Source organism: Falco punctatus (genome assembly GCF_963210335.1).
Source record: "Falco punctatus genome assembly, chromosome: 7".
NCBI classification, from domain to species: domain Eukaryota; kingdom Metazoa; phylum Chordata; class Aves; order Falconiformes; family Falconidae; genus Falco; species Falco punctatus.
Window position 1 is genome coordinate 43,642,730 of NC_137587.1, and position 52,758 is coordinate 43,695,487.

General features: G+C 43.6%; 1 long non-coding RNA gene across 1 annotated transcript; it reads left to right on the top strand.

Annotated features, from left to right (window-relative positions):
- The first annotated feature begins 7,618 nt into the window (after positions 1 to 7,618).
- Positions 7,619 to 46,518, top strand: LOC308067145. The gene is made up of 2 exons (XR_013929460.1): positions 7,619 to 23,632; positions 24,586 to 46,518. It is a non-coding gene; the product is annotated as an uncharacterized lncRNA (long non-coding RNA).
- The last annotated feature ends 6,240 nt before the right edge of the window (positions 46,519 to 52,758 follow it).

A 52,758-nucleotide genomic window follows, 5' to 3' on the forward strand; every position in this document is an offset into this window, starting at 1 on the left:
ATAGAGAACACAACAGAGAGCACTTTTATGTCACTTTGTGATTCTTTAATGCTGCATGCATTTCTGGTACATCCTATCTTATAGAAGATACAGTATCCATGGAAAATGTTCAGAGATGGGCAGCAAGAATGTAATGTGGAAGAGCTTCTGTCTGAGGAACAACTGACTGGAACAACAGTCTTCAAGCTAGACGTGAAATAGAAGGTATCTGTACAGACAGACGGGATGTCATAAAAACAGTAAATAAGGAAGTGTTGCTCGATGATTGTTCACATCCCACAGAAGGGACTATAAGGGGGTATGAAGGGGTATGTTCAAAAGAGACAGAAGCAAATGTTTTTTCACATGGTATTAGTTCTGTAAAACTTCTTGCCACAGGCTGCTGTGCTTGTTTATAGGATTCAAAACAAACAAATAAGCAAACAAACCATCCCTAGACAGATTAATGGATGAAAAAATCTAGTGAAGACTACTGACAGCACCCCTGACTCAGAAGACCTATGTAGGTAAGGTGTTTATTCTTACATAAATATCTTTTATTTATGTAAACATATATCATATGTTTATATGAGGAAATATCACTGCAGGCTTTCTCTCATATGTTCTGCCCTGCACATCTGCCTTTGGCCATTGTTTGGGACAAGATGGACTTCTAGTCTGCAAGGCTGCTTCTATAACCCCACATCCAGTGATGAGCAAAGGCTTTCAGCATACTGCAGAATATAATGCCTCCAAAATGTTTCCCAGTTCATGGGCAGGGACAGCATAAGAAGATTAATAGCAATTTATACCTGATTTCCTCTCTTTGGATGTTTGTACAGGCCTGGGTAATGCTCAGTTCTGCACGGTGTGTGCTTGCCATTTCTGCTTAATTCCTAGGCACCGTTTTGGTTGGAAATAGTCTCACTGCTTTCCCCATGCTCCGGTAGGCAGCACATCACAGAACGAAATGCCAGGGAATGACAGACTTCTGCTTGGGTAGGTGAGGTCAAACCATTAAGAAAATGTGACTGGCTAATAAATAGGACCGAGTTAAGGACCTCATTTACAGCATAGCTGTGCCACAGCGTTCTTAGGTGGCAGAAATCCTGTGAGTCCACTGAGACCACCGGACTCTGCTACCAATGTTTATCCTGTTCTGTCTACCTCTCTGTTTGCAGAAGATGCTGCCAAAGCTAAGTTCATAACATGCAAACCTCTAACAGCTGCCTGATGTTCCTTTAATCTTTCACATATGCTGCATTCAGCCTCCTTACAGTAAAAAGCATAATTTTAAAAAATCCTGCAGCTTCCTAGGAGGTCTAGTTTTGACTTCTGATCCCCCAAACCAAAGGTAACTGGCAGTATGCAGTAGTCATACGTACTTTGGAATTGCTCAAGGAATGGGGGTGTGTTCAAAGAACTGGGATCCTCTACCCCACTTTTGGTAGTTGGCCCTACCTTATGCAAAGACATCAATCTACCTTGGCGCATGTGGGGAGAGCGGTCTGCCTTTCCAGGATTGTTTCATTCTCCAACCTTTTGTCTTGTCTGTTAAGGTCATTAGTTCCTCGGGCAAACTCTGCAGTGTTTGTTCAGAGCCTAGAACAAAGAGAGCATAGCTTGGCCCCTAGACACTACTGTATGCTGCTCTGAATGATCCTTTTTTAAGACTGCATGGATCATAGTGGTGAACTCCCACTCGGGTGCTTCCAGACTGGTCATACGCACATCATTCTGATGATCAATTTTTTGTGGTTGCTTTGAAAAACACCAGTTTACGAAGTTTTTAATATGAAAAGGAATATAAAGAAGCAGTGTTCTCACCATGTTTCTCAAGAGATAATGCCCTTTGGATGTTTTCCAAGCTTCGTTCTTCCAGAGAATTTGTTTTTAGACTTTCTGTTCCTAAAAATCTTTGTTCATTGTGCCTACATTAGTCTGCTTTTGGAGCATCTTAAATGAAAGCTCATCAAAAAGTTGGTAATTTTTTTAAATTCACAAATACATTTAACAAATGCTTTTAAATTCCTTCCTACTCCTTCACCACCCAGAGTTCCTACTTTTCATTAACACATTCTTTTTAAAAACATTTTAATCTTCTTCACCTTCACTGTATGCTAATCTATGAATGATTGTTTCAGCATCTCCTCAAAGATGGGACTGGAATTCTTTGTTTTCTTCAACATTTCAAACTACATTTCTGGGGCTGTCTCATCCTTGTTCTGACTCTGTCATAGCTATTTTGTCCTTGAATTTGTATTTGCAATCTCAGGAAATCTCCCTCAAGTTTTGGTTTTGCTTTTTTTTTTTTTTTTTTTTTTTCTTTTCTTTTTTTTTTTTCTTTTTTCCTGTGAGAGGGTCACCAGGAGCTTGCTGTCTTCATGTAGCCTACCAGTTCCCACCTCATTTAGTGGCTTCTGAGCCTGGTTAATAGAGTGACTCACCAAAATATTTTGTATCTCTCTGTATCGGTTGAAAAAGCCCTTTTGCATCAGCATGCATTTATATATAAATATGTATGTGCCATTCTGCTAAGTTAGGGTTGTATTTACCTGCTCATGTGTCTGTCTATCAAGCACTGTTCTTGATGGAAATTACTTCAGTGTCTCTCCTTTGCTTTGGAGTGATTTCTAGACAGCTACTTATCAAAGAATATTAACATTGACGGCAGATCCATTTCCCTATTCCTGCAATTAACAATTCTATCCATTGAAACAGGTTTTATGGGCCCATGACTGAGGCAACAAAATGAGAGAATTCTATCTGGGAATGCAGTAATACTTCATGTAGCAGAGGGCAGTAGGACCAAGTACAAGGGACTGAACAAACGTGGTACTCCTCTAAGCACACAGGGAGAGAGGAATGTAGCTCCATTGAATTCGGTTAGCTATTAATTTTAACAAGTCAAAGAATCCTCCCTCCTCCCTTGCAAGATTCTCACCTAAGCAAATAGCCTGAGAGCTGGGCCTGACAAAAGGTGCTATGTAAGCTGTGGTAGTCTTAAATACAAAGGGTTTTTTCTTTCTATTCCCCACTTTTCTTCGATGTGTCATTGCTTTCTACAGTCGGAAGTTTAGTAACTGCCAGGATTTTTGGACCTGACCCTTTTTGTTGATCAGGAGTATTATTGGGTACTGTAAGTCAGGCTGGTTTCAGCAGGACCATTATTTAACAAGGGCTATTTACTTTCTCTGGGTTTGGGCATATAACATAGATGGCTGAATTAGGCATTAAGGCTCCCTGTTCAGTCACAGGAATAAATCTGGCCTTTTTTATATGAAAGCTCATCCAAACACCGCTCTTGGACTATTGTGAGAAAACTATGGGATGCACCTCCTGGAAAAATTACACAGGGACCAAATCTGCACGGGGGAATAGTACTGTATTCTTGCTTTTTCTCATGATTCCCAGAATAGGCAGGCACTAAATCAAGCTCAGCAGCAGATCTGCTCTGCGCACCAGCGCTCACTGCTGCATCTGGTATCAGTGCAACTGTCATTGTGCTCTCACTATGGCAATCCTTTCATATGATACATGAGATGTTCCTGGCCTGGATTCAAAGGGCAAAGGGGAGAAGGATAACAGTACAGACTCTGGCTTTTGAGCGTTTGTTTACTGGAACATCCTTTTAACCATTCAACTGTGTATACTGTCAGGTTAGGGGAAAGTCATTAATGTTGCCCTTGGTAAGAGGATCAAGTAATAGGGCCACATGCTCTTATGCAGTGAAATGAAATCACTGCCCAGAAGACTTTTCAAACTGAAAAGCCAAATTAGACTTATTCCTGCTTATCTGCCTTACTCTAAGGGTATATACCATTGCACAGCGTCACTTCACTGGTGTCACTAAAGTACCAAACTGTACGGGTTGCACCTGGGCAAAGCAGAATCTAGAACAACCAAGGAAACAGTTTGTTCCTTAAATAGCTGTTTCTCCACTGCCTGACTTTGTTTTAAAGCAACATCTACTTATCCCCCTGATCATGGAGTCAGAGCTCTGTGTTCTGCGGAGCTGCTTATCATGACTTCGTCTCTACAACCTCAGAAGATGTTCCCTAAAAACCACTGCCAGGCTCGGTCCCCACACCTATCTGCAGAGATGTAGAGCTCCCTAGGTATGAAAAAGTCTTGTCAGCTCTGTGAAGCTATTATGAAGAGAGAAAAAAATTAAACAAAGGACAAATTAGTAGCATTTGGCCCGGTATGTTCCTTGCAAGAGGCTCAAATCTGTGTTGGCTCCTGCCTTAATCCACCCCAGCTGACATGCATCAAGTGTAAATCAGCACAGAGCCTTGCCCCTGTACTGTTCAAACATTAACTAATTAATCCTCCTTATAGCCATTGGAGGCTGCAAAGGAGTTATTATTGTACTTCTCTTCATAGAGTGTGTGACTGAAGCAGAGAGGATAAATGATTAAAGGGCACAGACATAATGATTATCTGAACTTGGGGTGCAGAAGGACTCTTGGACATTTCTGGAGCACTTTTCAGATATTTTTTTAGCAGTCCTAATTGAGGAATAAACAGGAGGAGCTGTATAAGCTATTTTGAGGCAAGCTTCAGGGCCTTATCCTCATCTGTGTTACACTTATAAATCTGGAGAAATTCTATTTGCTCCTTGGGGGGTTACAGCAACGCTAAAATCAGACTCCATCCTATCATATTAATATAAAATGTGAGGAAAAAATATTCAACAACAAGCAAAGGGCAATACAGAAAATAGGTTTGTTACAAGCAAATTGGTTATGTTTGTTTTTTTCTACATTAATGCTGTCCAGGCCTCCCCTGTGTATTCTGAAGGAAATGACTTCGTTATATCAGTGAAGTATATTGAAAATGAAATCAGTGGTAGCACCAAATGTGCCCAGACATGACAAGACTTTTAAATAACACAGAAGAATTCTATCTCCTTTCCTGTTTGTTCCATGTTAACTTAAGGAGATTGGTGCTGACTTTCTGGAATGGCTGCAGCAAGCTGTAAATGATGTATGAAAATGAAATGAAAAATCTCTGCCCAGGCCACTGTGCACAGCAATCACTGCTGAGCCAAGTTAATAGCTGTTTGCTCCTGTACACTCTGACATGAGATGGATCCAGAGAAGCCAGCAGTGCAGAAATTGAAAATACCCCAAAGTATCCTGGACAGGATGCCTCTCAATTCTTTGCCCAACCTTATTTTTGATGGCTATGTCCTTTACAGGGTTGAAAGGGAAGAGACCCAAATGTTCGTAACACTTTCTCTATATGTGAAGTGGTTCGCTCATGGGAAAGTAACAAGTGAGACTGCGATTCTGCTTTCTCAGGTCCTGTTTTCTGCTGCCTCTGTTTCTCGATTTTTTACTGTCCTCTTCCCCATTTTTATCCAAGTATATCTGTGTTGCAACACCAACAGCCCTGGGCTTTTGGGCTGTGCAGATAAAAGAGGCTTGCATCAAATGGGCATAATTAAGTGAGTGCATGCGTGTGGGTACAGTTAACACCTGCTGATTATGTCAGCAATGTGACGAGCATGGTGACAGAGGGCATTTGTGGTGACCCAGTTACTGAAAGGCTCTCTGGTAGTCACACTGCAGTGCAACACTGCAAACAGTGATTATTAATGCCATTAAAAATTCATGCAAGCCCAGGTTCTGCAAATGCTCTGCCATGTGAATAGTCCCTGTGGAGATAAAGAGGGCACTACAGCAAGAGTACAAAGCTGATGTCCAGGCTAATGATGCAGTGGATAGAAGCTGCCTTTCAGAGCTTTGGGCTTGACCTGGTCTTGAGTCCTCAGTGGTGGACTGACCTGACGTTTCAGCTGGTTTGGACATTTACTATGTAGCTCTCTGCTCCTCTCTTGTTCCTTTCTGCAAGTGTAAACTAAACCCAACAGAAATTAGAAAATAATACAGATTAAGCAAAATGCCCTTTGTGTGATACCCCTTCACAGCCTAGAAGCAAAGGGAGCTGGGATTTAATTTAGGCCAGTCCTCTGCTGCATTTCAGATAAAGGATTTTTAATCTAGTTGTAGGTTGATAAAAATACCCCTCTCTGATCCTGCAGGCAACTTTTTCTGCCAATTTTCTTTGCAGAGAGGAAGAGAGGGGAAGAAATAATTGAAAGAACACTGCCGCATAGCAAATGACACTGACAGAGTAATGCACTTTGGAACTGTGTGCTCTGCCAGATCCTTGTTTTCTACTAATTTTTTTTCTTCCTTTTACTTCAGAAATGCAAAGCTATTGGTAATCATCATTGTGATTAGGTATTTTTTTTTGTTGTTATTTATTTTTTTCTGAGCAGTGGCCAGGTAGCAGTCTTTTAAATACAAAATGATTTCTCTATTCTGAAGTGTTATTTCAACTTTCACAGTACAGCTTGTTCCCTTCCACCCCAAGCAGAAATTTTTCAGGGTTAATTTATTCATCTAATTGCTGGATGCACATGTGGTATTGCAGTCCACAGTGGTTTTATGGACTTAAGGCTATGGTAATGACTTAATAAACATGCATGTGTACATGATTTGAAGGCAATGTATTCTCTTGAATGTAACGTTTCAGAAAACATGGCATGAAAAATAAAAGGGTAGCCAGAGGCATATTTTAGTGGAGGCATGAAATGCTGAGCTTTTAGTATTTCTTCCAAATTAAGGACTCTATTTAGAAAAGGTATTACCTGTCCAGTTTTCTGACAATTCATGAGCACCTGAATGATCAAAAAAACCTCACAACACAACACTTTTTTTGGCTTCCTTTGCCTCCACGTTATTCTTTTGAGCCCTCATTTAGACTCTTAAAGTTGGTGTGCATATATCCAGAGGAAAGCAAAGTTGAGCTGAATGGAGAAAAGAACAGGACAAACCTGATGGCAGCTTTCAGGAAGGGCATGTTAGAAAATCTCTGATGTGGTCTATGAAAGGGTGAAGGGGGTCGGGAGGGAGGGACAACAAATTTCAAGGGCTGTTGATTGAGTGGCTGGTGAATTAAGCTACGCCAGCTTAAATAAAATCCAACACAAAAGCACCTCTGTTAAAGTGTATGAATTTACACTGGTTTAATGTTAAAAAGAGGGAGGTTGAACTCCATAACCGTTGGGTAATTTGTTACACTTGAAAGTTAAAATGTTTTTTGACTGTCTCATTGGCAATTATTAAACCTGATGGTCTGGATGCAACTTCCCTCCTGGAAATGAACCAAACACTGCCAAGGCTGGGAGCACGTGCCGAGAGATGCTCAACCTCTGCATGTTCCCTTCTTACCTCCTGCCCTGCTCACTGCCCAAACCAAGGTACCAGCCCTGATGGGGCTTTGACTGACCCCACAGGGCAGTTCCTTTGCTCTTCTAGCAGTCTAACAGCCTCATGACACTTACTGGCAGCACTTCAAGGAGTGGCAAGACTTTATTCTGACAAGGCAAATTTCCATTGGCAAGCAAGATTACTCTTTTCTTTTTGAGTTGTCTCTTCGTAACTATTGGGCTGTCTGGTGAAAAGGCTGGCTCACTGATAACTGGGAGAAAAGAGCTGCCTGCAATGAGAGTTGTCGTATGGGTTGATGGTGGGATACTCAGTGATTTTGGGTGGGAGGGACACCAGTTCCTTACCCTTTGCCTTCTCCCCTCCACCCCCCCCAAAAAAAAAAAAAAAAAAAAAAAAGTTTTTTTAAATCTTGTGGAATGGTTTACGGCAGCATCCAGATGATTCAACTATGAGAGCACATGCCAAGTGGTTGGCCAAGAGCAGATGTAAACTTCTCCATCTTGGGAAGGTCTGGGTAAGTGTTTCAGCCATTGCCTAGGCCTGCTACATGCAATGTCAAATACTTCAGGATATTTGTTTTTCTGGAACTGGACAGGTCACACGTTTTTTTGAAGGAGTTTAGATCTTTAGGTCAATTTTCAATAGCATTTGGTTCAGTTTTTACTTATAGCCCTGGTCTGGATACCAGAGGCTCACCTAAATTTATGTCCCCACTTCCTTTAAGCCGCAATCAGAAAATGTCTCACTGCAGCACTTGGCCATCGCTTGAATGGAAAAGTTCTCTCTGGTCAGTCACAGTGAAGAAAGCTCCTGCCACAATAGCTATTTTTGGCCATGACCAAATGAGTCCCCTGGGGGATACCTGTGACTCCTTCAACATGCTGTGGATTTGGACACCGTCTCAGCCTGGCTTAGGAGGCCATTCTGGGAGATGGCTAGTCTGGCCTGTGAAGGCAGGTGTAGGGAAGGCCCAGAATCTTCAGGCAAACCCATGGTTCATGGGAAGGAGCATTCTGCATCCCACTGCCCTTGACTTTGTGATATGCATTTCCCCATCCAATCCTGTACCCTGAGACCTGGACCTCTGCTGCGTTTTCATGTTTGGAGGAAGATAAATGGTGACTTCTTCTGCTTGAGCTATAGCATTTTCTCTCCAAAAAGATGAAACTTTTTGGAGGAAAGCTGGTGGAGGACAGCTCATTACTTTTCCTCTTGTTCTGCCATTACTCTGAGGCACAATGGAGATCTTTCTTTTTCTTGTGCTGCTCCCTTGTCCCCAAGAAGCCAAGTTGAACCAATCTTTCTGTTAAAGGAAGGAGCTAAGGTTGAAAACTGAGCCACTGAGGTGTAACTCTTTCGAAGCCTGTAGTGGTTACAGCTGTCTGTTGCCTTGCTGAGAGCTGCACCACCCTCCCACATGCTCGATCCAAAGGCAACAGGAGCATTATTATGGATTTCAGCTGGTTTTATTTGGCCTGGAAGAAGGTGTGATGAAGTGGTCTCCCACTTTCATGTTTGCTGTCCTGGATACTTAAAAGCAGGAGCACTGTCTGTGCGTCTGGCCATCCCTACAGACCAGCTGTAGGTCCTTGCTCATCTTAGTTAACAGCTACTCGGCAATTAATGGGCTGATTATATGAAAGGGCACCTTTAGGATAATACCCCAAAGGGCTATGAGCTCCCTCTGCCCTTGGTGTGCAGCACTGTGCCTCCATTCTGACTGTCATTCCTGTGCTTCTGGCTGCTTCCCAGCCTCATTATTTTTCATTCTGCTACTGCTAGTTTTGCTAGTGAAATGCCATTTGTCAAAACTGCTTTGCTGAAGAAGGGAAAAGATGGGGTTGGAGGAGCGAGGTGCACAGCTTCACAAAGAAAGAAGTTACTTCCACAGTGCAAGATCGCATCAGCAAAGTACTGAAGGTGACTGTGAGGACGTTCAGGAGATTGTAATTCATTATTTGTATGTAGCACCAAGATGAAGCTATTCCTCTTTGCCCTCTTGGGAGGTGCTATTTAAATGAGGAAAAGGCAGGTCTTTCTTCAAAGAGCATGCAAACTAACCAAACAAGGCAAGGACAGGAGAAAATAAATATTATCCTGACTGCTGAGATCAAAAGCAAGGCTTAGAGATGCTAAATAATTTGCTTGAGTTGATATAAGCAGTCCACAGAAGAGAAGAGGTGGGAACTGAACCCAGAGGCTCTGACCTGGTAAGTAGCGTCCTCTGAAATACTACCTGGTGAAGAAAAGAGCAATGCTGTCAAAATCTAGCTGTTGCCTGTGAACTCTGACACCTTAAAAACCAAACAAACCAGAATTAAAAAAAAAAAAAAAGAAACCACAACTGTTTACTTTTCTGATAGTATTTCCCTTATATCAAAACTGTTTTTTTTCATAATTTTCATTGTTATTTGGTATTGCCTCTGTATGTAGCAGCTAATTTAAAAGTAATATTTGATAGCAAAATATTTTGAGATTCCTGAGTCTAAATGTTCCAGAATTCCTGTTCTGATTTTGAATGAAAGTAAATTGGAATATGTTGGCGTTTTTAAGAGGACAAGCCTTCTTCTGATGAAGCGTGAAGAGCAATGTACTTTGTACTATTTTTTAAAGACTGTCCCTTCCTTCGCTAGGTCATATCTTACCTAGTTAAAAATAGGAATGATATTCATTGCATGGGGAATATATGCTTTCAATGCACTTGTATGGTTATCAGAAAGACTCAGTTCTTAATTACCTGTAAAAACCATTTTGTTTGCCTGATATACTCCGGCATTATGAATATTACGCCTTAATTAACCATCTTAATTCCTCTAAGTTAAAGAAAGATCATTTAGAGTATTACTACAAACACATTTCTGTTATTAACGCCAGCTTTATCCTCTGCACCCAAAAAAGAAAAAATATTTTATTCTTTCTTTGAGCTGAGGTGTAAGGTTTTATTTTCTTGGGCAAGTGAAGGAGAGCTTGGTTCTTAACTCTTTGCATTTCTAAGAGCTGCTTGAAACAGAGCACACCCTGGATTCATTTTTTTCCCCTGTTGTCACAGGCTGCATGCTCCCGAAGGCTGCTCCATTCAGTAATTGGCCCCTGACAGACCTCCCTGTCAACTCTTCAGGATATCGGTGCTAGGTTGTTTGGTGGGAAAACACCTCAAGTCAACACAGGGAGGTACTGGAAATAGCTTTCAGATGGTCAGGGGACATCCAGTGGGTCAGATGGAAGCATATGAAAGAGCCGAGCAGAAACAGAGTCGGGAACGATTTAATGGAACATTTAATGACTGTGTAACTGTTTCTCTTTTGGCTACCAGGATTTCCCTGGAGCAATTGCCCACTAGCCAGCAGTGAACATGTGTGTTGTTAGTAGACACAAAGGTTTTTCTGTTGACTTATACTTGGCTCAGGTGCGAAGACCCTGCCTTGAGGTTCAGTGTAATTACTACTGCATAGCAAAGACGTGTGGGGCTGATTAGTTCCAGGCTAGATAGGGAGAGAGGGTGGATGGTTCCTAGGTAGAAACGAAAACAGGACAGACGCTTTGCTCCTGGGAAGTGGGTGTTTAGGCTGAGGCTTGTTCCAGATGAGGATTTGGGTACCCAGAGGAGGACAGAGGTAAAACCAGGTCCTGCAGACCAACAATGTAATGTGAATCAGCTTCTGCCTAACCCTGAGTGTGTCTGGGCTCAATATCTGCCTAAATATCTGGAGCAGTGCACACTTCTGTGTGCCCAGGGCTGCCCTCCCTGATTGGGATCAAGGCTTCACCTGAAAGTACTAAAACCGAAACTAAAAACCTCTCCTGATGTGCGTGGGTGACTTCCAGCTACTTGAGAAGAGGCAAAGGCCACACCAGTTACATCCAAGGAGAGGCAGCATCAGGAAGACTGTGCTGAGGACTGCAGCTCTGAGCTCAGGTAACAGAGTTCTGCTTCCCTCCCCACTTCTGTTGCCAGAGCCTGGTCTGGGTCTGATCTTCAGTCCACAAATGAGGAGCAGCTGTCTGTGCTGGTGGCAGGTGACTGAAGAGGGACCATGGTTATCGATGCTATTCCTGTTAAAAGGAATTGGGAAATTTTTAGTGATAAGAAGGATGTACTTTAGGTTCCTTGGCAATGCTAAGTGCTAGGCTGCAGCTCTACTTGTGCGTTAATGAAACACTAGCAAAGTTGAAACTGAGTCTTACCTCAGAAGAACTGATTAACTGTGGTTTGTGGTGTGGTTGTTTATTTTTTTTTTTTTATCATCACCCTCTGTTTTTCTTTTTGGTTCATAGAGCTTTCCTTTTATGGTTTTCCATTACACAAGATTATACCATTACTGTGGATTAATTAATCTTGTGAGAATGGCTGTGGCTGTCCTTTACAGATGGGGGAGGAGGGCAGGAGGAATGACTTCAGTGCTCTTTTAATTACTGATCTCATTAATTACCCTCCAAACCAAGTGGGTTTTTTGCTCAGAGCTGTTTCCACAAGCCAGAATGTCCTTCTGGAACTGGTTTGCACCTGAAAGGGTAATTGCTTCCTGACTGTATGCTTACGTATTTCCAAGACCCAACAGCATCTCATCCAGCTTCATCATACACCTCCACCCTTTACAAAACTGGGCTTGCCGTGGTTAGAAAGTTCCTTGTTTAGCCCCATCTTGAGACACCTGACTGATAATAATAACAGCCCAGGCATAGCCTGTAGCTGGAATTGTTTGTCCTCTGCATGCCTGATATGGTCAGGACCAGAATTTTCATCCTTTGGTTTATATCTTGAAATAAACAGGACTGGCAAATTCCACACAGTCAGGCTCAAAGTGGCCAGGGCTGCTCATGAGCACCCACGCAGCACCCTGGAGCTCCTCCCACTGAAGCTGCTGAGCTCTGCGTCTTGGCCCACTAGAGATGCTGGTACAGTGCCAAAGGAGCAATCAAACCCAGAAAAAACCTCCAACTCAACCTACCAGAAACCCACCTTCCTCTGGTGGTCCCCAAGCAAATGTGGTTCTGGCAAGGAAGGAAGATAAAAATGATCCCCTCTTTATGGGCGCACTGCGCTGGCTCAGCGTTGCTGCTGCTCTATAGGCACTGTATGAGTGATGTGACAGCTTCCCTGACTGAAGTAATTCCAAGTACTGTAACATGAAGTGTCAAGGCAGACAGCAGAAAACATTTCAATCCTTTTCATTAGAACAAAGCACTACTCTCTTGATGGCTTTCAAATGCATATTGTTTAGCTATTACGTGCTAACCTTGACTATTATATTCCAAGCACAATAGCAGTGGCAGCTTCTGCTTTTTTTTTTTTTTTCATTAGTGATCATGGTAAGAGGATTTCTTTTTTCCCAGGGTCGGTAAAATATTCAGTTATAAAAGAAAAAAAAAAAAGAAATGTTTATGTTGCAGTAGAAGTGAGAAGGAAGTCTGGGTCTCTCCCCTTATGTCCCAGTTTTCGGTGGGTCAGATGATTCCCAGTAGCGATTTTTACCCCAGCGTGGCTTGTACTTTGGTTGACAGAAATCAAAGACTGCAAGTGCATCCTGCCTAGACTGCTCATATGACTGGTGACAAGCTGATGCTAAAGTGACTGCAATGTTAGCTACTGAAAGCCTGAGGCAATGTACAGCAGGTAAACGGTTAATTAAAATGATTCTTCAAGGATACCTTTAAGGGAGCATGGAGCCTTTCCAAATCTCTGCAGGGAGTTATTGATGGAAATTGCTGCTCCACGTTTTCTCTCAGGGATACACATAGGGTGAGTTACCTTAATGGTTTCTGACATTTCTTCCATCTGACCATAAGGTTCCTGAGATGGGAAGATTAAATTGCTCCTGTAAGAATGAGTTGTGACACAGGTGAAAGCCAAAGATAAAGATACAGAAATGTGTAAGCAACACATGAAAACTTCTGATAAAGCCTGAGCTCTTTCCTAGGACCAGGTGAGCCACGTGTGCTGGAGAACAGAAGTTCTCCTCGTTCTTTCAAAGGGCTTTGTAGCCTCTGCTTGCCCCAAGGCCTGACTGACTTCTTTTGTCCCATTCTCCTGAGCTAACCTCTTCCAGTTTCCACCATCTCATCTATTACACACCTGTTTCCCTCTCCATATTTCATTCTTAATTTTTGAACAGCAGCCTCATTTTGTTCCACTTACTAAACTCTTTCTTAAAGTAGTGCAATTCTCATCCACATCCAAATCCTTCTTTCTGATCTCTTAATCTCTTCCCATCCATTGCTACCTTCTCCCTTGCACCAGCTCCCACTCCCATTTTTCCTACCCCAAACTCAGACTCTGAGATTACCCTCTCCTGCTGCCATCTCTTCCCCTCCAGTGGCTTCAGCTCTTCCCTCTCTGCTGTTTGAATTATTTTTTTTTTCTCCTTCCTCGGTGCCAACGCCTGACAGAGAAGAAGTCACTGATTATATGTCTTCATTGTAATTAAACTGGGCCAGAGCCCATTCTCTGGCACTAAGAGCAAGTGGCATAGCCTGGCTCACATCCATACAGCTAAACTCTCTTCCTCCCATAACAGGATGGCTTTATCCTTTCCGCTTATTGGGAACAGCCCTTGGCAAGTGCTACTCTCTGAACCCTGCCCAGACACGGTTTCTGAGAGTACTCCCTAGGACAAGCCAAAACCCTGCCAGGGAGCACGCTAATAATCGAACACTAGACTGTGCTACAGGGCTCGGTCCTGGTTAATTTACTTGTAAGAATGCAGCTGAGCGAACGGGAGAGGCGATGTCCTTGCTTTCAGCTCGGATATGGACCTACTGCAGCTACGGGTGTTGGCTTGGCCCACGCGAGGGCAAGAGGCTCTGACGGCTGAGCGTGAGCCTCAGGGAGTAGTTATCTTTCAAGCATAAACTTGGCTACATATGGGCAGGGTTTTTTAATCTAGCAGGGGTGTGGGAAGCGTGCCCTTGGTTAATCTGCTGCCCTCCAGCCACCGCTACCAAGTTCCCGCACCCAAATATAAGCTTCCAAGCAAGGATTTCCTTGGGATTTTTAAATAGGATTGAAAAACCAAGAGTGTTTCCTGCTTTCCCCCTAAGTTAAGGTTGGCAAAATTCAGCTGAATGAGAATGCCCAGGTGGGAAATTCTGGCTCTTTTAGTTAACATTTAGTAAAACCTATAGCAGCTGAAAGCAGGATCTTACTGTGTGTAGGTAGTATAAAGCATTTTAGTAGTAAGTGGTAATGCCTCTATCTGCCACGCATAAATGTGGGTGCTGGCATAACTCCTTTGACAAATCGTATTTACCTGAGACCAAACCGATGCTGTATCAAATGGAAGGTACTAAGCTTTCAGGATGGGTTTGGGAATGATGTTCTGAATCGGGTTAGTGAGATCATCTGAAGGCAGAGATAGTGCTGGTCTGCTGGCTGCGTGCCAAAGCACTGCAAACCTGGACTTTGCTCTCACCCAGGGGTTAATACAATATGGAAATCCTCCATAACCAGTGACTCTGATACTCAACCCATTTGTTTTTATAGCCTGGAAGGGTTTAAAATAAATGGCACATATACATCCAGGTGTGTAACACACCTGGTGCCTGTATATACCTGTGTGTATTTATAGAATGCCAAAGTCTAACATCACTACATTGAAATGATTAAAGTAGTAAGGTAGTTTATTGCTCTTTCCATGGCTTTGGAAGTGTTATGTACAGCCAGTAGTAAAAGAAATAAATAATTACTGTGTTACTTAATTCTAATGTTATTTCTGAAATAACTGTGTATATTTTCTGAAGATTTTGCTGTCTTTTAAGCCTGAAATATTAGGCAACTGATGTCTGTAATCCACCTGTTTATTTTTTTCAAATAAATGTATTTGTAGATTGTATCACTGGTTCTCTGCGCTAACAGTGAACAAAAGTCTTAGAAACAACTTATTAGTCAGCGAGTGTTACCTGGAATTTGTCTTGGACTAAGATTTCAGATTTGCCTTGTGGACAGTAATATGTTCATCATCTCATGCTTCATGTAACCACCTCCTTGTGTGTGACATCGATGAGGATGACTGAAATATGGATATGGCCAAAGTGTTCTGTATGCTCTTTTGTCCTCAGTTCCCCCTGTTTCTTTTTCCCAAGTTGCCTCCCCAGGGGTTTGTCCTCTCTCAGTGCAATGACAGCTGTGTGGGAGGTTGCAGTTGGGTTCCTCAGCCTCACATCTGGTTGCATGGCCTAACGCAGAACAGTTATCTTCTGCAGTACAGCCCATGTGCCACACTGTGCACCTTAGCTTGGGGTGGAGGTGATCCTTGGTCATCCTACCTAGTACAAGGATGCTTGCTTCCTACAGCTCACCTGCCCCACCCCCCAACAAAATCCTATTGTCTTTGTGTGAAGCCAAAACAGATGTTCAAATTACATGTGTATTAGCACAGGGTAAACCCATCCAAGGCAATGGAAAAGCTCTGATGGACCTATTTTTGTTAAAGGTGTAAGTATCAGTGTCTTTGTGCACTGTGTGGGAACTGACAAGACTGTCTTGCTGGGGAGACTGGCAGCAGGAGACTATTAAAGCACAGATAAAGGAAGAACTTTATCTCCTGGTGTTGTTCAAGTCATTGGCAAATTTCCCTTCAGCTCCAGCAGAGATGGGAGTTGAGCTGCGATGCTTGCCTTTTTATGGACAGATTTTTCTTTTCAACTCGGAGATAAAGATTTTTGGAGGGGAAAGCCAGTGACTGTCAAGACAGAAGATGGCTGTGAAAACAGCACTGGCAGCTCTGAGTGCTGTGGGACCCCTGTTTGAAGAGATTTCCAAGCTGGGACCCTAACTGGAGACAAATAGGGCAGAGCAACCAAAGGGAAAGACAGGCTGCCAGAGTGGGGAGGGTGGAAGCCAGGCAGGCCACAGGGCTCAGCACAGCGTGGGGGGCACCCAAATCTCAGACCTTTGACCTTGTCATGGTGTGTCGCTTAAATGGCCCAGCAGGCTCGTGGAAGAATCGTTGTCAAAACACTGTCAGCCTCTCTGTGCTTTAGCTGCAGTTTTCTCCCTCTTTCAGATTTTATAATTAAAACCAGATTCAAACTGGTATCTAAAACTTGTTCGAGTAGTTCTAATGCCTTCTGCTGGTTTGCTGCCCTTCACACCTTTTCGCATTGCCCATGAAACACTGCAATTTGCTTCTGACAGACACTGTTTTCTTCAGACTGAGAACTTCTCTGGGCTTTGCAACTTTGCAGGTTTTGGCAGAATCCCTCCCATTTGCTTTCTGCTCGTGCCCTGTGTGGGAAGAAGCCCTGTGGAGAGGACAGCAAGGTAAACAGAGCTGAGCAGAAGAGGTTCAGAGAGGCTCTTCCACTGGGGAAATGGAAACCTTGTGCTGGAAGCCAGATGTCCTCGGCTGGACCCCATTTCAGCTCACTCTTCCCTCTTCTGCACTCAGGAAGGATGTAAACTTTTTCAATACAAGCCAGGGGTAATAGCTGAAGGAGATCTTAGATTTCTATGGATTTTTGGCTCAGACTGGACTAATTTTCCACTTCACAAGGGAAGTGCATTGATAGCCTGATTTATGCACCCACTTTTTGCTGGGGCTTTATGAACACTTTCATGACCCAGGGCCTTTCCAGCAGTATATACTGGCCCCACTGCCCAGCAGATGTGTGTGACCACGGTTCATACAGCTCAGTGTTTTTCTCTCCCACTTTCTCCCAGCTAGGCAATGCCACCAGTGCCAGTGTGGGAGCTCATGTAGCTCTTCAGTAAACTGCAGCTTCTTTCTGACTGTATTCTTCCATTTTGGTGAGTTAAATCAGCTCATGAGGGGATCTGATGGGCATCGGAGTTAGCATAACGCTGTGACTGTGGTGGGGGAAGACTATGCTCAGGGTGGCTTTTTGGCTGCAGTTGAATCAGTTCACCAAGCCTTAAGTGACTATGGTGACTACAACACTTCTGCCCAACATTCAAACACAGCATGAGAAAAGAAGCTGCAGCATTTTCTGGCTTTATCAGAGCAGTCGAATACTGTACTTAACTTTGCTAGATTCCTTGTGCACACTTTGCTTGTGTTGGTGCTGGGGAACCTGCTTTCTGCTGTGCTAGGTTGAAAGGCTTCAACAGGTACTTTTTGCCTTGTTTTTTTTTACCTCTACTCGAGACAGACACAATTCCCACGGCAGTGCCAGGAAAGCCTGGCATGCTGGGCACTCGGTGCCTGTCGTTGCTGATCATCTTGGGGTACTGAAGACTTCGGTCCCCTTTCTGTGCAAGGCTTGTTGAGGCAGGGACTATGAGCTCTCAGAAGTAATTTGTGAACTGCTCTGCTTAAGGGATAGGGCTGTTGCATAGGAAAGGTCTTAGCTCTGGTGGAGAACACTTTACCTTGGATACCCTCAGCCAGCCAGCCCCATCCAATCAAGTGTAATTCCCCTCTGATTTTTAATCAACTGTCTTCCAAATTTAGTGTTTCCTTTTTTAGAGGATGTGAAGAAGGCACAAACCTAAATTTTCTGAGGCGTTATTTCTCTGTCAAGACTCAGCAGCAGAATACTGCACATGGGATTCTGAAAAGATACCCAGATTCTCTGGAGGACGTTGCTGATTTTTCCTCCTTCACTCTAGATCCAATGTTCTTGTCAGGAACATGAAAAGATGTCCCAGCACACCAAAAGGATCTTCAAACATGTAACTGTCGTGGAAGCCAGCGTAGGCTGAAGAATGGAAGTGCTGGAAATTATAAGGATAACTCTAGTAACATCTTCCTAGAGAAGCTGAAAGGAGGGAACTGGCTACACTGAAGTGACAAGAGAACTGACTGTCCAGGGGCAGTGAGAGACTGCTGCTCCCTAAGGGAGGACAAGCTGGGAGACGAGGGTGACCCCAGCCTGGGCTGTGATGGGGTGCAGTCCTGCAGTGTACACACAGAGCACGGTGGGCAGAGCTCAACGGGTCCACCAACATTCCCAGAGCAGGCAAGAGGTGAATCAGATCTAGGTTCCACACAAGGACTACAGTCAGGAGGAAATGGATCCAGGGGCCAGAGCTGGACAAGAGGCTACAACATGGATCCAAAGTCCCTCCAGGAGACAGGGTCATAGATAGGACTGGAGACAAGCAACAGGATAGCACTATGCCTATCTAAACCAATAGTTGCACTTGCTTCTTTTCTAACCAAGAAGTCCTGGGATTTTGACTGCTCCAAGGTACTTCTGAGTCTCGCTTTGTATCCAGGATGTTTTGGATGCCATATGACAGGAAACCAGTGTGAACTTAAGAGAACAGCATGGTATCTTCCCTAACGTTCACTTATGGTAAAAAAAAAAAATCCCATTACTTTTGGTGACAAATTTTCTGGATTGTCTTCTTTTTAAATGGAATTTCATAAGGCTTTTTGAATCCCTCTGACCTAATTAAAAATAACCGATAACCATGCTAGAACTAGTGGACTTTGGATTTTATTCCATGCAGAACACAGGTCTTTGGGACAAAAGGTCATATGATCTTTCTTTATATTATTAGAACAAATTTGCTCTCCAGGCAGAGATGATCTGTTTCAAGTATTATTCAATATTTGTAAGATAAAAGTTGATACTTTTGTTCCCACATATATTTTCCTAAAAACTCAGATGTATCCAGCGTAACAGACCAGCTTCTGTTGAGTTGTGTCAAGGACTGAAGCATGTACATTTTATTATTATAGTGTGACCTTTATGATCTATTTTCTTATGGTTGTTTGTCTGGTGTCCAGGGAAACAATGTGCCATGTACAATTTGAGGATGCTATTGCATATACTGAGATCAGAAACAAAAATCAACTATTCATAAAGCTCAGCACATTACCATTATCACAGGTAACATTCCTCCTTTTGCCAAGCATTTAAAAGGCCAGCTTTGTAAGAGCAATGCATACTTATTACTGTTTATTCTTGCGTTATTATCTCTGTTCCACACCATTAATCATGTTTTATTTATCAGTCAAATTTTGCATTATTAATGGAGAATAAGATTGTCCCTCTAATTGTCTTGTTCACCTTTCTCCTTTGCGTGGTACATAATTTCTTCTAGGCTGGCGTTTTCCTCAGAAGTGTTCGATCTTTTGGTTTTTGAATAGACAAAATTGCCTAAAAAAGGGCTTAGTGTCACCTCTCTAGCTTGTGTCAGAGCAAGAAGAATGGCTGCCTCCTGAAGTCAGCACCTGACAGCGACGGAGTCCCCTTGGTGAAAGGCGTGTAATGAAGTTGCACTGCAAAGCAAAAATCATCTGAGACCAGAAAGTAGGACAATCTTGTGAATATAAAGTTGTGAGCCTCCAAGGAGAGCCTGTGAGTTAATTATTGTTAGACTTTCAGTCTCTGGGGCCTCTTGACCATGTCTTCCTTGCCTTCTTTCTTGACCTGCCAGGGCCTGCCCATGTGGACTTCCCTGTCCTGCAGTTCTCTCAGCTTTCACCTACAGCTTTTCACTTATGTGCCCTCAACTTTGCAGTGGGATGAATAGGCTTCTGATATGGCTTACACTAAATGAACTTGCTTGCTTTCTGCTCCCTTGACTCTTCCATCAGAAGGTAGTGCAGACATCCCCTGGATATGAGGCAGAGAGCTCTAGAAGACATCCTCGGAAGTGTCAGCCTAAAAAACAGACCGGGTTTTGAGTGTATGAGTGAAAAAAAGGAAAGTTTTAGTGATCAGCTCCTCTCCAGTGCTATGCAGATTCTCTGGTTGCTTGAGAGTTTCAGGTCTGTGAAATCAGGGCATTTATTTAACCAGATGTCAAAGACGGACTAGTGACTTCAGGTGTCTTAATACCGCAGTGCCTAAAAATGCTGTATAGAGGGAATAAGTGGTTAGGTATAGATATGGCAATCAAACAGCTTTGACATGTCTTTAGGCATCTGACATGGAAGCAGCCAAAACTTCTAATTACCCCAAAGTTTGGCTCCATAAGTACATAGGGGAAGCTCAGCACCAGGCTTTCCTTTTAGAAGAAAAGTGTGTTATATATGTTGTGATTCATTTGAATTTATATATAAAAAAGATAAATTTTCCATCTGCATTTTGTTTTGTATACAGAGAAGCTTCAAGGACTTCCTCACTGTTTATTTTTATAAACAAATGTATAAAAACATATGTACAACTGTACAAATACACAACACTGAACAAGGGGCGGTGTATGTGTGTTCATATACACACATGCATACATTAAATTAGTTTGGTGGCAGGTCCAAAATGACTTGTGTAGTAAACAAGCCCTACGTTTCTGCCTGCTGCACAGGTCACAGTCCCTCAGAAGGTACTGTTTTGTTCAGAAATCACATTTTTGAACAATTTGGGAAACTTTGCATGTAGGAAGGACAGTACGGGTTCCCTGCTGCTGGGTGCACAGTGGCTAAACATGGCTCTGGCCCTGCTGGGGCTGCAGCCATCCTTCTGCAAACCTCACTAAGATTATTGCAGAAACTGCACGCTGCCTGTTTGTACCCGCTGGCAGCAGTTTTCCAATTCCAAGTACCATATCACTCCCTGGCACGCGTCTTTTCCTTGGCTGAATCCCTCAGTGCCTTGGTGGCTGTATGAGAAAGCTGTGCAAAGCCCGGCTGAACACGGGAACTTCTGCACCTTGTACATCTTGTGTGCAGGATGAACCAAGGCAAATCCAAAGTCATCACGTTGCATTTGGAGTAGTGACAACTCTTCGACACATGGAAAGGGGCCAGCTACCAGACCAGCTCAGTTTTCCTTGTTTAATCTCTTAAGCACATTTTCAGGCTTAACTGCTTGAGTGGCAGAACCCCCCTCAGCAATTTAAAAAAGCAATTATTTTGAATCTGTTCAGAAAATATTTTTATCTGCAAGATTCTGCCCAGCTACTGCATATTAGAAATGGTATGAATCACTCTGAAGTATTAATTGTTAAGATACATGACCTTAAAAACATTATTAAGAGTAGGATATAAGGCATACACAGTTTCATTCTGGCTGGGGGGGGCATAGCATTTTAATGAAAGAGTGTTAATTATCACAAAGATGGTAGAAAAATCTTTAGTGGAAAAGTTTCCTATATGATCAGTTGGGCATTATGCTCTTCACTTAATACAAAAAAATATGCGTTATAACTCTGCAAATCCCTACTGGAAAAGTCACTTTCCCAGAAAGTATTTTTTTTGTACCACTGTGCTCTTCTGAGCCACCATAGCGAAGGTGTGAGTGGCAGCTCTGTCTCCTCTGATCTTCCTGCTGCTAGCAGTTCAGTTTTCATAAGAACGTTCTATTGTCTGTAGTTGTTGAATGACATTTAGGAAAATTTCCATTTGTGTTTTTTCCGTGCATGCAGTGAAACTTCCAACATCCTCCACTGGTTATCACAGTGTCAGAGATTAAAGGGACCCACTGGCTTGCCTAATTCACTGTGCCTGCCTTCCTCCTGCTCCAGCTTGTCCTGGTTTTCAGAAGTGTTTATCTGACTAGCAGATGCAATTACTGATGTGTGCATAAGGCTCTGTTCAGGTTTTGAATGTTCCCTGAACCTTTCCCTCTAGATCAAAGCTCCCACGTCCTCCCGCGCCAGATCAGCCTCCTGCTGAAGTCGGTGCGACTTTGGCTGTTAACTTTGGCCCGGGAGCACATTCCTGGAGTGCAGAATTAGGTGTGGGCTCCAGTGCTTCGCTGCATCAGGACCTTTGTTAGAAACAGAATCTGAACCTTTGTGTTTTTACATTATCAGTCATTTGTGAATTTGTTATGATTTTTTTAATGACTTTTACAGAGAGCAGTCAGATGCTATTAAAGTTTTACTGAATTAAATTGGAGAAACTAATTTTGCTCTTAGTATTTTATTTCAGTGTGTAACTTGATTTTTAAGAAGCACTTTGTATTGCATGGACGTTTGCATTTGCTTTATAAGCATAACGTAAAGGTTTCCCTGGAGTCATGGAAAAATTACCTTCTACGTCCCCTATCTAATTAACACCATGTATGTTGCCTAACTCCTTATAATTCACTCCTGTGCACATTATATAGAACATGATTGGAAAAATAATTTGAAGCTATGAGAAAAAAATGCCTTTTGTAATATATATGATACGGCCAAATACGCTTCCAATCAAATTAGATTAAAAAAGAAAGGACAAAGGCACTAAGATATCTGATGTTGAAAAGAGACACCAAAGGCTTAATTAAAAAGTGTGCTTATGTTTTTAAAGGGGACTGCGTTTAAAGCATAGTAATGATACCCTTCTGGCTGAATAGCTTGGTGACCTGTCTGTGTCTGGGGCTGTAGCTGCCTGGATCCCTGCTGACAGCCCTGATCTGCTGTTCAGTGGGTCACAGAGGAGTGCTAAGCCCTCGGTGTGTTCTGGTGGGTCGCAGGTTTCCAGAAGGAAGAGCAGTCAGCCAGTACACAGTTAATTGCAAGGCTGGGGTCTATTGTGAGGACATAGCAGATGAGCCTCGGCTATCGAGTAAATCCAAGTATTGCTTCGCAACTGAAGGGCTAGTAAGACTTTAAACCGCTCTAACTAGATTGTAAGCGCTGTCTGACCAAGCTGTGGGGATTTTTCATTCTCCTTTTTTTTTTTTTTTCCCCTCCCCTTCATTCCCTGTGGAGCCTGGAGGACTAATATGATTTGGAGAGAGAGCGAGTGTCAGTGGACTCAATTCTTGCTAGTGCACCAGCAGTGGAACTAAATGTCAAATGAAGAGGTTAACCCCTTACCCCCTGCAGATTCATTGAAGTTAATCAGATCATGTGTGCGTAAGCCAGGGCACTGCTAAAGGCAAGAGGCCGGACTTTGCATCCTGCACACATTATGTGTGGAGACAGAGATCTGCAGCACACGCAAGGAATGCAATCAGTCCTCACTCATGCAGTAGCAGCACTTGTCAGGTCAGCCGAAGGCAGCCTGTGCTCATGCTGCAGAGTTGTCACCTCTTCTAGGACCTGTCACAGCAGGACTCGGTTCTGACCTGCTACCCCCTTGCTCCTTTCATGTGAGATGGACACTCTCTTCCCCATCTTCCCTGTGGAAAGTCAGCTCATGTGGCACCCCAGGAGCCTCTTGCTTTCAAATATTGCTCACTGCTGGGCTCTCCTCTGCAGGCTTGTCACCACTGGTTGTATCTGGGTGCTTTAAGGTCATGTTGCATTTCCTTACCAGAGGAAGAGAAGGAAAAGATATAAATATACAGTCATCTTTTCTATATTTACACTTAAAAAATAAACATTCCCTTTTTCTGCTTCTCAGAAGATGTGGTGTCATTTCCTGAAAGAGAAGGAGGAGACAAGAAGGCTGAGAACAAAAGCAACTAGGAAAACAAGTGCTTTTGATTTTTTAAAAAATAAATGTATGTGTTTATTTTGTCCAGAAAAATGAAAATGTCCACCCTTTTCAGAAACCACTGATTTTCCACTGGAAAGAAGGAAGAAAAAAGGAAACAGAAGTTCCATACTTGCTGATTGTTTTGGGACAGTGAGTAAAAGCAATTCAATTTTTCTTCCTTGTATCATTTGGTACCAACTAGCTCTCTGTCCTTTTGCAGGCATTTGGGGAAGACAGCCCACTCTCCTAGCTCCTGTACCCTGGCATGGGGACCTCTAGTCACCCATCTGTCATGGGTCCTTGTCTGACCACCCCACCATGGCTGATGTGTGGGTCATCCTGTGGCAGCTCTGCACTGCAGCCAGGGGCTCTGCACTGCTCCTCCATGTGTCTTTATGCTCCCCTTCCACTGACATGGAAATAGCAAGTCCCTGTGGTCTGGTGGTGTAAGTTCATATCCCACTGACTTCAGCTCAGTTTGTCTGATTTGCATCAGCTACTGATTTGCCCCAGGGGATGTCCACGGACACTGAAATGGGTGGAATTGCCCCAGATTGACGCTCATGTACGTGACAGCAGAGACCGTGAAGAAACACCAAGTCTGTCAGGCTTATGATTTTATTTGAAAAGGTGAACTTCAAAGGTGTCTATCAGGGTCTTTCCCTACCTTCAGACAAGGTAAGGAAAGAAGACACAGTATTTGACAAATTGGTTAAAGCTTCAAATAAAAAGGTGTAAAGTCTACTCTGGTGATAGCCATAGTGCTCTAAGGGAGGAAGTATTTTGCAGCAGAAATTACTAACTTGGCTTTAGCAAAAGGCAGATACAACAAGTGTATCTATGTAAGCAAAGGCTTATACTATCAAGTCGGCTTTTCCCGCTCCCCAGTATAAATGCAGGCAGTCATTTCTGCACATATTGCCTGTAGGGCCTCAGCTGACTTGAGATCAAACTTCAGATAGTTCTGTCTCCTCCCTTCCATGAATTCTGATTTTTTTCCTTCAGGAGGAAGAAAATCTGTCCTGAACATCCATTTGCCTTTCCTCTGTCATTCCTTTCATATCTGAAAAGCCTTGCCTCCCCTTTTGCTTTCTTATTTTCAGATGTATAGGATATAAGAGCTCCCTTCTCCCTTTTTGACCTTGGTCCTGGGCTTTTCCTGCATGGATTAAGAAGCATCCGCATTGGGCAGGTTGGTCATGCTGCCACTCACCTGCGAATGCTGGAGGATTCTGCTCTGGATTCGGAAATGCTGCAGACACTTGACACACCGCAGAAGTCAAGCGAGCGGTATGAGATGTTTACTAATTGGGAAATGCATATCTCATATGCTGAAGTGGAGCATAGAGAGAAATTGGTTCAGGGTGCTGAAACACAGGTGCTGCTGGCTGAAGCTCATTTGCCTTTTGCTAAGGGAAGGGATCAGTTGCAAACCAAATTCCTCCCTGCATTAACCAAATTGCCTATTGCACTGGATATATCTCTTACTAAATCAAATCTTTCCAGCTCTAAACTGCAGCTGTCAGTTCTTAAATCAAGTATCTTGACTATTAAACTTGTCACCTGGAAAATGACACCAATATTCTATTCCAAACGTATCACAGTTGTTTACCAGTCTCTGAGCTGATAAAGAAGGTACACAAAATACAACAGTTTGGGATTACATAAAATGCACCAAATACCTTTCAAACTGAATTGAGATCTGCTTTCCTAGTCACTGAAGATAGAGCTTTATGTCTACAAAGTTGTTCCTTTCAACTTCTTTTTCAGGGATGCTGGTATATGATCATGTCATGTGGCACTAATACTGTCTAAACAAGCTTTGCTTATCGGTATGGTAATAATGAACTGATGAGCAAAGCTGACTAGAAACTGAAATTTTGAAAGGAATAACCATGTAAAAAATGTGACCAAGTTACATTTCAAGATTTCCCAGAGCTGAAGTAAAAGGTAAATGAGAGGGAATAAGCAGTGTGAAAATCAAGAAAACTTTAATTTTCATCGTTTGAAGGTATTTTTTTTAAGGCCTATTTATATTCTGGGCTAAGAGCATCCCTCAGCCCTGGTTTTCTAATCTTCTAGATCAGGTGTTTGTCTTGGCTGCAGGACTGGATTTTCCTTCCATGGAAACAAGCATCTGGTAAGGATGGTTGTGTGCACTCAAGCTGCTTTTTGGGACAGGTTGAGGAGTTGGGTGTTTGTACAGAAAAGAGTTCCCATCTCACTCACTCTACAAACAGCTGAAATTCCTGTCCCAGAGCTTCAGAGTTTTGGAGCTTGTGGGTTCCCTATGCCCCGCAGCCCTGTAAACCAGAGTAGAGACTGGAAAAACCCAGAAGGCAAATGACCAAGCAGGAAAAATGGGCAGAGTGATGTAAGACTGGAGATGTTTTATGTCTGGCTTCTCCATGGCCAGTGGGAGGTGCCCCTTGACAACAAGCTAACACCTGTTCTCCTCTTCTTTTTCAAGGCCGTGGCTATCCTGTCCAGAACTGTGGTGACTTAGGGCTTCCATTAGAAAATATTCTACCTTGAAATGTTCCTTGAAGAATTCAGAAAATTAACTAATTCACTTAATATACTGAGTCTCCCTGACAATGCCCCAGCTCTTGCCGGGCTGTGAGGAGCACTGAGCAGCCCTACGGAGCAGGTCTGGAGGCAGGGAGGGGGAGGGCAGGCTCTTTACCACTTCTGTTTTGCTCAGCTGCCAAACAGGTCCTGTGCATGGGGTGGCTCTCACAGAGCACTAAGGCTGGCTAACCTTAAACCCTGTGAATAGTCTAAAACCAAAAAGCAAGGTAATGTGTGGAGACACCCACCCTTGTTTCTAGCACCCTTAGCTTCTGTGGGAGAGTTCTGGTTTCTGAAAATATTTTTTTTTCTTTTTGTAAAGTCCTCTCTTTTTATATGGAAGGGTTAAAAACCAAATGCCTGAATTCAGGTAACCAGGAGTTTAGTGTGCTGGAGAGCCGGTTCCAAATATTTTAACTTGATCCCCTTTCTGGTAAAGGTCCACAGACAGCTTTTGAGCTATGCATGCTTAGCACAAACCATTGCTGCAGCAACAGTCAGGAGCTGGACTCGGGCACACAGTCAGGCTGGGGCTCAGCAGAGTGTGGTTTAATTCCTCGAGCTGACATGGCTTTCCTGTGTGATTCTTGGCAGGTCGCCAAATCTCCCTGGGCCTCAATCCCTGTCTGCAAAATCACACCTTTTGGACCTGCTGCCTCGAGAGAGAGCTGGGGAGAGGCCATTTGTTATTATGTGTTTATAAATTGGGGGCTTTCCTTTTGGACAAGGCCCCCAGACAATCTCATAACACCAATTGCGAGATAAAGCAGGCAGATTATCTTAAATGGTCTGGCAGATGTTGGAGAGGCTCCAGCCACAAAGTGGTCAGGAGGCATAACACAAGCTGGGGGCACAGTGCTGAAAAGGCTCACTGTCCTTCTGCAGCTCACCCCTGGTGAACAACCCATGATTTATTTATTGAGGAGCAGTTTCTGAGTCACCTTCTTCTCTATGTTATGAAAACACTGAGAAAGTGAGTCATTTTGAGGAACAGAGCCTGCAGCACTCATTCTCACTCTGCTGTCTGGAACAGGAGGGGGAGAGCCCAGCAGATGGGCTTGAAGAGAGGAAGAGCAGGAGATGCAGCTTGCTCTCCAAGGGTTGTCATCTGACCTCGGGAAAGTCACACAGTCTCTTCAAGATTTAGACCATAAACTGAGAATGGTGGCCTGGCCTTGCTCAGAAGGGCGTTTTTTTACAGGGTGATGCTGTGAGAGATGTGAGACTGTCGGCTTCTGTGGTAACAGTGTCCTTTCAGGAGCCTTGGACAGGGAGAGTGATAAAAATGCAGATGCGATAACTAATTCTAAATGTGTAAACGTGGCTGAAAAGACAGCCCAAGTCATCTGTTCCCTGTGTTTGCAGTGGATGGGAGAGGAAGCAATGTCCTGAAATTATAGCAAGGAAAGACAGCTTAAATGCTAGGAAAAAACCTCCTGGAAGCAGTGTTGAATGCTGAAATCGATTGTCTGGGGAGAGGGTGGACTCTCCAGCCCTGGGAGTTTAGCCCTGGTTAGATACACATCTGTTTGGGGTGGTTCAGGTGGAGCTGCTTCAGGCTACTTTTTTCTGGCTCTGTGCAGATAGGAGTTGACTGCTTTCCCTGAACAGGCTGGCCTTTAGCGTGACCCTCTGCTGCTGACTGTCTCAGCATATCGGGTTGTAAAGAGGACAATTAATTTGCCTCATAATTTGCTTCATTCACTTCTGTCCTGCTGTTCTTTGATATCTTCCCTTCCACTGGTGGCACAGATAAAAAAGCTCAGTGCCTTCCCCTGTCTGTGGAAAATTTGCTTTTCCATCCATCAAACTCTCCTTTGATTTTGATGTTATTCCTTGCTGCCTTCCAGTCCACCTCCAGCTGTAGGACTGCCTCCACCCTATAGGTATCGACCGTATAGCTGTTGTCAGCTGCACACATTTGCTGATCGAGGTATTTGATAATGATTGGCCTTTAGTCCCCTCCTCTAGCTGGTAGGCTGTTCATTGAAGTGTTCAAGCTTTCTGGTTACCGCTGCCTGGTGTTTGGAAAAGACATTAGCAAGGCTAGGAGCCTGGAGTGTTCCCTTAAGTTTTAATCTCACAAACGGGAGCTTCCTGCTAATAAGGAGCAAAGAACGAAAGTCCACCTCTGTGGCTGGCTTGCTTTCACTGTGCGCGTGATATGAGCTGGAGCAAGTGTCTCCTTTGTGTCCCATCTGGCAGAGGTGTCCCTGCCCATTTCTACCCCTGACCTCCCCAGCAGAGCATCTGTGTAGGCAGTTCCCCTTCTCCCTTCTCTCACCTCTCTCTCCTCTGCATGATTTCAGTCTGGATTTTGCTCTGGCCAGCCACCCTGCCTTCACGCACCCACCTCCTGCACTGCTGACACTGCCTGTCCTGCTTTGTCTGCGCAGACCTGTTCCTCCCCTCCCTGTCAGCTCATGCAATGGTGGGGCTGCACATCCCACAGGATCTGGGAGACACCCAGGGAGCAGTGTAGGCAACCCTGCTCTGCCGAGTCCCCTCTGAGGACTGTGGCATTCCCATCCTTGCCTCAGACTGTGAGGTAGTATCTCCAGCCAGCCTTTCTCCTTATGAAGGTCTCTGTATCACCAGCCTCCCTTGTAGGGAGCATGAGGGCTGTCTATTCCTCTCTGCTTTCTGCTGGATGAATTAGCAGGAGGGTCACTGGAGCATTAGAAGTCAGGGTATTAGTGAGTTGATGCCACTCTGAAACAACCAGCTTTTCAAAAGGAAAAGAGATGAAGCCTCACTGCATGTGCTAGAAAACACTCATCCATGGCATCCTCTCACTCTTAGGAACAAACAGCTCCACAAGCAGGTTCTGGACAGCACCACCAACAGCATCGTGTTGCTTGAATCCCAAGGAGGTGAAGGTACCATCTGTGTTGTGTTCATGCCACTGATACAAATGGAAACATCAATCCCAATCTGCCTCTCCGTGTTGGATCTGTGTGTGAAGCCGGCTGGTAAGCTTGGGTACAGAAGGTTTACTCTCTGTTTGATGCATGGTCAGCTGTCACTGCCCAGGAAGAGGCTTGTGAAAGCCTGTGTGGCATTCCCTGCACACTCAGCAGGGTTGGTTAGGAGAGCAAATAAAACTCAATGTTGTGTAAAGAATGGGACAGAAAGTCCTTAGGACACAACCTTGTGAGTGTTTCACCATTTCATAGGCATCTTTCAGGATAGGAGGAGAAAAGCGTCTCTTTTTGCAGTCAAGTAGACCATGTGAAGGGTGCCAAGTGCCCTCTACAGCAGCCACACGCAGAGCTGGTGGGTGGAAAACCTCTGGGATGACCACAGGGACACAAAGGTGTAAGCTGGCCCATAGTAAATGGTCGCCACATTAGCAGTGGGGGTTTCCACCCATCAGAGCTGCGAGTGTCTGCAGCACTGAAGGGGGAAAGCTGCAGAGTAGTTTTAAGGAGGAGGTTGATGGATTCTGAATAGTCTCCCAAGTCCTTCCAGTCCTACATTTCTAAAAAAGATAATGGAGAAAAAGAGGAGCCGTAGAGGGGATAAGAGAAATGCTAAGACACTGCAAGCTGTCTGAAAAGAGACTGTGAAAAATTAGAAGTGTAGGAGGGAGAAATGGAAGGTGATATGTTAAAGAAAAAAAAATAAAAAGTAAAAACTCCAAAAAGCACACACACACCCCATCAAATGGTGCAGGGAACATAAGTCGGGCTTTGCTGCTCCCCCTTCTCATCTCACGGGAACTCCCAGGAACACTGAAAGGCAGTTCATGGTGCGTTCATTCACTCCACACCGCAGCGACACAGTGCACAAGTAACCTGTGGTAAATGGCTGCCATTAGGCCTCACCAAGCCAGCGAGTCTAGCAGGAAGGATTAGAACTGGATAGGGCTGGTGACAGCATCTGTGGTTATATATGAATGGATAAAAATAAGCATTATAAACTTGCACGCTTCCAGGCACAGGCAACCTCAGGCTCCTCAGGGCGAAGAAACTTTCCTTATAAATAGGTTCTTCCATGACTGTTCATGGCATTAGCTACTGTCAGAGACAGGATACTGGACTAGACGGGCCCCTGGCAATTCCTCTGGAGAAGCTATCTTTCCAAAATAAAGATCCTAAAAAAATTCCTTGTAACAAAGAAGAAATTATTGAGTTGTTTATTAAATAAATTAATTTGAATAGGAAGAACAGCAATTCCTTTGTTTCCCCCTCAGTTTGAACTGTGGGTCTCAGAAGGGAAAATGAAACCACTGCTCTGAGTAGCAGAATAGCATCCCCAGCGCTTGCTTCTTCCTGAATGAAAGGCCTATATTTAGAGGATTCCAAGTATTAGAGATATACTGAGCTGGCAACTGGTTTGGGCAAATTTCCAAACCCGTCTGATTTCCACATAAGTTAGATGTTTCAGTAACCTAAGAAGTTGTGAAAAGAGCCAAAACCAGCGTTTTGCTATCTTTGCAGCCCAACCTGTTGTATTTAATACAGTTTTGGGAGGAAGTGTTTGGTAGGATTTGATGCAATCAATGTTAAACTGCATCTGATTTTAGAATGGGAATGTTTTCGTGCATACACTCACATGCACATAAGTGCATAGACACTTTGAATGCACTTGTATAGGTATACAGAGTAAGGTATACAGGCTTTTCTATTAGGTTCGTTGCTTGCTTGATTATGCATTCATTCATTGTCTTTTGACATCTGTCTGTCTATCTATCTAGCTGTCTATCTACCTATCTATCATGAGACCTATATAACATGGGTGTATTAGAACAGGAGTCAGGTTCTAAATATGTGCAGAGTTGAGTGCCTTTGATTTAAAAGGTCTCATAACTGATTTAAAGGAGAAATACAGGTATGTGAAACTATGATAAATGATGGCAAATGCTATGCCTCTGAATACCTGTAACAGTTGCTAGTTGCTAGTCAATAGTTTGCAGATACCTCACCCTGATAATGATAACCAGCTAGGTACAAATTGCATCTTGCTTTAAGAGAAGTAAGTGGGTTTTATAGCTACCTTCCAGAGTATCACAGTGGAAATTACAGCAATTTCTGTAGTGAGCCTTCCATCACCCCATGTAATCCTCCCTTCCTTCTCTCTGTTTTTGATTGATCATACATTTTGCATAGACCATTTGGGCTGGTGATTCCTGTGCTTGTTTTCTATCCCAGAGTCAGTCTTTTCACAGATGAAAATTACAGCTTAAGGTTTCTAAGACCAACCAGCATTGGTCTGTTGTGATCCAGAGGTATTTGTCCTACCTCCTTAGCTCTTCCTGGGGATGCCTTTATTATGATGTGAACTTCCAGGTGAGAACTGTATCTAGATTCATATACTTCAATGTTTCTCCCTACACCTTGTGTTTCATAATGGCTGGACACAACCAGAAGAGTTTTCCTGATTGCACATTTCCACCCTGGTCTAGTATCAGCCACCTCACCTTCACGTCGGTGCATGCGTGGGCTGCCTTTACTGCAAAATAGCTGAGAGGCATGGGCAGAGAGTCATAAAGATAAGTCAGATGACAGTCTATCATCAGACATGATGCCATGAGTGCCTGAAAGTCACTCATTCCTGAGTGGCAGGGCTTCCTGACAGAGTCCTTCCCTGATCTGACAGCTCTGACAGCTCTAGGAGCTGCTTGGAGAGGAGCCGGTCTGTCAGACCTGGGGAAACTCAGGAAATCCAGCAATGCTCACAAGACCAGGATGCCGCAAAGTTGGGAGTATGGTGGTGTATTTGAGAGATGGTTTTTTCTCTGTATGATCTGTGAATACCAGGGTGTCTAGGACCTTCTTCTAAGGGGCTTTGAAAAAGAAACACCCAGAAAAGCAAGTTATTACCAGTGGCACATATGTAATGCTGCTATTATTGCGAATGCACGTGTGACAAAGATTTTACCTTCTTGTTAAGAACAATTATGGGGCCATTGTTAGCTAAATATTATCCTCATTTTATCATCCTCTTGGATATACAGGTTGACATTTCTAACCTATTTATTAATTTTAGTGCAGTGCGTGAGCATAGCACAGAAAATGTAGAAATGTTTCTTTTCTCCAAGCATTAATAAAAAGATTTGTTTTAACCTATTTTTAAACATTTTGATAGCATTTTTCAAATATCATATATAAAAAACCCTGGGAAATTGCTAGAAATGACAGCTTGGATCAAACTGGCATGGCTAAGTGAATTGAGCAAATATATAAATGAAAGCTTCTCTTTCAGATACATCAGAGATTAAGCGGTGACATTCAAACCCATTCTGTGGCAACTAGTTCAACAGACTCAGACCGTTTAAGCTAAGCAATTGCCTGTATATTGACTCCTGTTCAAAGGGGACAGATAGAAGCCAGGATAACTCCATCTCCCAGAAATCCCTTCTTTGTGAATTCCTTGCCCCATTCAACTTTGTCAGGATTTGTTTTGCTGAGCATATTCTTCTGGGGTACAGCCTTACAGACTTGGGAGAAGATCCCCTAATACAGCCATCTGCAACTTTACGTTACTTTTAGCGTCTTTCATGTTGCATTTTCCTAATTCCTCCTTCATTATCTTCTAGTTTTGCTGCTATTATTTTTCTTAGGAAAGAATGTATTCTGGTTTGAATACTTTGCATCATTTTAAATAAAATGACCATTTATTTAAAGGCCTGGTTCTGTCCTTTTAAGCCACTCGGTGGAAGTTGTATTCTTGGATGTCCTGTTTGCTGTTGAATAGTGTCTGAAATAAATCTTACTGGCCACCAAATGAAGCACTTGAGGCTGAGCTTTTTTTTTTTTTTTTTTTTAATCCCTGAAATGCCAGTCTCACACAATAGTCTGGGCTTTGAAAACTGGGCTGTGATTTCTCTTGTGCCACCAATGAAGAAATCTGCCATTATGACAATGCTATTCAAGAGGCATGAGTTGAGTGGAACAGCTCATTCTTTCTCACTGCAGAGCTGGGTGGAGTAAACGTGTACTAGAGGCCCTAAGCAGGATAGATGCTGTGTAGAGGATGTGCACATAGGTCCCAGTTCTGGGCCTATAGAATCATAGAATGGTTTGGGTTGGAAGGGAGCTTTAAAAGTCATCTGGTCCAACCCGCCTGCAATGATCAGGGACATCTTCAACTACAGCAGGCTGCTCAGAGCCCCATCCAACCTGATCTTGAATGTTGCCAGGGATGGGGCATCTACAATCTTACGTACTGTTATTAAACTCAGAAGCAGGATCCCATTGTGTGTCCCACGTAAGTGTTACTGCTGAGGGAACTCTGTATACATAAAACAAAAAATTAAGCTTAGGAACCAGCTCTGTTAAGCCAGAAAGTGTTATTTTTCACAGACAAAGGTTGGTTTTTTTTTGGTTTGTTTGTTTAACATAAGACCTTGCAGACACAAAAAAACTTTGTTCCTTTGGAGACCCTGACTTGCACTTACTGTCTTATGAGAGGTGGGATTTGGGGGGAGGCAGGAACCCCAGTATGTAAACAACCTGCTGCAAAATGCACTGCTCAGGCCTGACTGCAGAAAGGGCTTTCTGTCTTCTTGCAGGGCTGAACACTAACTTCCAAAGAAACCACAGCATAGCATGGAAAACCGGGTCAGTAGTTGCACAGGATGCTGTCTGGGTTAATGCTATATCCTTATGTGCCTGTCTGCCTGTTCAGCGTGCCTGTGCATATGCACACCTTTGTGCATGCATACCGATTCCTGTGCATATGTACCTCCTGAAGAGGACTGCCAGGAGTAATTCTCCTTTAGTCATTTTACCTGCCTGTGCTTGGATCCGATCACACACAGCCACCTCCAAGGCACATTGCAGATCTCAGCCCAGTGAGCATGTGCTTTGCACTTCTGGTGGTTCAGTGGTGTGTAAAGCTCTCTGCATTTTGCTCAAATGGCTATGATTTGATCTCTAATAGCCCTACTCAGACTTGAAAAGACATCCATAGTTTCCAGAAAGTGTTTTCCATGCTGCAGAGCACCAGGCCAGGCAGCCACTTCACAGCAAAGTTTCCCACAGGAAGGGAGGTGTCTGCACTGACCTTGTGCTGATGAAATCCTTGGCTGATCCCACCAAGGTTCAGCTCCCGAGTATTAGTGATGAAGCTGACATCCTCCGGACTCTGTGGAGCATGACTGGGAACAGCACAAACTGCGGAGCCCAGAAGAAGGAAGCATAATTAAATAAATACCTCCTTTTCCCACGGACAAAGGGAGAATTGATACCCTGGTCAAAAAGCCAAGTGCTATTACAGCAGTTCTTCGTTATAGGCATGTGTTTATTGGCTTTAATAAAGCGTCAGAGAGAATGCTGATGCAGATTTGTGGAACAGATATTAAAACATCCTTTAAAATAATGTGTTGTATATTGTTGATGTAGCATGAGGAGTCCAGCGTCTTAAGTAACAAATGGGAGAAAAGATGCAAAATGCATCCTTGAGGTTTTATATCACAGCTGATTACTCCCTGTAGAGGAGGGTATAGTCAGCAGATCTGAAAGATCCCCCTAAGGCACTGTAGCCTGCACCTTTAAGGGAGGAGAGCTGTTTCACAGGGATACATTTAACCCTTTGATTTGATGAGGACACAAACCTTCACTTCTGTTCATCTCAGACCTCCAAAGGAAACTGCAGGGTCTGGCTGGTGAATATGTTGTTGCACAAACGTATCCTGACCCTGATCAGAACAGGTGAGCTTGTGATCTCTCTCTGAGAGCACCAACATCAGGCTTTCTCCAACCTGATTATGGGAATAGATTTCCCCTGACAAAGTGAGAAGCATAAGCCCTTGTGGCTGCAACATGAGACTGTGTGCTTGAATTCACTCTGAGTGAGAAAGGGGAGGAGTGATGGAAAATATCACCTATGCTGCCATGCTGACCTGGCTGCTCTTCTGGACTGTATTTGATGGAGCAATCAGTATGGTGCTGCTACAAAGATTAAAAAGTAGAAACAGCAAGTGTGGAAAGTGTTTCCTATTGACAGAATGGCTAAGCTAACTTTACAGTTGAAATCTTACCTCTCACATTTTCTGGGTGCCAGGATCTAAACCTCAACCCTTTTCATTTTATTGTTTCTAGTACCTTGTAAGTCAAACTGCATTCGATGAACAACATTGAATTGGGACCTTTGAGCAGGAGTCTTCCCCATCCTGAATGCTGGAGCAGTCAGTGCTTGCATGGCACAGCTTTCTATCTTGTGAAATTGGGTGCAATTATCCATAAGCTCCCAGGGTCTTGTACATGCTCCTCCCTGCATACTCTGCAATGAGCTCAGAGACCTAGCATGGGTGACAGCCCTCCTGGCTGGTCAGAGTTGAGCTAAGTCTGCACAGCTGCCGAAAGAGTAATCCCACCCCATCCCTTCACACTCATCCCTCCTTCAGCATGTGCTCACGCCACCTAACTAACTCTACAGACACTGGAGTGTGGTTGCTTTTCAGATGTCTCAGGTCTGTGAGCCAGCTCACCATCTGCTGCATGCAGGGGAGGAGGCAGGAATGTGCAGCTGGAGGTGGAGGGGAAGGCAGAACCAGTCCCCATGCCAGCTGTGAAGATTAAATAATTTTAAAGTAAACCACGAGCATCCCAAATGAATACTGTGAACTGGAGTCTAGCGAAGGTGGTTGGTACCTCTCGGCACAAGCTCAGAGCTCTGGGGCATGGGGCTAAGGGCTTCTGCTGGCTCTTGAGCCAAGAGACGATGACTAGCTATGCCTGCTGCTTGAGGGCAGCATTTTGCTGCATAAGCCATCACGTCAGCTTTAAAGTCATGGTAATTTCTCCATGGCAGGTGAAGGAGCTAGCCCTCAGAGAGGCATGTGGTCATGTCATGCTTCAAACATAAGCTGATTTTGCTCTGGAAATGAGATACTGCATTCCCTGGCACCTACACACTGAGCGGCCTCTCCTCTATGCACACATACTGTCAGCTTTCTGCTTTGAATCCCTGGGCTGAGAATCATGATAGTCTAGTCCTTTATTCCCAAGATTTGTTCTCTGTGGGGAATTGGCCATTTCCAGCTTCTTCAGAGACAAAACCTTTCTTTCCTTTAATCCTTTAGGGCTGTGGAAGTGACAAAGGAATGGAATATGGGAGTGAAAATCTGTACGAGCTTTCGTGCAATTATTAAGCCCTGGTTCCAAAAGCTTTACCCCCAAAACAGGCAGACAAGGCACAAACAGCATTTCATTACAGACTGTTTGTCCCACCTGGGTCAGGAGAGGAGTTGTGATGCACAGGCCAAAAAGAGTATGGCTTGATTTTGAGCCAGGCTGGAGTTTCAGAGTTGGTGACTGAAATCTTATTTCTCCACAGATGGGAGAATGGAAAAAGAGGAGACCTGGTGTGTACTGAACACAAGTGTTCACTGCACACTCATGTGGAATTACAGGTATCCTTTAAAACCATAGAGAGGATATTTGTCTGCAGTCTGAGCAGACAACATTTGCAGAGTAGCTGTTTTTTTTTTTTACAGTGCTGGACAGTAAGGCTAAATGGGTGACCACTTCAGGACGTTGCTGACGTGTGAAGCAAAGTGGTTATAGTGAAACTTCTTTTGCTTTTAATTAGAGCTGTCACTTCTGGCAACCAGTCCAGTATAAGGAATTTTCAGCCAGTAACTACACCTTGGTGAAAAGCAGATCCTTGCCTTCAGTAGCTCTGTTTTTGAGATATTTTGACTGTAATCGCTTTGCCCCTGATTGAGGGGTGGGAGTAAACCCAGCCAAATCATTGCTCAAGCTACAGTGGCCTGGAAGGCATTTTGGTGAACAGTTTTCCACCACAATTTGTATTGCATCAGACCGGACTTTTTTTCAGTGATGGGCTGATTTTGGCTGGTACTTGATTGAGAAAGCAGGAGAGTGGTGAAAAGCAAGGGCATAGCTTTGGTTCTTATGGTACTGGTTGAGATGAAGGGACTCTTAGTGCCTGATCCATCACAGTGGGTGTACAATAAAGGTGTCCGTGCTAATTCAGCTCTATAGGAGAAGTGCTGTTCAGGCTAATTTACTAGCTCTGCATTAGCTGGCAGCTTCTGGGACTTACATGAACCATGGTGCATGGCATATATTCCACAGGAGAAAAATGTTTCTTCTTTGTCTCAAGCATAACTAGTGACTTTGTTTTTTCCACATTGTAGTATCTGAATGTTATTCTAAAAAAAAACCCCAAACAATTAAACTGTTCTCTGCAAGCAGTTAAATCTTTAAAGGCATCCCCTGGTCAGCAATCATCCTAAATCAATATTGAAAGAGAGAAGTAATTCATTGAAAACACCATTCTTTAATTAGAATGTGGCCTGGACCACAACGGCATGGTCTCTGAAGACACAGATTTATTTATATTTGCTTACTGAAGGATATGTGAAAAGGCTAGTGACTATTGTTGACAGTGGTTCATAAGGAAGGCTGCTTGCTGGTGTAAATGCATAAATTACTGAGACAAATTTAGCTGGCTGGAACACTGCATAAACCAGCAAATGATCTGAAACTTATTGAAATTAATCACATTTGCCTTTGCAGATGTCTAGTTTCTGAGCACCAGAGCTTTGGAGCTAGCAAACATGAAAGGCAGCTATAAGACCTGACTGCCTTCAGGTTCCTGCTCAGCCAGATGGCAGTAAGAGAGTTAATTTCTCCTGCAACAAGTAAAATGCAGCTGGCTGTCACTGTTGGAATTGCATGTTCCCCATATATTATTTATCTGTGAAGCTGTATTGCAGATACTTACAGAACTGGAACAGTCACATTTACCCTAACCCAGGCTATATCGCCAGCTTGCCAAGAATTTGAAATCGTTGTGTGGTATCTAGTAACACTTTATTACCATTGCAAAGTGGCTGCACCTTCCATGATCTCGCCTTTGTCAGATTCACAGTAGAGCATTCCCGTTCTGGGATGTTTTCCGAGGCTGCTTCATGGCATTGTAGATGAAGCCTGCTATGACTTTTTTTAACCTAAAACTGTATATTGTGGTTGGTGATGGACCTCCTTGTAAAATAATGACCCATGGCAGAAAAGTGAGGTTTAAAATGTATGGTCTGACTCTGAAAAGAAAGAAATAGCCATGTGCCTGATGTTAAAGCCACATCTTTTTGAACTGGTGTGGAGATGACGTAGGACTCACTTGTGGTAATGCTGTATTTGCACTTACCCTCACATAGATGTTGGAAATCAAGCATAGGGATTAACTTTACTGTTACTGATTGCCAGATGATTTAAGGTTTCCTGTGATGTCCAAATTCTTTAAGTAATGTGGCTTCAGCTAGTTAAGGAAGGTAAACACGGGTGTTTGAGCTCGATTCAAGAAAGTACTTCAGTATTCGTCTAACGCCAAGCACGCAGGAAAGCTGAATTTCAAGGGTCACGTCTAAATACCCCCCAAAACAGGAGATGGATAGCTCTGTATCCATCCAAACAGCTCTCTCCTCAGACAGTTTTTGTCAGACCCTTTCCTGTCAGGTTCCTGGTGATATTTACTGAGATTTCAGCTAAAGAGGTACCAGCATCACCCACAGGGGAACGTGCCCATCTGGCAGAGGGCTGTGTGAGGCTGTCTCAGCTGCTGTAGCTCTTTAGTAGAAACAGGCAGCTAATGCTTTGGTTGAGGAAGTTCTCAATTAAATCAAGATCGCTCGGGGAGGCAGGGAAGTCTGCCATTGGGGGTCCTTAAGAATGACCTCCAGGAATGGTGCAGGTCAAGCTAATCCTGTGTCCGAGCAGGATGATGGACCGGCTGACTGCCAGAGGTCCTTTCCCAGGGATTTCATGTTCCCAGCAGAGCTGTAACTGCATGAATAAAAGGTCAAACATTTTATACCTCACTGTGTGTGCCCCATAATGGAAGAGTAATAGGTAACTGTTAAATCAGTTTTTATTGATAAAACAACAACTATCGCTTCATATTTTAATCTGTAGGTATGGATTTCACCATAAGGTAGAAACCAATAGTGATAAATAGCTCCTTTTTCAAGCATGTAATAGTCAGTTTTCATTCTTATTTCTTCATGACCTGACCAATCTGATCTTGAGGGTTGGACTGTAAAAAGCAGTTTCTTATAACCATAAATTTTGTAAAAAACACGGATCTGATAGAAGAGCTTTTATTTCTTTGTTGGATTGACAGTGTGCTCCCTCACACTAGCTGGTATTTTCGGACTGATTGCTAGGAACAAGTTATACATTAAGGGGAGAAGAAAGAAAGAAAGAAAGAAGGAAAGAAAGAAAGAGAAGAACCAGGAGAGCCTGATATCACACATCACATCACTGAAACACAAGGTTGCATTGTCAGGGCAGTCTGACCAAGCAAATCAAGAATTTATGTTCGAATTAAATGCATGGAGCTATACATTTTTAACAATCAGTGATGATATGACTCAAAAAGTCATTTACTCTCTATTTCTGGAATTACTGGTGACTTACATGCTTGTGATACATGCTGACCAAGTGTAGTCATGCTTTTCAGGGACAGGCAAATGACTGAGAAAACCCTCACTGCTACACAGTTGTTACTCAGCTTGCATTTACATGGGAGATAGGTCTGAGAAGAGTGACTACAGCTTTGCTGCATGGAGGGAACATGAATGCGAGCTGCCAGTTGCATAAGAAGCAAAACTCCCAGGAACAATCCTCACTTTGACTTTTGAAGACATTGCACAAGCAGGGTGAAATTACTCCGAAGCTGAGGGAGAGGCAGTGCAGCTACAGAGTGTGGCTTCTGCCCTCCCGTCATCCTGGGTGGATTTTGCGTGCTGAGCTCAGAAGTCCTCCTGGGTATTGAGTCCATATGAGTTTGTATGTGGACCTGAGCTAATGCTCACCTAGCGTAGAACCATAGAGTAGAATCATAGAATCGTTTAGGTTGGGAAAGACCTTTAAGATCATTGAGTTCAGTCCTTGTATGAAGTACCTCAACCTCATCCTTTGCACTATGTTTCCCCTCATATCCCATAAAGGATGGAGATTCTCTTTAGCCTTCCTTTTGTTGCTACTGTATTTATAGAAACATATTTTATTGTCTTTTACAGGAGTAGCCAAATTAAGTTCTAATTAGGCTTTGGCCATTCCAATTTTCTCCCTGAAAATCCTCATGACATCTTTAGTTCTCCTGAGTTGCCTGCCTCTTCTTCCAAAGGTGATAAACTCTCCTTTTTTTTTCCCCGAGTTCCAGCCAAAGCTCTCTGCTCAGCCAGGCCAGTCTTCTTCCCTGCCAGCTCATTAAGGGGTGGCCTGCTCCCGTACAAAGACTGCCTGCTCCTGCGCCTTTAAGATTTCATTCCTGAAGAATTTCCAACCTTCCTGGACTCCTTTGCCCTTCAGGAGTGTCTCCCAAGGGACTTTGTCAAGCAGTCTCTTAAACAGGCCAGACTCTGCCCTCTGGAAGTCCAAGGCAGCAGTTCTGCTGACCCCCTCCTTACTTTCCAGGAATTCTCTCTGAGGTAATCTCTTATCATTTTGTGATTGCTGTGCCCAAGATAGCCTCCAACCATCACATCACCCACAAGCCCTTCTCTGTTCACAAACAGGTCTAGCAGGGCACCTTCCCTAGTTGGCTTCCTCGCCAGCTGTGTCAGGGAGCTATCTTCCATACACTCCAGGAACCTCCTGGACCGTTTCCTCTCCACTGCATTGTATTTCTAGCAGACATCTGGTAATTTGAAGTCCCCCATGAGAACAAGGACTAGTGATTGTGACACTTCCCCAGCTGCTTATAGAATATTTCATCTGCCTCTCCATCCTGGTTGGGTGGACTATAACAGACTCCTACTATGATATCTGCCTTGCTGGCCCTCCCCCTGATTCTTACTGATAAACACTCAACCCTTTTGTCACCATCATGAAGCTCTAGACAATGAAAACACTCCCTAACATACAGGGCTACCTCACCAGCTCTCCTTCCTTGCCTATCCCTTCTGAAGTGTTTATAGCCATCTATTGCAGCACTCCAGTTGTGTGAGTCATCCCATCATGCTCCTGTGATGGCAACTGTGTCATAGTTTTCCAGCTCTACAATGGCTTCCAGCTCCTCCTTTCTGTTGCCCATGCTGTGTGCATTGGTGCAGATGCACTTCAGTCGGGCTACTGATCCTGCCACCTTTCTGGGGGGAGAAGCCCTAATTCCTTACAGGACCATTCTCGGGTGCTTCTGTGGTTTCTAACCATCAATACCCCTTGCATCTTTGCTGCCACATGGATCTCCATCCCCTGCCTCCACTGAGACATCAGATGGACCGCGCTAGCATACCACCCCTCACACACTGGTGTGCTGCCCCTAGGCTTACCTATAGCAAACATGGTTTTCCCCCTTCAACTCTAGTATAAAGCTCTTTCAATGAGCCCTGCTAACTCCTGCACAAAGATCTTTTTCCCTCTTTGAGACAGGTGTACCCCATTTGCTGCCAGCAGGTCTGGTGTCATGTAAACCAATGTACTATCAAAAAACCCAAAATTCTGCCAGTGATACCAGGCTGGTATCCAGGGATTGAGCTGCTGGCTCTTCCTGTCTCTTACCTCATCATTCCCTGCAGCTAGAAGGATAGAGGACAACATTGCTCATGCTCCTGATCCTTTAGCCAGTCACTCCAAGGCACTGAAGTCTCTCTTGATTGCCCTTGGGCTTCTTGTTCAAACTTCATTGCTGTTTACCTGAAAAATCAATGATGGATAATAACCTGAGGGCCACACCAGGCTCAGAAGCATCTTTTTCCTCCCATCTTTAACCTGGGCACCAAGGAGACAGAAGACTTGCCTAAGAAGTGGGTCTACTCTGCATATTGGGCCTTCTGTTCCCTTCAGAAGGGAGCCTCCCATGACAACAACCCATTTCTTTTCCAAAACTCAAAGCAGTTTTGACACAGGGCATAGGCTAACTTCACTGTAGCAACACCTCCATGCTAGCTGAACTATCATCCTCATTATTGTTTGGTTCCATTTGCAGAGCCTCATGCCTGTTACACACAAGCACCTGGGAAGGTAGGGGAGTCACAGAGGAGATGCATCTATTGCACTGGGAAGGGGCTTGTCACCATTGTCCCCTATCCCTTAAATCACTGTTTTCAGCCAGCCAGAGAGAAGACAGGAAATCCTCTGTATCATGCGTCCTGTCTGCCTGTTGGGTCTGTCCCAGGGAAGGTGGGGTGTGATTCCAATATATTTTCTTTCTCTCTCTCTCTCATTCTCTCTCATATTCCCTGATACTCTTCAGCCTACTCACCTCCTCCTGGAGCTCTGTCACTAAGCGGAGCAGTTCCTCTACCTGGGCACATCCAAACTTGTAGAGGAATGAAGCTGGGTTAATTAATGTTGATAATATACAGCTGTGGGCCGGCTTCAGGGGCTGTGGGTTGACTGATGTAGATAAGGTGCAGCTGTGGCTGGTTAAGTTCAGTGGTTGAGAGCCAATGAAGAGAGAGCAGCTGAGGAAGAAGCAAGAGAGGAGAGAGAATACATGCCCTGGATGAGGTAAGGTGAATGCAGCAGAGGGACTGGCATGAAGGGTATGTTGGTATGGGATGGTAAAAGACCTTGTTGCAGCAGGCTAGTTTGGAGAGTGCTGTGACACAAACTGAACTCTCACACATGTGAAAGCTGAAGGTGAGCCCTGGAACACAGCTGGGCATGAACCAGAACTTGCTCTGTCCATTAAGGCATAGCTGAGAACGGCCCATAGCTGCTGTGATGTTGTGGGAAACATGAAGGGCAGTAAATGTGTCCCTGAGGACGGGGAGGATGCCTCAACTCAATGTGCTTGTGGAACTGTTGTGAACATGGCATCAGAGACATCTCACCAACAGACACATGGGGACAGCTATTGACCATGAAGTTTATCTTAGCCACATTCTTGCCACCTTCCTAGCGATTTAGGGACATCCCTTGAGGAAAGCAAAGGTGAGGTCATTAGGTGAGTCAGGGAAAGGCTATGATCAAACACACCCAGTGTGTGAGCACAAAGCATCACTGTGACTGGTGAGCTTCCTTCTTTCTTGGAATAGCATGAGAGCTGAATGAAGGGATTTCCACCCCCTCTCACTTCTGGGGGCTGACCTCAGGACAGGGTGGTAGAGAAACCAGCTGGGAGTAGCTAGCTGTTTAAAATGGATCAAAATTGTGACTGGGAAACTTCCTGAAAGAGTTACTGGGGACGGGACAGGGGAAACACCCAGGATGTTCAGAACCAGCTAGCCAGTGAACATGGAAAAGAAACAACAAAACAAAGTGGTCTCTCCTCCATTAATCAAGAGAAATAAAAACTTGAAATACCCCCTGGAACTGGTGGGAAATCAGGTCAGGAACAGAAATAGTCATGCATTTGCTCTACTGGAGTGGTAAAGAATTTTCAAACCCAATTTCTTTTTGTGGAAAACTGGCTCCCTAAGGCTCTGAACGAGATGCAGAGAATGTCCCACTGCATGTGGTGTGCTGGTTCAGGATCCCTGCCAGGGTGATCACTCCCCATAACAAGCAAAGCAAAATGGAGCTGCCAAGTTTCAAATGTTCATGGGAGGTGACTCATGACTGTAGAGAGAGCAATGAGGTAGCATGAGTTCATTTACTTCCAAATCAGCCTGAGTGTCCTCGCTTGTGCTGTTGCCTCAGATGACACAGGTTCAAGACCAGCTTCTCATTATTCTATGAGCTACACTGATACAGAGTGCAAGGAAAATTTAAGCTAGAAGGGAGCAGATTGATAACCATGGTGGATGAAATTCATGGAACCAGGAGACCATCTGTGGCATAGCAGGATGTGATGTCTTGGTGCTTGTAAGTGCTGTGGAAGCAGATGTGAGGTCTTTATGTGGAGGACACCCTTCAAGTCTATGCAATACATGTCATAGAACCACAGAATAGTTTGGAGTTGAAGGGACCTTTAAAGGTCATCTAGTCCACCCCCCCTGTAATGAGCAGGGACATCTTCAACTAGATCAGGTTGCTTGGATCCTTTCCTTTATCCCAAATTCTTTCTTTTTCTGACTTTATTTCCCAGGGTTTCCTTCCTGCTATCCATTCTTTTTTCATGATTACTCTTTTCCTGCTAGTTTTCTAGCTGATGTCATCTTATGTTGGCAGTAATGTTGGTTCAAGTGGAAGGTTGTGCTACAGATCTCCACAGTCCCTTCCAAGCAGCATCGCTGTGATTCCAGGGGCATGACAAGCTCTGCCTAGCCTCAGATTTGCCCCTTAGATGTGCAGTCTCATGATGGTTTTGGTCATTTTCTGCAGTGACTATAATTGGTGGCTTTCAACTGCTCACTGCCTCTAACCAACTCATTGCAATGTATAGGCTCTCAATAGGCACTCAAACAACCTGATGCAACTGCCCTCTGCCACAGCTTTTGAAACACATTTTTTGGTGATATTGTATCTTCCTCCCTACTTTATCCTCACTCCTGTAACAAATATTCAGAAAGAAGAGAAGAAAACTTCCTTATTTGTCTGTGCTTTGTGTCAGCCTGCAAGGTGAGTCTAGGATTATTTCCAAAGTTGCATAAAATAACCAAAAAAATTTTAGGTACACCCTTTGCATTTTAATTTTAAAAATAATTAAAAAAATACACGGGAAAAACCCACACACGAACAAGAAAAAATATAGTTGACTTTCTGTTATCTGCAGGCTTTGTGCTAAAGAGCCTCTGTGTCAGGACATCTGAGCTGGTAGGGCAACTGGAGTAGTACCTCTGTTTTGACAGCACTGAAGTACCTCAGCCCTTGATAAACCTGACTGAACATTTGCTTTATCAGCCAAGGTTCTCTGTGTAGCATCAATGACTGTTCTAGTTCCCCCTTCAATGTTAGACTCTCACTGTCTTGATGGCTTCCTCCTAATGTGATGAATCACTCCGTGAAGTTGCCAGCTTCTCTCTGGTGAATACAGGGGCATGCAGGCCACCTCAGAGGTTGTGAACTGGGAGGGGAGAGTTTATGAATGCATGTACACATGGGCTTCTGTGTCCCAGGAAACTCAAAAAGGATAGCAGCAAACACAGAGCAGCACCGCTGTCGCCAGCACCTGGCAAACATCACTCGTGTACAGCTCAGGAGCTCACGTCGTGCATGTTCCAAGGAGGCAGGTCTGGGCAGGAGCAGGCAGAGGTCTCCACGGTCCCATCACACCCAAGCCAGACATAGCTGTGACTCAGTAAGCAAACACAGCTGAGCACTGAAGCCTCGACTGGCCTTGCTGTAGTAATACATGAAACTTCTGTTTGCTTCCCAAGAGGATTTAGCAATGAAGGAACAACCAGACAAGGCAGGAGAATGGCAGATAATGTTTGTCTCCTTTTGATATACTTCTAGAATAGCATCCTTCAGTGCTAACATTCCCACAAGAGAGAAGAAAGAAACAAACGAAGTTATCATAGGACAGTCAGTCAATAATAATAATAGTAATAAAAATCCTTTCAACAATCTTCTTTTTTATTTTTTTTTAATGGGGTAATGTAACCTGGCAGACTATGCACCAGGGAATGATGCTGTGTCACCTAAGAAAATGGCAAAATTGCAGCTCTTGTATTTCCCTGCTTCTCCTTTCTCTGGTGTCACATCACTGTTTTGTGAGGCCAGTGCAGGACACATGAAGGGGAGGCTCTGAAGAAATCCCTCTGATCTCATGGCCCAAGTTTTTATTTTGGAAGTGAATCCAGCCCCTGGGAATTGAGGGTGCCTTCTGTCAAAAGCAGTTTCTGCCTAGTTTGATGTTCAAGATATGCTGTAAAAACTTCATAGGGCTCCTCTGGTAGAAACTGTTAAAGATGCATATCACATGGGCAAAGACAGACAGAAATGACCCCATGGTCCGCTTTATGTCAGTATCATCATACAGAGGCAAAAATGCCCTCCAAAAAGGCAGTGCTTGAAAAATCCAGTCCTTCAGGCTGACATTATATTATCTAAATTCCTATTACTGGTCTTTGTGCATTAATTGCAACATTATGTGAAAAGGAAAAATGGGGTAAAAAAGGAAAACCTTTTACCATTTATTACTTTAGACATTTAGCATAATTTCTTATTACTTTGTGCAGAAGTTCTGTATAGACTTGCCTAGCCTCCAGACTCTCTGCATTACAGGTGTTTGAAATGTTAGAGGGCCCACCTTTTCAGAGGCATAAATATAGCTAGAAGAATCATTTGTAACGAATATCATTCAACAAACTCTATCTTCCATTTACAAATTGTCCATGAAGAGATTGTAATTTTCTTGAGCTGTTTGCTGAATCACTTCTGGAAATCATTCTTCACTAGCAGCTTCTTGGAGAGCAATTTGCTTGGGAGCATTTCATATTCAAAGTCTGTGACTTGAGCTATTTTTATGAGGTGTGTCAGTTCCCTGGTTAGATGAGTATAACCCCTGAAGTTCTAATTTCTGTTCTGAGTAATCCCCTCTCTGAATACAAATTTTGAAACTTCGCAAAGGTGTCCTGAAATATCAGTTTGGAATCACTTCGAAATAGATTTGCTTTTTTTTTTTTTTTTTTTTTTTTTTTGCAAATGTGGGGAAAACATGGGAAAACAAACCCAGCAATTTCGAGCAAATTCATGACAGCATTCAAATGAACATCATGGCTGCTCTAAGCTTTCAGCGTGGTGCCTTATTTGCAATCAGTGGCATACCATCTTGGGTCTAACAGGTTTTGGTAAATGGTGTTATTGAAAAGTTATGGATAAAAGGAAACCTGTCAGAGGTCAGGAGTAAGCAGAAAATGTTAACTCTGGTGATGAGTGGGTGCTTCATATGACTTACTCAGAATTACTGGGTGCTTGACCCTGATATTGCTCAAACACCACCGTTCTGCTGACTTGGGCAGAGCCTTTCCTGGTGTTCTTCATCTCTGCCACAGCAAATTAATTTCTAAATTTACTTTAGCTGAAGCAGTTGACAGGCAAGAGATTAGCTGGAATAAGGTCATCTGGGAAGAACATCCTGCCCCTAAATACTCCAAGAGAGACTGTTAAAAGGGTGCAATGGAGGCGCTAACGGTGGATAAAACCAGGACATGGTTCATAAGAGAAGGTTCATGTTTCTGTTGGCAGTGTTGTACAAGTTGTTCCAGAATGGACTGCCAAGAGTTGTTTTTGTTCAGGCTGGGCTTGGCTTTTCCTCTTCATGTCCTCACGATGATGGCTCGTGTTGAAGGTGAGGGAGGGTGGAATGTGTGGGAATCAGTCAGAGGTTTGTTTTTTCCTTGAAGCTACTTGGTGCTGCTCCAAGTTATGCAGTGCTTTGGAGGAGAGGTGTCCCTGAAGAGCTGAGGTGTGAAGCTAAGGAGCAAGACGGCGCCTACGCAGACAGCATGGTCCTCTCCTCTCTCCCTTCCAACACCAGACACAAATGGCTGCCTACAAAAATTTGCCTTTTGCAGTGAGACGGCCAAAGGAAGGCAGTGGAAAATGAGGCTCATGGTTCTTTTGAACTGGAAAGAAAACAAAGCCATTTAATACTCTCCTCTGTGCTGTTCCAATCATGGGGAGAGATGAAGCCTTACCTTCTGGTCACAAAAGGAGTATTGACAAGGCCTCAAATAATCCCAGAAAAGCCTGTTCAAATAAAAGTTTGCACAGCACAACACTGAAAATTGAAGGGCTCACAGAGTCTCTCATTCAATCAGGAGCTAGCACCCCCTGAGAGCCTAGTGCCTCACCAAATTATCCTAATGAAGACAAGATGCCACTGGCAACTCTCATCCACCCAGAGACAGACAGAAATGAGTCCAGCACCTTTCCAGAAGGAGCACGCTAAGGGCGTGGAGCGGTTAACAGAAAATCTTCAATTACAGGTGATCAGGGTTCAGCTCTGAGCTGCTACTAGTGGGTGCACTGCTGGTCTTCCTCAAACCAAAGGTCTGTAGTTAAAAAGGAAGACAAGTGAACTACTTTAGGCCAGTAATGATTTCATAAATGCACATATCTGAGTAATGATTCCCTGTATTATGCCTTCCTCCCACTTGTATTAAGCCATCACGCCTGGATAATCTAACACTTTGAATTAAGCCCTCCTGGTTTACCTGTTCCACGCTGAGAAATTCTGCTGGCGTTCAGCAAATCGCTGACCCCTATCAAGTCCTTACAAGTACAAAATCGTTCACTTTATTTATATAAGTCATCCTACAGGCCAGATTTATAGGGAAAAGTAAATGCACTTCTGTTGATGCAGTGGTAATTTCCTTGTATTATGTCAGGGGAGTCTCCTTAAAGATGACAAGTTTCATGGTGCAGCTTGATGGAGGTTGGCTACGGAACAGTACAGCTGGCTGGCAAGCAGGGGTGAGCAGGAACAAGACTGGATCTGAAAGTTGCATTTGTGACTCTTCTATTCCTAATAACAGATATGAAAAAAAACCAACAAAACCAGCAAAAAAACCAAACCAGAAAAAGATGGGTATTTATTTAAAAGAATTTTAAAGATGAGGGGGAAAATCCCCACTCATTGGCTGCAGGAGGATTAACAAGGTAGTTTATGATAATATTAGAAGCAAAGAAGTCTTTTTATGGAACGTACTGTGGTGAAGATGATTGGTTTTACTTGCAGTTGTTTTCCTTGACTCCCTGTTGATCTTTTTTTCAGTTCTGTAGAACAGGCTTAGAAAGTGGTACAAATCATATTATTTGTTAATGTGCCAGCCTGGTAAGTGGAGAATTTTTAGTGGTCTGCAAAGAGAACAAGAACAGTTTCTGTTATTTGTTGTCACTTCTTTTTACATAACTTTCAAAGACTCTTTTAAATATTTATCCTGCTTTTTCTCCAAGGATTTGTGTTTGTAATATTTACCTCCTTCCTGAGCCTAGACCTGGTGGACATAGAGAAGATAACACTCACGAGGAATGATTTAAGGTCTTCAACTTTCTATTTGAAATCTGGAAAAGAATGTCAAGGAGTTGTCCCTCATGCTGAAGGGAAAAAAATATGCTTTGTTTAAGTAAGCAGCTTCACACAAATTCACCTTCTAACATTACTAAGAAGCATCGCTCTATGGCAAGTTACAACAGTTCTATCGGCAAGGGAACGGATCAGTCACAGAATAAGCCCTGGCTTGTCACAAACTTTTGGTGAACCAAGAAATGGCCAGTCTCAACGCATTGTATTGCAGCTACTATGCACATCTACCAATAAATATACAACCCAGCTTGCTTCGTTCTTAGTCACCTCGTATGTCTGCTCAGGAGGTAGGAAACAGTTTAATGAAATTAGCTACAGTCAGGCTTCGACTCCTTTAGTTTTTTCCTTTCTGTTATGACATTAACTGCTTGCAATATTGTCAAGTTCCTTTCAGGTTTTATGTGGTGTAAAGAACCATTACATGAATCATTCTGTATAAACAAGGGAAGACAGCGTGTGCTCTGTGGCAAAGCCCTAGCCAGATTTTGGGTCCCGCTGGACCCTGAGTAGAAATGCCTGGATGGAATATGATTGCATGGGGATGTTTCTGCATGGTGTGAATCACAAAAAAAGCATTCAAATAGCACAATAGTTTTTTGTTTTTTATTGAAAACCTTTCAGCTTGATAAAGTTGAGGGTGTAAATTGGTTACTCTTTCTTGCACAAATGGCTTTGGTTATTTGTCATGATATTTGTGTATCCTTAATTTCCCACAAGTGTTATATGTGATAGATGGGATGGAAGTTTTCTTTCATCATTTCATAAGGCTTTGTTTAAAATGCCCATCATCCAATCAGGGAGGATAAGCCTAGTGACTGACGTCACCAATTACAAAATCTGTATACTGAATACCTAAAGGTTACAGCTTGCAAACACCCAGATGATGAGAAAGCATCGTGTGGTACTAATCACAGCCTGCTTAAAATGACATTTCTAGGCATCAGGATCAATCTGCCAGTGATTCACTACCTGTGGAAAGAACTGAGTTCATAGAATGCATTATTTGAAGTGATTGTTTTGATCAGTTCACTACGTATGAGAAGCTGCTTCCCATTGGCTACAGAGGAAGAGGGAAATCAGAGTCACGTATGTTTTTCACATAACTTGTTTTTTCCCCTTCAATACTGACATCAAAATTTTGTCAGACAGACACGGAGCCTTGTCTCTAGCTTTGTCTTGCACACAGTGAAATGCTAGCCCCACTGAATTTGGTGACAAAATTCCCATTCATTTAGCCTCCTGTCAGTGGATTGATTTTTATTGACACACCGGGGAGCAATTAATTATTTACCCATCAGCCTGAGAGAGCATTTCAAAGGGATTTATTTAAGGTCCTGTTCTTTAAGAATCAGTTATCTTGAAGCATGTGATACCTTATACAGTTCACTGTGCTTAAATACCTTCCATTAAATTAGCTCATGTTTTTATTCAAGAGAGGAGATGGATCGGTCTCTTCAGCTGGCAATACTTTCAGACTGTGTCAGGCCAAAGGGAAGCTAATTACAGGGAAGAGAGAAAAATGTGGAAATTACTGATTGCAGAGAGCACTGTAGGAAAGAAACTTTGTTGTGAGCAGCTCGCTCTCACATTAAACATGCTGAAGCTGTACTCTTCTGACCATAAGATTAATGATGCCAAGCCAAACATTATACCCATGTCTCAAGGGTCACAAGCAAACTTCTTACTTTATCATCTGTTTCTCATTTTGCTGGCCACTAAGGTATTTACTGAGGAATTAGTATATATCCAGGTTTAAGCAGATTAAACTAAAAACATGCCACTGTTTACTGGGTACATCTACTCTCATTAGTGTAACTTGTTGCTGTTGGCGTGAAGCAGTTTAATTAAAATGACAGCATAGTTTTCTGTGGAATCCATGTCTGGTCCCAGTGGGGCTCCTCAGGCAGATGTGAACAACTCGTGCCCACCATGTGAGCTGCAGAAAAAAGCCAGGGCTGCCCACTCCTTGCTACCCCTTCAGACAGTCCTTCCTGGAAAGAAGGAGCATTTCCACTTATGTGAGACCTGTCTTTTTATTATTAGTATTTTCTTTTCTTCCTTAGTTATTATTTAGACCAACTCATCCCACTAACGCCTATGAGCACTGTATATTTATGGGTGACCTAGGTGTGGGATGCATTGGTTGGTGAGCTACCAAAAGCAAATAGAGGCCCTGGGATATGCAGGTAGCGACTCCATAAGGAATGAAGCTGCACCTGCTAAATACTAAAGGAAAGTCTGGAGGCACCATCTCCCCTGTTGCCCATGTGGCTGTCACAGAGCAGTTTCTCAGTATTGCTGTGCATCAAAACTCAGATAGGCTCCAGAAAATCTTGTGATTGCCTTGGAAGTTATGAAAAAGTAAATTAGCAGGGTCACTTGCCTTGGGTTCTCTGAGTTTTGAGACGATACTTGGCAAATGTTTTCAGGAATTTTCTCCTGCAGTGATATAGTTTAGAACAGGGCTGGATCAGGGAACTACTTTGGTATGTGAAAGACACAAAGCTTTTCAATGTGGTCAATGCACACTCACACTGAAGATAAGTCAAAACCTGGCAGCCAGGCCACTTCTCTGGGATTTTCAGCTGGAAGTAGAGTTTGGGACATGCCCATCTTAACCAGCTTCCCTAGCCAGAAGCCAGTGTTTTCTTGCTTTCCATGGGTAATCCACCCAAGCATCACAATATAAGCATCTGAATTACAAGTGCAGTTGCCCAAAGTTCTCCAGGATAGTCAGCAGAGAGGGAAAGGTCTCTTCAGGGAATCATTGGCTGAGAAGACATTGGGGATCACCCCCAAGCACCAACAAAATGTTCTTGTTATAATTTTGCTAAATAATATAAATATTCCATTTTAACAGGAGGGTAACTCAGTTTTCTAATGGTGTGGTAGGTAGTGCATGATCCAAGTCCTGCCATGTCTGACTGACAATACAATTTCTGCACCTGTCTCAGCTCCACCTTGGAGTAGTCACTTGATGAAATGACATCATTTTGAAGGGAAAAAGATGCTGTCATCTCTTGCCTGGTTTTGGGGTAAGAGAAAAAGAAAATCAGCCACTTACTCTTACACAGCAAGTGGAATAACGTGGTTAAAGCATTTAATAACAAAAGGCTTGTGGTGAAATCCAAGATCTCAGCTTTTCATTCTTTCCAAGGCAAAAGGCATAATTATGTAGTTGAATGGTTTCTGAGGTGCCTTCAGAAAAGTGCCTGTCCTGCCCACTCCCTGGGGCAGGTGCCAGCAGGGCCAGTCCCTGCTGTGCCTGTGATGTGCACACACATGAGGATGCGTCTCTTCTCCCAGCTTACTATAGTGCACATCTAAGATGGGGAAACTTTCTCTTTTGTGGTGGCTAAACAGCTACTGAAGCACTTTTGGCTGCCTGGCCATCAAAGTACAGTAGGTGTTGACGTAGAAAGAGCAGAAAAAAAGTCCTGGTGATGATGAGCTATGTGAGGCAGTGGGGCTGAAGGTGCCCTTTCTGCCATCTAAATAGACAAAAGCAAGAAAATGGAGATGGTGACAGACATATGGACCCCTGCTTGGAGTCTCAAGGTAGACCACTAGCAGACCTGGTGTTAAAACCAACAGCCCTTGATGGCCTAGCAGATCCAGATGCCACAGAATGGAGCTGTCCCTCACTTGCCTGTTCGAACCAATGGTCTGTTTTACCTGGGCTTTTGTTTCTGAGAAGCTTCTTCACTAACTTCTCCTGGGTTAGCAGCATGGATAAGCTATGAAGGGAAGACAAGACAGCAGAGTCTGCAATGAGGACGTGTTTGTGTAGATGAACGTTTCCCATGTATATAGGTAATAAAGGGAAAACACTACATAAATTCACTTGCAGACTTACTCCAGTGTCA